Below are 70,606 nucleotides of genomic sequence, written 5' to 3'. Positions count from 1 at the left end.
AATCATCGAGACAGTATGGTACTGGCACAAAAACAGACACTCAGATGAATGGAACAGAATAAAGAACCCAGAAATGGACGCACAAACGTATGGCCAACTAATCTTTGACAAAGCAGGAAAGAATATCCAGTGGAATCGAGACAGTCTCTTCAGCAAGTGGTGCTGGGAAAACTGGACAGCGACATGCAGAAAAAAGTGAACCCGGACCATTTTCTTACACCGTACACAAAAATAAACTCAAAATAGATGAAAGACCTCAATGTAAGACAGGAAGCCATCAAAATCCTCGAGGAGAAAGCAGGCAAAAACCTCTTTGATCTTGTCCGCAGCAACTTCTTACTCAACACGTCTCCGGAGGCAAGGGAAACAAAAGCAAAAATGAACTCTTGGGACCTCATCAAAATAAAAAGCTTCTGCACAGCCAAGGAAACAATCAGCAAAACTAAAAGGCAACCGATGGAATGGGAGAAGATATTTGCAAACGACATACCAGATAAAGGGTCAGTATCCAAAATCTATAAAAAACTTATCAAACTCAACACCCAAAAAACAAATAATCCAGTGAAGAAATGGGCAGAAGACATGAATAGACACTTCTCCAAAGAAGACATCCACATGGCCAACCACACGTGAAAAAAATGCTCCACATCACTCATCATCAGGGAAATACAAATCAAAACCACAATGAGATACCACCTCACGCCTGTCAGAATGGCTAACATTAACAACTCGGGCAACAACAGATGTTGGCAAGGATGCGGAGAAAGAGGATCTCTTTTGCATTGTTGGTGGGAATGCAAACTGGTGCAGCCACTCTGGAAAACAGTATGGAGGTTCCTCAAAAAATTAAAACAAGAACTACCCTACGACCCAGCAATTGCACTACTAGGTATTTATCCAAGGGATACAGGTGTGCTGTTTCGAAGGGACACATGCACCCCCGTGTTTATAGCAGGACTATTGACAATAGCCAAGGTATGGAAAGAGCCCAAATGTCCATCGATGGATGAATGGATAAAGAAGACGTGGTATATATATACACAATGGAGTATCACTCGGCAATCAAAAAGAATGAAATCTTGCCATTTGCAACTACATGGATGGAACTAGAGGGTATTATGCTAAGCAAAATTAATCAGAGAAAGACAAATATCATGTGACTTCACTCATATGAGGACTTTAAGATACAAAACAGGTGAACATAAGGGAAGGGAAGCAAAAATAATGTAAAAACAGGGAGGGGGACAAAAACATAAGAGACTCTTAAATATGGAGAACAAACTGCAGGTTACTGGAGGGGTTGTGGAGGGGGAGGGGCTAAACGGGTAAGGGGCATTAAGGAATCTACTGAAATCATTGTTGCGCTATATGCTAACTTGGATGTAAAATTTAAAAATTAAATTAAAAAATAAAAAATTGAAAAAAAACTAAATGGAGAAACTTCTACTTATGGCCATTATGGTGTAACAGGTACTAGGACTCCCTCCCTCCTTGAGCAATGAGAAAAACTGGACAAAATATATAAAACAACAACTTTTAGACATTAGACAATGTCTAAAAGAAGGTGAAACTTACAGCTTCCTCAGTTTATTGCTGAAAGCAACTAACAGGCTCCCACCCAGGGAGAGGGAATCCAAGTAATGCCCAACTCTCTTGCTGAGTTGAGATGGGAGACTAGAGGTTAGGAAGGTCAACAAATATAGAATTTGTGAGGCAGAATACCAGAGAGAACAGTGCTTCAGAAAGATAGCATGAGTGAGTATATTCTGGAAAAATACAAAGATTCTTGAAGTATTTGGCTCAGTACTGACATATACACATGTGAGAGGAAACAAGTGTAAGATTAAAAAACTAGAAAGCAGAAGCCCAAGCAATTCCCAGAGCTTACAAGAGACTAGAAATAATTCCTATTTTCACTAACCAGAATAGAAACACCTCCTAATACACAGGACACTGAACAGAAGTTTTATCTTAACAGGAATGCTTGGAGGATAAAGGAGAACTTTAATTAACTTTAGTTTACAGGAGGATAAAGGCTGCTCTGAAACTGTCCTAACAAAGCTTGAAAGTAAGCTTTGAATAGACCTAATGTTAAGTAACTTCAATGATGTGGGAACAAAGTCCAAAACTATTTAAAAGAAAATTACTGAATTCGGCATCCACAACATCAAAATCACATCTATCATCTAGTCAAAAATTACCAGGAATGCAAAGAAGGAATACAATACGACCTACAGCCAGGAGAAAAATCTGTCCATGGAAATAGGCCCTGAAATGTTTGAGATGTAATTAACAGGACATTCAAAAATAGTGGTTATATTGGGGCGCGTGGGTGGCTCAGTCGGTTAAGCGTCTGACTTCGGCTCAGGTCATGATCTCAAGGTTGTGAGTTTGAGTCCCGTGTCTGGCTCTGTGCTGACAGCCCAGAGCCTGGAGACTGCTTTGGATTCTGTGTCTCCCTCTCTCTGCCCCTCCCTTACTCGCACTCTGTCTCTTAAAAATAAACATTAAAAAAATTTTAGTAGCGGTTATAAATATATGCCATGTGTTCAAGAAGGTAGAGAAAAACCTACACATGATGAGAAGAGATAAATGGAAGATATTTTAAAAAGGAATTTCTAGGGCTCCTGAGTGGCTCAGTCAGGTGAGCAGACGTCCAACTCTTGATTTCAGCTCAGGTAATGATCCCAGGGGTTGTGAGATCGAGCCCTGCATTAGGCTGTGCACTGAGCATGGAGTCTGCTTGGGATTCTCCTCTCTCTCTTTCTCCCTCCCTCCCTCTGTACCATCTCCCCTGATTGCACTTTCTCTCTCTCTCAAATAAAAATAAAAATACATTTTAAAAAAGGGTTTTCTAGAGACAAAAAAGTCAACAGTGCACAGGATTAAAAAAAATGTTTTAATGTTTATTTATTTTTGAGAGAGAGTGAGAAACAGATTGAAAGTAGGGGAGGGGCAGAGAGAGAGGGAGACACAGAATCGAAAGCAGGGTCCAGGTTCTGAGATGTCAGCATAGAGTGTGACGTGGGGCTCGAACTCACGAACAGCGAGATCATGACCTGAGCCAAAGTTGGACACTTAACCGGCTGAGCCACCCAGGTGCCCCAACAGTACATGGGATTAACGGATTCATACTGCAGAAAAAAAAAAAAAAAAGTCAGTGAAGCTGAAGACAGTGAACTTGAATAGAAGCTTTCCAAAATGGAAGATAGAAGAAAAAAAAAAGACTGAAAATGATGAAGACAACACCAGTGGTTTGTGAGACAATATCAAGTGGACTAACATACATTGAATTGGAATCCAAGAAAGAAAGAGGGAGTGCAGAGAAAAGTATTTAAAGAAATAGCCAAAATTTCCCCAAATTGATGAAAACTGTAATCACACAGATCCAAGATCCTCAATAAACTCCAAGGAGAAGAGAAACATACCAAGGCATATTATGGTAAAATTGCTTAGAAAAAAAGTAATAAATCTCGTTATACAAGGTAGAGAGTAAAGGCCTATAATGCACAGATGAATGAAAATGACATTAAACTTCCCCTCAGAAACTACGTAAGCTAAAAGATAGTTTAATGTTATCTTTAATGTGCTGCAAAAAAAAAAATCTTCTTAGAATTCTATAGTCAGAAAAAAATGTTAAAAATTTTTTTCAGTGTTTGTTTTTTTGTGAGTGAGAGAGAGAGCGAGAGAGATGGAGCACGAGCAGGGGAGGGGCAGAGAGAGAGAGCAAGACACAGAATCTGAAGCAGGCTGCAGGCTCTGAGCTGTCAGCACGGAGCCTGACATGGGGCTTGAACTCACAAACTGAGAGATCGTGACCTGAGCTGAAGTTGGACGCTTAACCAGCTGAGCCACTCAAGCACCTCCAGAAAAAAAAAATGTTTTAAAGATGAAGGCAAGGGGTGCCTGGGTGGCTCAGTTGATTAAGTGTCTGACTCTTGGTTTCAGCTCAGGTTGTGGGATTGAGACCTATGTTGGGCTCTGCGCTGAGTGTGGAGCCTGCTCAACATTCAGAGAGAATGTTCTCTTTCTCTTTTCCCCTCCCTCTGCCTCTCTCCCCCACTAGCACACTCTCTCTTTCTAAAAAAAATTAAAAAACATAAAGATGAAGGCAATGGGCGCCTGGGTGGCTCAGTCGGTTAAGCACCTGACTCTTGATCGGCTCAGGTCATATTGGGCTCTATGCTGAGTGTGCACCTGTTTGGGATTCTCTCTCTCCTTCTCTCTCTACCCCTCCCCCACTCATTCTTTATCTCTTTCTCTCTCTCAAAAAAAATCAATAAATCATCATTAAAAAATAGTTTAAAAATAAATAAAAAATAGTGATGAAAGCAAAACAAAGTTTTTCACACAAAAGCAGAGATAATCACCAGCAGACCTGCATATAAGGAATGTTCTTCAGTCACAAGTAAAATGATACCAGATGGAAATCTACACAAAGGAATGAAGGGCACTGAAATTACAAATACATGGAAGAAAGTAAAAGATAACATTTTCTCATTTTTGATCTCTAAAAAACATTGACAGTTTAAAGCAAAAGTAATAACAATATGCTGTGGGTTTTACATTTACGTAACAAGCGTAGAAGTAAAGCAGTGGCAAGGATAGTATAAAGGACAGGAGCAGGGAAATGGAAGTATGCTGCGTAAAGTAGGGATCACTGCTGAGGGTGGCAGTAATCTCTGCAGTCCCACCTGGAATACCGTCTTGCTCTTGGCAGTGGGGAGGGGACAGTTTCCCAGACTTTAACTTGGCCCATCCTACTATAATGGCTCCCACCCACAGGTCAGAGAATAAAAGGGAGCACTCTTAGTTCTAGGCATACTTATCTCAATTGTTTAGAAAGAAGAGAGGTGACAACAAGGTGGAGCTATGATTCCCTTAGATCCACTATGAGATTGACCTTGCCCAGGGCTTCACTTATTACCAGCCCTCTACAGGTCCGCTCTCAATGGAGGGCCGTGATGGCATTGTGAGTCTCATGGTGCCAGTGCCAACTTCAATCCTGTCATGAATTTGAGCCCTGCATTGGGGGACCATGACTTAAGCTAAAAGTCAAGAGTCAGATGCCCAACCAAGTGAGCCACCCAGGTTCTCCATTTATCTTTTCTTTTGAATGGGTTATGCTTTTCTGTCTCTTTGTATATCTTGTAAATTTTTTTAAAATTTTTATTTAATGTATTTTTTAAAAATTTACATCCAGGTTAGTTAGCATATAGCGCAACAATGATTTCAGTAGATTCCTTAATGCCCCTTACCCGTTTAGCCCCTCCCCCTCCACAACCCCTCCAGTAACCTGCAGTTTGTTCTCCATATTTAAGAGTCTCTTATGTTTTTGTCCCCCTCCCTGTTTTTACATTATTTTTGCTTCCCTTCCCTTATGTTCACCTGTTTTGTATCTTAAAGTCCTCATATGAGTGAAGTCACATGATATTTGTCTTTCTCTGATTAATTTTGCTTAGCATAATACCCTCTAGTTCCATCCATGTAGTTGCAAATGGCAAGATTTCATTCTTTTTGATTGCCGAGTGATACTCCATTGTGTATATATATACCACGTCTTCTTTATCCATTCATCCATCGATGGACATTTGGGCTCTTTCCATACCTTGGCTATTGTCAATAGTGCTGCTATAAACACGGGGGTGCATGTGTCCCTTCGAAACAGCACACCTGTATCCCTTGGATAAATACCTAGTAGTGCAATTGCTGGGTCGTAGGGTAGTTCTTGTTTTAATTTTTTGAGGAACCTCCATACTGTTTTCCAGAGTGGCTGCACCAGTTTGCATTCCCACCAACAATGCAAAAGAGATCCTCTTTCTCCGCATCCTTGCCAACATCTGTTGTTGCCCGAGTTGTTAATGTTAGCCATTCTGACAGGCGTGAGGTGGTATCTCATTGTGGTTTTGATTTGTATTTCCCTGATGATGAGTGATGTGGAGCATTTTTTTCACGTGTGGTTGGCCATGTGGATGTCTTCTTTGGAGAAGTGTCTATTCATGTCTTCTGCCCATTTCTTCACTGGATTATTTGTTTTTTGGGTGTTGAGTTTGATAAGTTTTTTATAGATTTTGGATACTGACCCTTTATCTGGTATGTCGTTTGCAAATATCTTCTCCCATTCCATCGGTTGCCTTTTAGTTTTGCTGATTGTTTCCTTGGCTGTGCAGAAGCTTTTTATTTTGATGAGGTCCCAAGAGTTCATTTTTGCTTTTGTTTCCCTTGCCTCCGGAGACGTGTTGAGTAAGAAGTTGCTGCGGACAAGATCAAAGAGGTTTTTGCCTGCTTTCTCCTCGAGGATTTTGATGGCTTCCTGTCTTACATTGAGGTCTTTCATCTATTTTGAGTTTATTTTTGTGTACGGTGTAAGAAAATGGTCCGGGTTCACTTTTTTCTGCATGTCGCTGTCCAGTTTTCCCAGCACCACTTGCTGAAGAGACTGTCTCGATTCCACTGGATATTCTTTCCTGCTTTGTCAAAGATTAGTTGGCCATACGTTTGTGCGTCCATTTCTGGGATCTCCTTTGATCTGCCTGTTTTTGCGCCACAGAGAGAGAGAATCTTAAGCAGGCTCCATGCTCAGCTCAGAGCTCAAGAGATCAGGGCTTGATCTCATGCCTGTGAGATCATGACCTGAACTGAAATCAAGAGTCGGAAGCTTAACTGACTGAGCCACCCAGGCGTCCCTATCTTCTAGCTGCTTTTGAATGTCTGGTTCTGGAAAGGGAAAAGCCAAAAATGAAAAACAAGCAAACAGCTCCAGCACTCTAAATTTCCTGGAAGTCACTTCAGTCAAAGGGAAGGGGCTTGCTACAGTGGGGAAGGTGCCACAACAAAGGCTGCCCTCCTCTGTCTGCACCTCTGTAGTCAAATGCAGCCATCAGCAATCAAAGCACAGATCCCCAGTATATAGAGGACAGAGCCCTTTTACCTACCCCATCTCCCATTAGGTCCACTATACTATTTTACTTACTTTTTTTAAATGTTTGTTTATTTTTGAGAGACAGAGACAGAGACAGAGCGCTAGCAGGGGAGGGGCAGAGAGAGGGAGACACAGCATCCAAAGCAGGCTCCAGGCTCTGAGCTGTCAGCACAGAGCCCGACATGGGGCTTGAACTCATGAACTGTAAGATCATGACCTGAGCTGAAGTCGAACGCTTAACCGACTGAGCCACCCAGGTGCCCCCAAAATACAGAATCATTATCTTGAAGATATACATACTGAAGAATTTATAGATGATGTTATATGAAGTTTGGGATTTGCTTCAGCTAATCCAGTGTAAGCAGAGTATGGAGAGCATAGAGGAAGCAAGATTATCTGTATTTGATAATTATTGAAAGTGAGTGATGGGATTGTTTTTTTCTTTACCTCCATATAGATAGAAACTTTCCATAAAAAGGAGGTAAAAATACTCATTTAGATGGATGTTCCTGGGTTTATATATGTATACAGCGGTTTTCCACGCCCATCTGTGGTTTCACTTCCTGTGGTTTTAGTTACCCGTCGTCAGTCATAGTCTGGAAGCAGATGATCCTGCCATATGTCAGAAGGTCACAAGCAGCCTAATGCTACATCGCAGTGCCTACGTCAATCACCTCACTTCATGTCATTATGTAGGCATTTTATCATTTCATATCATCACAAGAAGGGTGAGTATAGTACAAAAGGCTATTCTGAGAGACAGGGAGACCGCATTCACAGAAACTTTTTTAAAATTACAGTTGACACACAATGTTACATTAGATTCAGGTGTACAACGTAGTAAATCCACAACTGTATATTATGCTATGCCCCCCGGCAAGTGTAGCTGCCACATGTCACCATACAACACGATCCCAGTGTCATTGACTGTATTCGTTATGCTGTACCTTTCCTCCCCATGACTTTCACATTCCCCAACCAGAAGCTTGTATCTCCCACTCTCCTGTGCCCATTTTGCTCATGCCCCCAACCCATCCCATCTGGCAACTGCCAGCTGTCCTCTGTATTTCTGGGCCTGTTTCTGCTTTCTTTGTTTGGTTTTTCACATTCCACACACAAGTGAAGTCATACAGTTTTGTCTTCCTCTGACTTATTTTGCTTATTATAATGCCTTCTAGGTCCATCCATGTTGTTACAAATGGGATTATCTCATCCTTCTTATGGCTAATATTCCATTGTGTGTATGTATGCATATATATCACATTTATATCACACATATATCATGTATATTTATCCATTCATCTATCAATGTACACTTACGTTGCTTCCATATCTTAGCTATTGTAAGATTGTGTTTTATTTATTATTTTTTTTATTTTTTTAATGTTTATTTATTTTTGAGACAAAGACAGAGCATGAATGGGGGGAGGAGCAGAGAGAGAGGGAGACACAGAATCCGAAGCAGGCTCCAGGCTCTGAGCTGTCAGCACAGAGCCCGATGCAGGGCTCGAACTCACGGACCATGAGATCATGACCTGAGCTGAAGTCAGACACTTAACCGACGGAGCCACCCAGGTGCCCCTTGGCTATTGTAAATAGTGCTGCAATAAACACATGGGTGCATATATCTTTTCAAATTAGTGTTTCCATTTTCTTTGGGTAAATAACCAGTAGTGGAATAAGGGGATCATATGATATCTCTATTTTTAAATCTTTGAGGAACGTCCACTCCACAATGGCTGCACCAATTTACATTCCCAAGAATGGTGGTGCATGAGGGTTCCTTTTTCTCCACATCCTCACCAACCCTTGTTATCTCTTGCTTTTTGATACTAGCCGTTCTGTTGTGAGGCGATATCTCACTGTGGTTTTGATTTACACTTCCCCGATGATTCATGATGTTAAATATCTTTAATTTTTTTTTTATTTTAGAGAAAAGAGTGCACAAGTGGGGGAGAGGGGCAGCAAGAGAGAGAGGGAGAGAGAGAATTGTAAACAGGCTGTACATTCAGCACAGATCCCAACATGGGACTCGATCCCAAGACCCCAGGATCATGACCTGAGCTGAAATCAAGAGTGGGGTGCTCAACTGACTGAGACCTGAATATCTTTTCATGGGTCTGTTGTTATCTGTATGTCTTCTTTGGAAAAATGTTTATTCAGGTCCCCTCCCTGTTTTTTTTTTTTTTAATTTTTTAACGTTTATTTATTACTGAGAGACAGAGAGACACAAAGCATGAGCAGGAGAGGGGTAGAGAGAGGGAGAGACACAGAATCTGAAGCAGGCCCCAGTCTCCGAGCTGTCAGCACAGAGCCGGATGCGGGGCTCGAACTCACAAACTGTGAGATCATGACCTGAGCTGAAGTCGGTGGCCCAACCAACTGAGCCACCCAGGTGCCCCACCTCCCCACCTCCCCACCTCCCCACCTCCCTGTTTTTAAAAATTTAACTGGTTTTGCTTGTTTTTGTTTGTGTTTTTTTTTGTTTTAAGTTGTAGAAGGTTTGTATATATTTTAGACATTAACTCCTTTTTAGACATATCATTGACAAATATCTACTCCCGTTCAGTAACTTGCCTTTTTGTTTTGTTAATGGTTTCCTTCACTGTGCAAGGTTTTCATTTTAGTCCCAATAGTTTATTTGTGCTTTTGTTTCCCTTGCCTGAGGAACCACATCTAGAAAAATGTTGCTAAGACCAATGTTTTGTTGCCTAGACAAACACTCTTCCGAGAGTTTTATGTTTTAGGTCTCACATTTAGGTACTTATTTTATTTTTGTGTATGGTGTGAGAAAGCGGTCCAGTTTTCCCAGCACCTCTTATTAAAGAAACTGTCCTTTCTCTGTTGTATATTCTTACCATCTTTGTAAGAGATTAACTGGCCATAGAATTGTGGGTTTCTTTCTGGGCTCTTTATTCTGTTTCATTGATGTTTGTGTCCATTTTTGTGCCAGCACCATACCTCTTTGATTATTATAGCTTTGTAGTATATCTTACAATCTGGAATTGTGATACCTCTCACTTTGTTCTTTCTCAGGACTGCGTTGGCTATTCAAGCCCTTTTGTGGTTCTATACAAATGTTAGAAGTAGTTGTTCCAGCTCTGTGAAAAGTGCTATTGGTATTTTTCTAGGGATTACACTGAATCTGTAGATTGCTTTGGGTAGTATGGACACTTTAACTGTATTTGACTAATGTCTTTCCAATACATGAGCATGGACTATTTCCTACTTGTGTCATCCTCCATTTCTTTCATCAGTGTTTTATGGTTTTCGGAGTACGGGTCTTTCCTCTCCTGGGTTAAGTTCATTCCCAGGTCTTTTATTCTTTTTGGTGTAATCATAAATTGTTTCCTTAATTTCTCTTTCTGCTACTTCACTATTGGCGTATAGAAATGCAACCGATGTCTGTATATTAATTTTGTATCCTACAACTTTACTGAATGCATTTATTCTAATAGTTTTTTGATGGAGTCTTTAGGGTTTCCTATGTATAGCATCATGCCCTCTGCAGGCAGGTTTGGTGACCTCCTGGGTGACATCCAGGTGGGAAAAGGCCTTGATTCACAAAACTCCAACAGCTCCTGGGCCCACTGGGACACGAGAGAGATTTGGCAGCAGAGGGGGGATGGTCTTGGAACTTGTGACCTGGAAGGAAACAGAGACTCAGGTGTAGTCCTACTTTAGGCTCCCCACCTACAGAAGAGCCAACAGGCCCCATGAGGTGCCCCAGGAGCCCAGGACCTAGACAAAGATGACAGCCAACACCAAGATGCCAGAGAGGGTCAGCAAGAAGGTCACCATATACGGGTTGACTACAGTCGGTGACATGTTCTTCTGTCCTTCATTCATACCCCTGAGGGGCCCCTGCCCCCCCAAGGTTCTACCCCAGCCCCTCAAAGACCAGCCTGATATATGCACATACCCTCAGTCAGTCTCCACTCTCCATGTACCCACAACTTTTGACTAAAAGGGCCGGGGCAGGCCAGGGTATAAGAGGGTACCCTGGGAAATACTCCCCCGACTGTTAGGATACCTAAAACTTCCCCATTAGGGTTTGTCCTAGGGAGGGAGGATTATGCAGCCCTGTTCTCTTGAGTCACCTCCATTACCATAGGAATCCTTGTAGGCGACCTGGGAGCAAAGCAGTGGGATGGACAGGGACAGAGCCTGAGGGTGAGCTGAGCCCCTCCCCTCTTTGGGCTTTGTTTTCTGGCCCTCTACAAAACAGGCTGTGTCAAGCCTCATGTGAGGCCTTGCGTGAAGATATAGTTCAGACAGTACACACCCTCGGTGGGGGCACAAGAGGAGAACCCTCATGCCTGGCATGACCTCTTTGGAGGTGATAGATAAACCTGCAACATGGAAGGAGAAAGGGTCCACCCGGGGAGGTGAGTCAGCCAGATGGCCGTCAGGCTGGACAGTCACCACCAGGGTCAGCAGGATGGTGGAGGGGTCTGGCCTGGGCCGGGAATACCCGCTCCCCCATACAGATGAGTGAGTCTTTCCTAAGCAGGTCTTTCCTGTGGGCAGGATGGGGCTTCAGGATCACTTCCCAGGGCCTGTGACGAGCAGCACACAGACCATTCTCGCAGCAGCCCTAGCGCCACGCATCTTATTCCAGATGAATAAGAGGTTCAGAGAGACGGACATGCAATCTGGCCTCAATCACCCCGCCTGTCACCACCTCTGGACTCCATTCCTGCCAACAACCGGGTGCTCATCAAGTACCTGTGAAACAGGTGCTATTGTCCCCATATAACATCTGAAGAAAGGGAGGCTTACGAGTTAAGTGACTTGTCTAAAGTCACAAAGTGTGGGGCGCCTGGGTGGCTCAGTCGGTTAAGGCGTCCAACTTCAGCTCAGGTCATGATCTCACGGTCCGTGAGTTCGAGCCCCGCGTCAGGCTCTGTGCTGACAGCTCAGAGCCTGGAGCCTGCTTCAGATTCTGTGTCTCCCTCTCTCTCTGTCCCTCCTCCACTCACGCTCTGTCTCTATCAAAAAACGAATAAACGTTAAAAAAAAAAAAATTAAAGTCACAAAGTAACAGGGCTGGGCTCAAACCCCAGCTGTGTGAATGACTCCAGAGCCTGCATTCTTGACCACCACATCCCCATGGCAGGGGCTTTACTAGGACCTGAACGTGGAAGGTAGGAATACTGCTTCTTCCTTCTGCCCACCCAGAGGACAGAGCACGCAGCCCCAGGTATTGGGAGATGGCAGTGGGGAAACCAGCTGACCAAGGCTCTCTTGGGCCAGTGGTTGCCCAGGCCCTGAAGATCAGGGAGGAGTGCTGAGGCTCACCTCCCTCCCACCCCTGACACTCACGGGGAACCTCAAGATGAAACCTGTAACTCAGGGAGCCGGGAGGCAGGCAGGAATGGACACCTCACCTGCAATGAACCTTAAGTGGTGGAGGCAGGGACAGAGCTCTTGCCTGACCTTCCTCCCCTGTCTCCTGCTCCTGCAAGGTGCCCTGCATGGGAGAAGTGGTAGCTGCCCACTAGGCCATTGCTCAGATGGGGAAGGGTCTCTGGGAGCCACTGGAGCCAGGTCCCAGAAGGAGAGCATGACCTCTGGGTACCTCAAGCTGGCCCTAGGCCTACCAGGGTGGCCATGTCTCTTGTAAGGGCCTGGCAGACAACAGATATAATGTCTGAGTAGCTCTATAAGTTTCCTATTGAGGACAGTCAAGGGAATAGGCAAGACTGTTGCATTCAGCTGAGAGCCTGGTAGGCAAAGGAGAGGCCAGAAGCAGACAAAGGCCAGGTGGGCCCACACCTGGCCTTGGAGGAACAGCAGGGTGGGGAAAGAGGGGGTGTCATTCACCAGCCACAGTGAGAGAGCTCAGGCCCGTGGCTGGTTGGTCAGCACTGTCAGCACCTGGGGACCATTCACCAGGCCTGGCTCTGCACTTGGGCTTCTGCCTGGAAGCACAGGGGCCCTGACGCTGGCCTGAGGTAGGGAGGGTGGTAGGGGAGGCTCCTGTGGCCATATGCAGGAACCCACACATGACAAGGCATCATGCCCAACAGAGGCCACAGGGGCCAAGAACTTAAGCAGATGTCCTGGGACATCTTGTCCATTTAAGTCAGACCCTACCCCCACCCTCAGAATACAGCCTGCTTGAACCTCTACAAATAGATGCCACTGCAGTGGGGAAGGGGTCAAGCCCAGCCTAGCACATCTGGCAATGCTGTGTTGAATCTGCCAAGATGAGTCATACAAGACAGAAGTAGCCGCAGGTCTGGTCCAGGGCCCAGGAGCTACAGGCTGAGTGTCCTTCCAGGGGCTGGAAGATGGCAGGGCAATGGCTTGAGGCTCCAGGGGGAAACTTCAGTGGCCAAAGCCTGTCTTGGTGTGGCAGCCATGGGGGTGGCAATGCCCCGGGATCCTCCAGGGCTGGGAGAGGAGAATGCCCAGGGTCTGGGGGACTGAGGACCTTTAGTGAGACAGACTCAAAGTCCTGGGCTTCTGGATCAAGACACAGAAAAAAGCACTCTGCCCAAGGCCAGGTTGTGGACCTGGGGGATGCCTTGTCTGGTCTAAGCCACTCAAGCTACTGCCCAGATGCCATCTGTGCTCAAATGGAAGAAGAGGTGGCAGTGAAGGCAGAGCCCCAGCCCCCTATTCCCTCCTACCCTTTCCAGATATAAATGAAGGTGAAGTCTTCGCTGGACATGCCCACCCATCTTCTCTGTTGGCTGCAGAGGGGTGAGAAAGCTGTATCTGAGTAAAGAAGAGCCAAGGTCCCACTCTGCCCCTCACTGCGGGGTAAACCTTGGACAATTCCTCTTTTTTTTTTTTTTTTTTTTTGGAGCCATGTGATTCACAGGGGAAGGGTCAGGTTCAGAGGTCCCACCCAGGAGCCCAGATGACAGCTTATGGAGATACCCTGTCCTCTCGATCTGTGATCTGCTCCCATCCCCTAAGCCTCTAGGAACAACACCCTCCCAACACCAGGGCTGTGGAAGGTGCAGGGACAGCACCTGCTTTTGGGTTGCTTAGCAGGTTCAGCCTTCATCATGGGCAGAGCGTTGATCTCAGGACCACCAAGGTGATGGGCAGCTTCTTGGGCTCCAGGTGCTCCAGGTACACCCTACAGGGCACAAAACTAGAAGGGTGTTAGGCCACCTTGTGCCAAGACCCAAGGCCTGTTTGGCTGTGGTGCCCCTGACAACCCCTACTAGGCCAGCCTTCCCCTCTGTCTCACAGGGATGTCAGTACCGCCTTGGAAGTCAAATTGAGCAAGGGTAACCATAGCTCCCAGCCAGCCCCAGACCAAAGGAAGCAGGGCATTGAGCTGTCCTGGAAGGAGAGGCCACGGCAGATGAGAGCCTGGCCCTGTGGGAATTACAGCTATCTGGGTCCTACTCTCCACTCTTAAATGTTACCCCCTAATATCCAACCCCTAACATGAACTCCCACCAAAAGCTCTGAAGCGAGGGAGTGTAGGGGTGGGGATGTCCTTTCAGGTAAAAGTTTTTGTGGGCAGGGAAGGTTTCAGCTGGGCCTCAGGGCAGTCAGAGGGGTAGGTAACAGGTCTGCCAAGGAATCCAGGAGGCACAAAGGTGTGGTGGGCATGTTCTAGAAGATAGTGAGCATCCTTCCATTCACCACTGGGGCTGAGTGAGGCCAGGCCCACGAGCTGGCACATGTTGGCTACCACAGGGCACGGATATGAGCTAGTGGGCACAAAGTACCCCTAGGCCTCCACCCGACTCTGCACCCAGACTGACCTCTCGCTGCAGGGAGCGGACATGAACAGGGCACAGCTAGTGGGTATCAGTAGCAATGGAGGGCTCAGGTCTCTCCCTAGCCTGGAAGGGGCTTGAGAGGCAGACAGGGCAGGGCCCTAACCCCAGGCTTAGAGCCTCATCCAGCCTCATGGAGCCAAGAAGACTTACTAGAAACAGACTCTTTTAGGAAGCTGGGTGTGAGGACAGCATGTGCCTGAGCTAAGAGAAGGCTGGTAAGAGGGAGGCCTCTAAGCTTAGCACCCACTAGGCTTGACCACCCAGAGAAGGGCTGGGGCCATGGGGGGTGGGGACTTCCACCTCTCTCTGCCTCAGTTGGCCCTCTTTGTTGAGGAAAGCAGGATAACCACATCTCACAAGGATCCCAGGGCAACACAAAGCTGTCAGTCCCACAGGGAGGTGGAGGAGACATTCTAGGGAAAGAAAGACCAGGGGCAGTGTTGTGTGCTTGGGGCAGGGTAGGAGACAACTGCTTTCTTTGAGGGCCAAGGAAAAAGGAAGCTAAGCAGAGAGGAGCTCGCAGACATTGTGCCACAGCCCCTCTTCCACCCATCTCCAAACCAGGCTTCTCCCTTCTTGGTCAACAACTTGGATGGTACTATTCTCCTTACTGTCAATGCAACTTCCCAGCTGAGCTGGTGAACACAGACAGAGCCTGGATTCATCAGGAGTGGTGCATAGATGATGTGCATGGAAGTGGAGAGGAGCATGGGAGCCTTGGCAGGCAAGCCTGGGGCTTCAGACATGGTACCTGCCCTGGACATGGCAGGCTGTTCCGGAACCTGCCAGATGTGGCCTCCAACCCAAAGGTATCCGATTTCCAGGCCAGGACTGGAGGCAGACTCCTCTCCAGGGGCAAGGGACACAGTGGGATAGGACATAGGCCACCCAGACGTCACTGGGACTTTGGGTCTGCTGGCCAGCTGGAAAAACAAACCTGGACGGGCTCTGCTTGAAGGCAGGGCTGGGACTGGCTGATTCAGATCACCTCTGCGAGGGGGGCAGTCCCATCCTCTGGGGCAGACTTCTGAGCTGGGGTGGAGAAGAGAGGACCTGTAGCCCACGCCCCCCAACAGATCCCAAAGCCCCTCCCACCCAAGGGGGCACCATAAAAAGGGGTGCAGAAACCCTCCCAGCTGGCTGTGGGTTCCTGAGGTGGTCTCTCCATGACCAGTGGCTGAATTGGGATAGCAACCCAGCAGCCAAGGTAGGAGAGCTGACAGGAACACGGCGGGAGTTGTGAGTGCTGGTTGCTTAGGACTGAGCCCCTCTGCCCAGGTGGCCTCAGAGACACTCCCACTACTACCCAGCTCAGCCCAGAGAGCCAAGGCCTGGTGCCAAGTAGCTTCTCTGGTTGCGAAGAATGTGCTGGGGGTCATTAAACCTCTGCCCAGAGGCTTGAATATCCAGGCTGTGGAAGGGCCATCAGTCAGAAAGGGGCCTGTGGTTCTGAGGCCTTTGTGTGGGTCTCGCAGCAGTCAGGAGCCTCGGTGAACACAGAGCCCCTGATGTGTGAGGAGGAAGGGGGCCTGGACTGTGTCAGGTCCATGGCACCAGACCCCCGAGAGGTCCCTGGGATGGAGCCCAGCATGAAAGTGTTACAGAAGCCGTGGGTACCTCCTCTGCAAGGGTGGGCCCAGCTGGAGGTTTAGGGTCTACATGGCAGGGGCCACATGGGAAAAGGTCTACCTGCTGGGACTACGTGGAAAGCAAGTCTGGTGTACAGAGCATGGCATCAGCTGAGCCAGGAGAAGCCTCCTGAGAGCTTTCCTGAGGAAAGCTGGGAGACCAGGCTGCCAGGAGGGGGATCTAAGCTAACTCCAGATGCATCAGCATTCACAGGTCCAGAAGGTGGCTCCAAGCTGACAACTGGAAAGGACCAGGCTACCAGAAGCTGGGGTCCTAGGATGCCCCTGAGTTGCAAGGCAGTGTTGGGGAAGTGCCAGGCAGATCTGGTAAGGACCAGTCCTTCAGTTGGACACCCTTGCCACCTGCTGACCTGGTGATGCCAAGGGTGGTAGGTGGGTAGTGGACAGGGCTGGGAACACCTAGTGTGTCCTCAGGGCCAGCAGGTGGCAAGTGGAGGGGTGGCAGTGAAGGCTGGAGAGGGCGACCCTGGCTCTCTCACACCAGGGACAGAGGAGGCAGGCAGGGCCCAAGTCTGTCAGGGGACCCAGGCCTCTCTGAGTAGAGGCTTTCTTCAGGATCTCTTGCCCACTCAGAGTGGATGCAAGCAAGCCCAAACCCAAGGACACTTCAATGGAAGGGCAGAGGCTGACAGAAGCCTCTAGCTTCTGTGCTGAGCTGAAGCTTCGGCTCTTCTGACAGGATGCTTGGGTCTGGGAGGTTTATAGGGTCTGAGAAGCAGTTGCCAAGCTTGGAGTCCCAGGCTCTAAACTAGAGGCAGGAGTGGAGCGTTCTCTGGCCCCATCACCCCCATCTGAGAAGAGGTCCACAGAGGATTTGATCTGGTGGCTAGTGGAGAAAGAAGCAAGGGACCCCCTGCCAGTCATAGTAATCATAGGAGGGGCCTCTCAAGGTTCTTCCAAGGGAGCCAGCACCCTCTTCCCAGGAGCCCAGGCTTTCACTGCCTCAAGAAGACACAGAGCCTGGGAGTTGGGTCCCTCTGGGACAGAGGCAGGGGGTTTGGGGTGGGAGTGTTAAATGGGATGGATCACTCTACAGATGTAGACACCTCCGAGGGGCAGCAGCTAGAACACCCAGGGCCAGGGTCCCTATGGAGGCAACAATGTCCCTGAAGAGCCCACCTCCCTGCCAGCCTCAGTCCAGGGGCTTGTCTTGCTAGAGATAGGAGGGGGTCTGCAGGACCTTCCCCTGACTTGGGGCCTGGAAGGGCTGCACTAGGCTGGGCTGGGGGCTGAAGGAACTGCCTGGGAAGAGGTCTGGAGTGCAGAGATCAGCCTGCAGCAGGGCTTGGTGCTCACTGGCTGGGATGTCCCTATAGCCTTCCTCAGCTGCGGCTGGGCCTGAAGGGGCAGCGGGCCGGGTTAGGGGGTAGCCCATGGGCTGGAGACACTACTCTAGGAGGGGGACTGTGGGGTCAGAAGAGGCACATTCAGGCAGGAGGGTTGGGCCTTGCTCCATCTCCCCTGTGGGGGTTTAGGGAGACCCAGCCCTTTCACCCCAACCCCTTTAGTGAGAACAAGGCAGAGCAGGAAGCACCTGATTACCAAGGGGGGGGGGGTTCTTCATAATCCCCTTGGCAGGCATAGCTCTGCTCTCTTCCTTCCAAAACACCGGCTCTGAGACAAAGCTGCCCCATCACTTACCTTGAAGGCTTAACTCCTGGTGGCAAAGCTAGTGGGTCGGGCTCCTCAGCCTTTTGTACTGGGTTAGAGCCCCAAGTGGGGCAGCCAGGAGGCAGGGCCTCACTCAAGCTGGAGGCTCACCTGAGTGCCATCTTCCTTTTATTAACTGAGGCCAGAGACGCACCTAGTGTCTTGCCTAGTGAGGCCACCCGAGTCAGAGAGAAGCCTAACCAAACAGGCCTGGGCTCAGCCATTGGCACAAAGCAGAGCCAGGAGGGATCCTGTAGCTGGGCTCAGGAAAGACTCACCAACACTAGGACTGACACTGGCAGGTCTGACCAGCCCTAGTAGACCAGCCTCCGGTCTAGATGGAGTGAGACACCACCACAGCAGCCCCAAGGACGAACCTCTGCAGGAAGAGCCCAGCAGAGGCAGGGTCTCTGGAGGGCGTGCTGGGTCTCCCCACACCAGCTCACGTGTGAAGGATGAAGTACACCTTGGTGGGCATGTCCTTGGTGCTGGGGTGTGTGGTGACTAGCATTTCTCACCGGGTGGTGTGCTATAGACCAAAAGCCACCAGGACCCACAAGGGGACGGGCTTTCCCCAAGCAAGGAAGTGGCTGGCCAGTGGGTGTGACAAGGACCCACATGGCCAGAGCAAGCCAGCACAGTGGTGCCAGAGAGCCTTGGCACCTTCTGGGCTGGGAACAGGGAGAACTGCTAAGGACTAGGCACCTGATGATGGCCTATTAAACCTGTGGACGCCCCGCCAAACACACAGCCAGGCCCCAGGTCCAAAAACAACCCAATTGCTTTTAATGTTTAATGGCCTGCCTCCAGGGCCCACAGCCTTATGACAAACCTTAGCCAGGCCAAGGGCCCAGCCTGCCAGCCTCTGGCTCAGGTTAGCACTCTGCAAGGAGGTAACTCATAGCAGGCATGACGGATGGGGCTCTAGCTTGGGAGTGCCAGGGGCCCCAGTCCATATCTTCAGAGACCTCCCAGGACTGAGCTGTCATTCAGCCTGTCTCTTCTAGTCCCTGAGTCCCTGCAGCTGCATGACTTCTAGCAAACACAACTTCTTGGGAAAACACACAGGATGTCAGCCCCAGGCTGTATCCCTGCACTCCCTGTAGTGCAGGAGGGAAGAAGCAGGCTTCCCCAGAGTGCTCCAGGCTGGGGGGTCAGGGCCCAACACCAAGTGAGGGGGTATAGCCCCAGGCTTTCCTGGGGATGACTCTAGAAAGTGTAAGTCATACACACTGTACAATAACCAAGTCTCATGACACACAAAGACTTTCTAGAAGAAGGTTCTGCTTGCCTTAGCCTCCTACTCCAGGCCCCGGCTGGGATTTAGGCCCCGGTCCCGGGGAGGGAGCAGAGAGCAAACCCTAATGGGTGTGTGTCAGGCATCACCCCACAACAACCCTGTGAGGTAGGCTGCGTTGTCCTATCTTACAAATGGAGAATTGGGAGCTCAAGGAAGGAAGTGACTTGCCTGGTTACACAGCAAGGAACACAGGAGCCAGGATTCAAGCCCAAGTCTGTTGAGCTCCAAAGCCCACACATTTTCTCTAAGGAAAAAAACAGGAAGTAGTTCTTTCTAACGAAGGCCCTCAAGTTAAAAGCGGGGTCTCCAGCCCAGTGGGGGCAGCAAGAGCTGGAGAAGCTCCAAGGGTGTATCCACTGATGGCCCTGGGCCGCTGGCCTACAAGATAAGGGTACAGAGTGACCCCCACACAGCAGCTGTCCAAACAGCAACCAGTGCTACAGGTGATGGCTCTGGCCACCCAACACCTGTGGGTGGGGCACGGGCCGATCCGGCCCTGAGGCCTTGTGGCCCCAAGTGGGCAGTGCTAGGCCATTGAGCCAGGCAGTTTCCAGCAGGTTGCGGAAGCGAGCCCTTAGTGTGGGGCCAGGTGGGCTGGCACTGGTGGCAGGGGTAGGTGAGGCACCGCGGGACCCTTCCCCAGCATTTGCCTCTGCTTCCTCCGGGCCAGGGGTTGGTGGCTTCCTCCCCGGCTTCCTGGCCTTGGGGGCAGGTGACTTCCAGGCCAGGGTTGGGCTTTCTGGCTCATCTCTGGCCACGGTGGGTTCTGAGGAGGGCACAGATCCAGCCTCAGTGTCCAAGTCACCTGGAAAATGAACACACAGTCAGGCTGCAGACCCCAACACCCTTAGGTCCCATCTCCTGGCCTCCCAGCCACCTAAACCAGTGGTTCCGCTCTGCTCGGGCCTGCGTGGCCCCAGCAGGGTCACAGACATCATGACCCTTCCCCACACGTGCTGGAGGCCAGACCATCAAACCAAAGGGTGTGATTCTCCCCTGGTGATACCAGAGCTCTGTCTGATGAGGGTACTGCTCAGGAGAAGTGTCTGGTGCAAGAACAAAAAGAAAGGGGCCAACAGGCCAGGAACCACTGGCCTGTACAGGCAGGGAAACTGAGGTATGAGAGAGGGCCCTGCTATACATCAGCACCATCATCTTTCCATCATACCACCCCAGAGCTTGGAGTGGAGGAAGCAGCAGAGGGGACAGAAGGGGGGGGGGCTTCTGACCAAGAACACACCTACTAGTAAGGGAGGCTGTCAGGGTAACACTAAGGACACCCACAGAAGGGTGGACCCCCCCAAGGATCGGGGGAGGACCCACAGCCCAGGGAGGGAGTGGGGACTGGGATGCCAAATCCAGCCAGCGGCAGGAAGCTGGGTCCCAGTCAACTCTGCGCTATGCCCCAGATTCCAGCAGGCTCAGTCAGAGCAGGAGGGGACTATGAAGTGCCTGGGCCCCATTGCCCAGCAAGCTGTCCAGGAAATACGGCCCTGTCCTCTCTAGGCCTAACAGCCCAATTGTACAGAAACAAGATGGTCTTTGCACCCATTAGGGCAAATGTCCCAACTGTTTAAGTGCTCAGGGGACAGCAATGCTTGTCACCCAGACCCCAAGCTCCACATTTGTGCCTCATTGCCTCAGGGTCTTCTCCACCCTGACCTGAAACTTGGACAAGGTAAGGGCCCAGGCCAAGGTTGCCATCATGGCAAGGGGACAAGAAACAGTTCCTGTGGAGACACAGCCCAGACACACGCTTGGTGGCAGGGATGGCAGAGCAGCAAGGGAAGAAAGACTACCGAGAGGGTCACAGGCCTCAGGCCTCAGGCCTCAGTATGCCACATGCAGGAGAGGCCACGATGGACACCGCCTGGTACCATCACCAAAGTCCTGGCCGAAGAAGTGAGTGTACACACCATGAAACACCACAGCAGCTCCTGAGAGCGGGGCCAAGCTACCCACACCAATGCACATGATGCTCCAGGACACAAAAAGAGTGAGCTGAAGAACAATATGCACAAGGCATCATTTAGTAGGGGAAAAGCAAACCACAAAACACTGCTCCGACTTATGGGTGCACTACCCATAAATACGTGGGAGGACTGAAACACTACACATTCAAAAGGCAACAGTGTTTGGGAGGGGATGGGGGATTCCTGTCCACTTTCGGGGATGAGGTGCCATTCACTGAGATGGAGAAGGCGGGGACAGAGGACTTAGGGGGAAGCTCAGGAGCGTGGGTCTGGGAGGAGTTAAGGGTCAGACAGACATCAGGTGCAACAGGCCAACATGCATTCAGTTCTTTGCGGCCCAAGCCCAGAAGGGAAGCCGGGCGGGACACAGACACAGTGGGGAAAGACGTCAGATAGAGAACACAGCCTGGTCAGAGCCCTAGAACCCAAAGGAGAACCCAAAGGAGAAGCCTGCGCCAAAGCCAGAGAAGGCACAGCAGAGGAGGAGGAGGGAATCTGGGAAGGTGCTGCACCGGGGAAGGCCGAGAAAGTTTCCATAGGGACAGAGCGGTTGGCATGCTCAGAGGCTTACAGAGGAGGCTGTGAAGGCTCTCGGTGCTGGGGCGAGGGGGGGGTGGGGATGGGGGGTCCACAGAGCCTACCCTGGATGGCCAGCCCCCTCCCCAGCATGAGTTCTTGGGCCTCCCTGCCCTTTCCAAGGTCCAGGCATCCCTCAGCCCCTAGCCGTGACCATTCACACAGCCCACACACCTGTCACTCGCTCACACAGCTCCGGTGGCTACTGGGGCTGCCCCATGCTCACCCAGCTGGCGGCGCACACAGTCACGCCACTGCAGGCCCAGCAGGTCAGGGTAGATGTCGGGCAGCTGGCGCAGCGCCAGCAGCTTGAGCATGCGCGAGGTACAGCCATGCAGGGCCCGCTCGCGCAGCGCCCGCTCCTCTGACAGCGTGGTGGGCCGCAGCTCCACACGGTGCTCCTGCAACACATGGTCCACGGAAGCGGGGGGCAACCGTGGGAAGAGCCGCTCCTTCACCAGGTGGATGGGCACGAAGATGGCACCGGCACGCACCACGTGGGGGAAGGGGCACTGCTGGGTGCACACGAAGCTCTGCAGCTGTGATAGCAGCTTGCCCAGCAGCCCCTGCACGCCCTGGCAGTCCTGCCATGCTGCCCGGCCCCACGGCCCGGCCATCTCGAGCCACTCGCGCAGCTTCTCGGGTGGGGAATGGGCCACCGAGCCCGAGATGGCATCGCACAGGGACGCATGCAGTCCTGTAAAGTGTTGCTCTGGGGAGTCCGCCGTGGCGGGGGTAGAAGCCGGAGTCGGGGCCTGGGCCTGGGCCGGCGATGGAGCCGGAGCAGGGGCTGGGGTCGGGGACGTCATGGCTACAGCTGGAGGACTGGGCAGCGCCAGGTTGAAGCAGGCCACGGGCAAGGGCTGGCTGAGAATCTGTAGACCAAGGGGCACAGATGTGGGTGTGGGTACAGGCTGGGCAGACGCAGGGGCCGGGGTAGGCGCAGATGGGACCACGGCTGCAGGCAAGGGTGCCGGCCGGAGGATCTTGAATTTTCGGAACATGAAGGCCACGGAGCTATGGAAGTTGGTCCTAGGGGTGGCCTCTGTAGTCGCTGGCGCCCCGGGTGCCTCTGGGACTACCTTTTCCAGGTCAGGCAGATCCGAGACCGTGTTTCCCACACCGGGGGCATCCAGGGCCGGGGGCTTGGCATGCGCTGCAGGACTAGGAACCCTGACTGGAGCCTCTGCCATGGGCTTCTTCACACTTAAGTCCAGTGCCACCTCCTCTCGAAGCGAGCATCGTGCCTTCGAAGGGGTCTCCCGGACTGGCAGGGGCTCCCCACAGCCTTTGGCAGGGCTCTCCCTGGGGGCAGGGGCTGCGTCAGGCTGGGCCGCGTCCTCAGGTGCCTGCACATCCAGATAGTCACGGTAGGGGGCCAGGCTGAAGACATTGTCAATAACAGGCATGGGTGGAGAGCTGGGTGGCAGCGTACCCTGATTCTGTGGAAGAGACTGGCGCTCCTGGGCACAGGCTGGGAGTGCCGGCGGGGTGCGAGGGCCCGGACTATCTTCGATGACAATAGGCGCTCCAGGGTGTTCATCAAGCTGGGGCTGGAGCTGCTCTTTCCTGCAGCTGGGCAGCCACATCTTCTCCTCTGCTTCCCGCACCGGCTTCTCTGCAGGCCTTCCGGGCTCTGGGCATGGCTGGCTGGCAGGGAGAGGCTGGCATCCTCGCTGGAAGGCACCGGGCTGTGGCACAGCCTGCACACTGTTTTGGGAAGGTGGCGTCCCTCCGAGCCCTGGGGATGCCCCATAGAGAGAGAGGTCATCCCGGGCATAAGGAAAGCCCAGTGTCTGGGGAGCAAAGTCCAGCGGGCACCGGGGAGCAAGAGGCGGCTCCAGCTTGAGGCCTGGTGAGGGTGCTGGGAGCGGGGCAGAGGGGTAGGAAAAAGTGTCCAGGCCCACTGGGGGCATATAGGGTGTCTGGGCTGCCTGCTGCCTCAGGTAGGGGCTGCTCAGCCCACCAGCTGGGTACCCAGTCCCTTTGTGGGCTCCCAGAGGCTGCAGTGGGAGCACTGAGCTGTAGCTGCCCTGCTTGTCTGGGTGGCGACAGGCTGGTGGGCAAGGCAGGGCCTGTGGAGGGTGAGGGTGAGGGAGTGGGTAGTGGGTGGGCACTGTATCCTGGCAGGCTGGCCCCAAGGGTTGGGCCAGCTGGGTCCAAGGACTTGGGGGTCCCTCAGACAATGCCTGCTTGGGGTCCCCAGAGTAAGGACCCGCATACTTGGAGGCTAGGAAGCCTGTGCCGTGGATGGTCCGATACTTCTCCAGGAATGCCTGACATGGGGAGAAGCCCACGGAGTTTTTGCCGGATCCCCCAGCCGGCACCCCACGCAAGAAGGTGCCATCCAGAGACTGGCTCTTGCCAGGAGTTGGGGTCAGTGAACAAGGCGGGTCAGCCGGGGGTAACAGGGGTCCAGTCACCATTGTCCAATCAACATCCAGTGGCCTCTTCACCGCCCCTTCGCCCAGGCAAGTCGAGAGCCCATAACACAGAGGGCTGCGGTAAACAGGTTTGGGGACCGCCAACGGTGGGCCTGGGTAGGAATGAGACTGGGGACCGAAGGGCAGGAGCTCAACAGGGCCAGAGTCCTGCACCTTCTCAGAGCTTTCTGCTGGCGGGCGGTAGAGCAGGCAGCTGGTCAACAGGTTGTCTGTCCGAAGAGGGGGTCCTGTCACGCTGGTAGGGTACAAGGGTGGGTATGGGGTCCAGGATGCCAACCGCTCAGACCCTGCCTTGGGAGCACCCCCCATAGGGCAGGAAAAGTAGGCACCCTTGTAGCTGCAGGGGTCCTGGTTACCAGCAGAGGGGGGCAGGCTGTGCCCGGGTCCGGAGTCTGCCTCTAGGCGGGGGAGCTTGCCATATACCACAGGCCCCAGGGTCCCCAGTGGCCGCTTCTCCGCCATCACTGTGAAGGCTTCAAGCCCTCAGGGGCCCCAGCTACTCAACTGCTGACCTGGGGGAGAGAGAGAGAAAGACAGAAAGGGAGGGGCTGTCAGAAAGGGTTCCAGACAAGCAACTGAGGACTGCTGCTCTCACTGGCTTGTTGCCACACCTAAGAACTTGGCACTTAGTAGATGCTCGATAAAGACTATGAATGAATGAACGCATGAGTCATACAACACAGAGATTTCCAATGTATACTCCCCACCCCCATCCCAGGAGCCTCCTTCTGTTCAGCTTCTCTCCACATGACTCCCAAGACCCCTTTCTTGGGGTTTCAGACTTTACAGAGCACAGTCTGAGGATCAGCTCACTTGGCTACCCCCGTTCCCCATATTGGGATGAAACGCATTCATCCCAACGTCACTGATAAAGGAGATGGGACAAGAGGTAGGCTTCCTACCTCCCACTATAGCTCTCACTGCAGATGCTATAGGGTTCTCAAGGTGCCCACTGCAGCCAAGATGCGGAATTGGACATTGTCTGTGAATTCAGACTTCCTGAGACACTCTTCAGCTCTCACTCTCTGACCTGCCAGTCTTATCAAAAATGTCAGAGCTAAGCCTGGAACCCAGGTCCCTCAGCCCAGAGTGACACAGACACTGGGCCTGGTTTCACAGGGTAGGGCTATTCCCCCAGGAGAGGCAGTGGGGTGCACAGCTTTGTACAGGCCCTGCCCCCAGCTGGAGAGCCAAGGCTGTCCAGTAGATGGTGCTGTGACACCAGCAGGAAGGTCCCAAAAGTGTCCAGAAGGACAGCCTTGTGTGCATCCCAGCCCCTAAGCTGCAGTTGGGTATTCCAAGGCACATGAGGGCAGCACAGCACCAGGGACAAGCAGGTAGGGAGGTGGGAGGGTGGGACTGTCCAGGGAAGGAGTCCCCAGGGGCCACAGAGTGCTAGCTGGCAACTACCCCCACTGTACCGATGGAAAAACTGAATGCCAGAACAAGACTAAAGTCCTGAAGCAAGGCCAAGCAAGGATTGGGAGCCGGGCCCAGAGAGGTCAGGCATCAAGGCAGCAGGTACGCAGTGATCCGTGAAGGGTCATCTAAGGTCAGTCTTCTAAGGCCACATTGCCCTGCCTCTACCTCTCCTAGTACCCTGGTCTCCGAAACACTCAGGTGGCTTAGAAAGGATGAATCAGCTCACTCTTGTTATGATTAGGCCATGGTTCAGGTGCCACAGGTTTCTATCACTAACAAGCCAAGCCAGCCCTCTCTCCCAGCCCTCTCCTCCCTTCTGGCTAGTGGCCAATGACAGCCACAGGCCCAGAGTGAGACCAGCACATTTTGGGGGCAAGAAAAGCCAAGGGTAGTGGGAGGGCCAATGCTCACTCCTATCCTAGCTTAATTGCACCAAGGAAGCCAGGCAGGACTCTCACAAAGTTGGCTCATCTCCTGGCCAGAATCCCAACACCTCAGGCCAGCCTAGGAGACAGGAAGGGGCGTCAGGGCAACGGTACTGAGAGCAATGCCCTATGACAGAGATCTACATCCCAGAGAGAAAACCCCAACCAGCTGCACGGCAACCTTACAAGGAGTTGTACCGTGTTGGGGGTGTTAAGGCTCCGTTCCCCGCCCAAGGATAGCTCTGGATTAATTAAGTGCTGGCTCTGGTCTCACCACCCCCACATGCCCCTTGGGGCCTGCTGCACACCCACCCCAATCCCAGGAGTCCTTCTCTCCTGGGCTCTGCCCATTGCGTGCCCTTTGCCCTGGAGATTTCCTGAGACAGCCTCCCCTCTACCCTGGGACTCAGCCAATAGAGGCAAAGCCCCCCGGGGACCCTCGGGAGTCTTTAGGGGAGAGATGAGGGAGTTCTGGGGAGTCAGTGGAGGACTATGAAGGGTATGGGGCTGACCTGACCTCCTGCCAGTAGAAGGCCCCTCCCCACTCAAGACAGTAGCCAAAATGTAGGTGCCTTCTTCCCTGACACACACACACACACACACACACACACACACACTGAGGAGGCAAGCGATTGTTTGGAGAAGGGCAGGACCACAAGGAGCAGGGTCACATCATCTTTTGGGCCACCAAGCTGTCTGCTGACTGAGGTTAGAGTTGGGCTGGGAGGATCACCCTCAGCCAGGGCCTAGGGCAGGGACAAGGAAAAGGACTCCCCCCCCCCCACCCCCCCCGACCAAGCATCAGGGGAAGCAAACAGAATCTGGAGCGCAATTCCCTCTTCCATCTCCTAGCTGCTCTCCGGAAGGCCCGTGGACGGTGGGAAAGACCAGGAATAAGACAGCGATCCTGCCTGGCTATGACCAGCGTCTGGCCTCCCCTAGAGGGCTGAACCAGGCCCTTCCCGGGGTTCTCACACCTCCCCCAGCTGAGACTCTGGGCCCTGCTGACGTGAACAAATGAACCTGGGGCGGCCCAGGCTCCAGGGGAGGGGGAAGGGTCGCAGGATCAGCCTCCACCACCTTTCTTCTACCTGCCCCGCCCATAACCGTGGTGCCAGGGGCCCTCGGCCAACCTGGCTTTGGGGCTGCCGCCGCGCCTGACCCCGCGGCTTCCGCGTGTCCCCATGCTCTGCCCGTTGGCGCTGGGGCGCACGTGCACCCCAGCAGGCTGTTACACAGGCCGCAGCCACGCATGCAAACCCGTGCTTGCAAGTACGTGCACGGCCCACATCTGCACACACGCCCCTTCAGAACTGCGTTCTCCCCTCGCTGGGGCCCGGCACACGTGTGCACCCCAAGAAAGCCCGTGCACCCATGCCCACGGACCTACACCCAAAGACTGGCGGGAGGTCAGGCGCAGGGGGCGGCCTGGCCGCAGAGTTCGGGCAGCCACCGCCTCGGGGCGATCCCGCCAGCCTGGGCTGCGGCCAGAGGGTGAGTCAAGCCGTAGCGAGGAAACCGCAGGGCCGTCCCGTCCCAGCAGGGCGCGTCCAGGGCCCTGCGGCGCCTCCGCGCCCGCAGCCCCCCAGGCCCAGCCCCCCGCCGCCCCCTCATCTCCGCCCCGGCAGTCCACGTGAGCGGGGCCCCGAGGGAGGCCCGAGGGCTCCTGCCGGAGCTGCTCCTCACCGGCCCCTCGCCGGATCTGGCGCCAGAGCCCTGCCAGAGCTGCGGGGCGCTCCCGGGCCCCGGGAGCCTCGAAGTTCGGGGAAAGTCGGAGCAGCCGCCCGCCCCCTGCCCCTCAGCCCGCCAGCCCCGGGCCCGCCGCAGCCCGGAGCCGCCGCACCTCTGCCCAGGCCTGGGGCGCTCCATGCGCCGGCCGGCCGGTAGGGGCGCCCTAGGGCAGCGCCACCCGCCCCTTCCCCACGCGCCGCCCGCAAACTCGGCCCAACTTTCCGCGCCGGAGCGGGCGAGCTCGTACCTGCAGGGCGCCAGGCTTCCCGCCGCTGCTGCCCGGGGCCGCGACCGCATCGTCCAGCGCCGCGGAGGCCGCGGGTCCTTGTCGCGCCAGACCCTGAGCGGGAAGTCGCGGTGAGCACCGAGCTCGGAGCCACCCTCCTCGCGGCCGTTCGCGCCGCCGCTGGGCGCCGTCTGCGGTCCCGGGCGGGGCGGGCTGGGGGCGGAGCGGGGGCGGGGCGGCCCGCGTGGTGGAGGCTGAGCCCGGCAGCGCCTCTGGGAGCCCACGTTCCCCTGGGCCCGGGGTGCGGAGGGCCTCCGGCGGCCAGCCCTACCCGGCCCCGGCCTCGCGTGCCGTGCACCGTCTGTACCCACCGCACTCCGCGAACCGCTGCCCAGCGCGCCCAGCACACACCTTCATCAGTCACTCCGTGAGATCATTCATTCATTGCCACTTTCTAGCTACGTGGCCTCGTGCATGCCACTTGACCTCTTTGGGCGTCAGTTTCCTTATTTTAGTAAAACGAATTATATCATAGTGGTGGTGCTGTAAAGGCTTAGAAGAGGTTGTATTAAGATATCTGGCACACAGTAGGCGCTCCGGTTCCCTTGGCCAGTACTAACTAGTTGCGTTAGAGAGCTGGAGAAGGGTTCCTTAGTCTGTCCCTCAATCTCAGTGCAGCCAGTGAGAGCAAATTCCAGACCAACATATGTCAATCCCTATTAGGGCACCACATGTATCTGAGGAAGAGGTGATTTCTCCATCACTGTAATGAGCCAGGAGTGAGGGTGCTGGGGGTTACAAAGTGGCCTCAGTGGGCACCTCTGAACCTTTTTGGCAAATCTCCCTCAGTAAGACAGGTCTGAGCATGTGAAGCCTACGAGGTGGGATGGGGTGGAGCATTCCCAGACAGGAATGATATGTTGCTGAGAGAGGGGCTGGAGAGGCCCACGGGCTGTCTCCATTTGCCCTGACTCTCTGAACCATCTGATTTTGGATGTGAAGCCTCTCAGTGCTGCTACCTTTTCGAAAGAAACCTGGTCCCTCACAGTTCCTGGGCTGTCCAAGGACTGGGGACAGGTGTGTGCAGTGGAGGAGTGGGGAGGCAGGTGGACATGCCAAAGGTCAGAGCAAGTTCATGGGGCAAAACCACCCAGGCCACCTGCTTGGATCCCAAAGGTCAGGGCTGCCTGAGTCAGAGGGCAAAGCAGGCCTGAGGCCATAGGTTCCAAGAGTCAGGAAGCAGCTGGAGCTGAGGAGGAGGGGCTGGACACTAGAGGTAGAAAGGGAAGAGGAAGTGGAGGTCACCTGGGTGGCAGGGAGGGGGAGAGAGTATCACTTCGTTGAGAGCTGGAGGGTCCTTAGAAATAGTTTGGAGAGAACTGGGGAGCAGACAATCAGAGAGGTTTGGGGCTCTCCCGAGGGTCCACAGCAGGTTGGGATAAAAACTCAGATCTCCTGGCTCCTGCACCTTGGCATCAGGAAGGTGCACCTGTGTGTGACAACTGGGGGTATTGGCCAGGCCCCCGTTAACAGGCTGTTCGTCCCCACTCTTGCTCCTCACCACCTCTGCACTCCCCTCCCCGTTCTTTAGCCCAACACCCGGTTCTCTCACCTCTGCCCTGCGGCTAAGGGGTGGGAGGAGGTTCAGTTCTTAGGAGCTAGGACTCTCAGGTTGTGTGCTCAGTTCACCCGATGTTCTCTCCAATCTCTCTGAGCCCGAGTGGGACCCACCCAGGCTGGGATGAGCCTGGTGAGACCCTAGGGGCCAGTTAAGATTCTGCAGCCCCACTGAGTCTTGCCTTAATCCACAAAGACAGCAGCCCCCTTAATCAGTATCTCGCCCCTTCCTTTTCAGCATCAGTTAAATACCTTGCACTACAAAAGCAAGGACACGGTAGGGAACTTGGGAGCCACTTTGTTGTTACTTTCTGAGCCTCAATTTCCTCATCAGCAAAATGGGAACCTTGAGATCTGCCTCACAGACTGAGGTGAGTGTTGGACAAAATCAGTGGGGAAATTACCTATAAATGGTAAAAAGCTCTATAGGGTATCAGCTGTGAACTCCTGAAGGCCCCAACCTTGTCCTTTTCTTCTCTACCCCAGGGGTCATGTATGTGCAGACTGTGAAGAAAAGCCGCTATCAGGTGTCTCATGGATGAAGGAAGGTAATCAACACAAGGTGACTGCCTTGGGAGCCTCTACGTGTTTATTAGGCTGTGGTCGTGGAGAGGAGAAATGGTGTTGTGGCTGGAAGGGACAGTGTTAACAAAAGCAGAGAAGGGAGCAGGCTGTCTTTCTGTGGGCTTCTCGGGTGGGGTAAACAAAGAAAAGTAGCATAGAAAAGTCTGGAAGGGAGGTTTCACACTCCCCCAGCTTCCCCCCCTCCCCCCACCAGGTCTGCACAGGCTCTACAGGCACACACTCCTCCTGTACCCCACCCCTGATTACTCCCCCTTGGCTCTCTGGGAAGGTGAGGTAAAAGGTCACCTCCCCGAACCGCAGCTGTACCTACAGTTATTAATAATGTTGTTCCCTCTAATGAGGCCACATTTGCTATTTACAAATCTCTTTCCTTCCTCCGAGGAGCTTCTTCTCACCCCAGAGGAGGGAGATGTGGCGCCTGCAGCCACTCTACAGGCAGAGAAACAGAGAAGTATGGCATCTTTCCCTGAGACACACAGCAGTGCTCTCTCCAATCCTTTCAGACCCAACTATACACATTGCCTCCTCCAGGAAGGCCCTTGGACTGCTGCTGCAGCACTGTCTGCCCTTTCTGCTTCCTCATCCCTTTCCTACTCCCACTTAGCAGAGGAATATTTCAGTGTTGGTGGGTGGGCTGGACAAGGCGCTCCTACTTGACACATGCCCTGTGCTGGTCACTTAATACGCATCTCATTTAATTCTTACAACAACCATATGAAGCCGGGGTCTGAAAAACAGGCAAACAGGTTTGACTTACCGAGCTGTGTGACCTTAAGGCAGCCCCTTAACCTCTCAGTTTGCTCATCAAATGGGTATAATGAGAACATGTCACAGGGCTCATGCAAATCCAATGAGTTCACAGCTTGCTTTATGGTAAGACCTTAACCAGTGGTAGCACTAGAGGAGGAGGGGGAAGTGGCTTGCCCACAGAGCCAAGAAATGGAGGAGCTGGGACTCCCCACGCAGAACTGTGACCCCAAACCATTCTGAGCAAAGGCTCAGGTACAGTCGGTGGTCAGGAACTCTCTGCCACCCACCCACACAAAGCCTGAGGGCTGCGCTGACCCAGCAGCCATCAGTGTGGACTCACACCATCTTAGGGAGTCTGGGTTGGATAGGACCTGGGGTGAGGGGCAGGGTCAAGGCATCTCATCAGAGTGAGCTCAGCCCCTCCCATGGGTATGCTGGCAAGCCAGAGCTTCCTTCCGCTGGGGAGGCGGTCACCTGCTGTCCTACCAGGTGAGCAGGGAGTGGGAAGCCCCCAAATTCCAGAGGAGCCCCACTCCACCTCCCGAGCAAATCAGAGTCTCTCAGAGGGGAATCCCAAAGACCAGGAAAGGGAGATGGGCTTTCACTGGGCCCCTCTGGAGGACTGTGCCTGCCAGCCTACTGGCTACACAGAAAAAGCCCACACACAGTAATTTTGGGACCTTACTGCAGGGGAGGGGGGAGCACTTTGATTAATTAACAGCCAGGGTGGATTAACCATCCTTCCCATCCTTCCTTCCAGTGCTGTTTCCCAGTGCACTGAGAGAGACAGATGTGAAACAGACTGTGGCATTTCAGTGTGACGTGTGTTTGTGTAGGGATGGGCTGCCCAAGAGAGGCCTGAAGAATAGGGTACTGTGTAGGGTCCCCCATTCTGGTTGTGCCAGAGCCCAGCCACGGGGGCGGGGCGGGGGGGGGGCGGGGGGACAAGGGAGTCTGGCTTGGTTTTGTAAGCAGTGGGAAACATTACCTTCCTACCTCTAGAGAGGTCTTTCTAATGCCCACATCTGACCCCGTCACCCCCCAGCTTGGAGCTTCCCATGGCTCCCCAGTACCCTCAGGATCCAGTTTCTCACTCTGGCTTCTGCCTGCCTCCTAACTGGCCCCCTTCAACCAGCCTACCACTAGAGCCCCCAGAGCCAGCCTCAGGGCCTCGCTGGGGTATACCTCTATGCTTTAGAATACGCTCTCCTGGGCTGAGAGCACTGGCCTCTGCTGCTTGTCCAGCTCTTTCTTTGCTAATTCCCGCTGGTCTTCAGGACAGCTCAGGCCCTCTCCTATGGGAAGCCTTCCAGAACTCTAGGCTGGGCTTCTTCTGAAGCCTCACAGCATTGCAAACTCCACTCCGCCCTAGCCTAGCCTCAGTTCCCTATGCTACCACGGCCTGGTTATAAGCCTGGCTTCCCTGCTAGACTGGGCAGGGATCTCTTCCAGGGCAGGGCCTGGGTCTGCCTGAATGCTGATACTCTAGTGCCCAGCAGCGGGTGGAGTCTGGCCATGGTTAGGGAGTGGAGGTCTAATGGTAAAGCAGGGCTCTGCTCATCTGAAAGGGAAGAAAAGCAGAAAAACTTCCTTGGGCCCAGAGATGAGGGCCTGAAGGGAGCCCCTACAGCCGAAAGCTCCCCTAAAACCCCTGTACTTCCCCTCTCAGCCTCCCGGGACCCATGACACCAAACCTCAGACCAGCAACAGCCTGCTGCCAAGCCCACTTCAACAAGGAAACACTGAGGCCCAGAGAGGGGCAGCCACATGCCCAGGGTCTGGGGTGGGCGGGCCTTGAACCTAGGTCTCCTGAAAGCCTGTCCAGTCTGCACACCAGCTTCCTTCTTGTTTTGACGCGGCCTCCCCCCCCCCCACCCCCCGCCTCCCTCTCCATCCCCAGACCCAGGATGGAAAAACACCTGGCTGAGCTCCACCTGAGCTTTGGGCTGCCTGCAGCCCCCTCCTTGGAGGCCCCTAGCCTGGAGCTGGGGGTGTGAGAAGAGGAGGGGGAGGACCAGTGAAAAGGAGAGAGGCTGATGCATTTCCCCCTCAGTGTTGCAGGAGGCTGCAACCTACCCGGAGCCTGGACTTCTGCCAGCCTCCCTAATCACCTCCTTTCCTTTCCCATCCAGGGCCTCTCTCTGGGGATCCCCTCCCCCACCTCTGTGCCCTGGGCAGAGCAGCACAGCTGTTTCCAGGATGGTGGTTTGGGCCTGGGCGGGCTGTACCCACAGCCCTGACTCCTGCCCAGTGTCTGTCTCGCTTCGGCCTCTGTAGGGAATTACCTTCCCGCAGCTCCCCAGTTCAAAGGTCTTGGGGGGCTGCCAACACAGCTCCTCCTGGCCCTGCCCAGGCCCCCTCCCCCAGTGCTAGAGCACATCCCCTCCTACCGTGGGCAGGCCGGGCCGGGGGACTGTCCATCGAAACCTTCCCTTAGCTTTAGCCACTGGGGCAGTGGGGTCTGGGCCAGGTGGTTGGTGCTGCCCCCTCGTTAGTGGCCTGCTGGGGTTTCCGTCACTTAGGGCTGGTTACCAGGCAACCGCGTCGGGAGGGCTGGCTCCGGCTGAGGCTGGCACAGCCGCTGCTGCTGAGGGGGAGGCGTGCAGCCAGGCCAGGGTCACGGTCAGGAGGCCTCTTGCTCCTGGGAGGGGTGGGGGTGGGGCCTCAGCTCTGCAACCTCAGAACGCCTGTCATTGTCTCAGCCTAGACTCACAGCCCAGCCCCAGGAAAGGGGTCTCCGAGGCCCTCCATGGTCCTCCACACAAACACTCATACTCAGAGTTTCTGGGAGCTTGAGGGGAGGCTGAGTGGGAGCAGAGAGGCACTGGCTGTATAGCCGTGTTGGGCTTATTGACCACCACCCTGTGGCCTGAAGTGGGGGACAAGAGGAGTCAGATTTTCCAGTGTACAGGGCTTAGACCTGAGTTTAAATCCTGCCCTGCCTTTTTTTTTATTAAAAATTTTTTTAAATGTTCATTTATATTTGAGAGCCCGACATGGGGCTCAACCCCACCAACCGCGAGATCATGACCCGAGCCGAAGTTGGATGCTTAATCGACAGAGCCACCCAGGTTCCTCATAAATCCTGCCCTGCCTCTTAATGGTTGTGTGGCCCTGGGCATGTTAATTCCTTGTCTGAGCCTAGGTTGCCTCGTCTGTAGAATGGGATGCTAACCCCTGTCTTATAAGGCAGCGTGCAGTATGTAAAATGCTCAAAGCAGCGCCTGTCACGTAGCCTCCTCTCCATACCTGTTCATTCCCTTCCTCTGAACCCCAAGCCTCCCATGTTACGGGGGGACAAGCATTACAGATGCTGACAGCCCACACACCGGCCACCCAGCATTGCCAGGTGACCCAGGGACATGCCATCCTCAAGTCCAAGAATAGCCTTGTGCCCTCACCCTGCCCCTTGCTCCCCCTGTCCCTCCTGCCTTGTTTTTTCAATGTAATACTCATATAGCCCTTTACTATGTAGCAGGGCACTGGTTTAAGAGCTTTACAAATATTAATGCATTTAATTTATTTAATCCATTTAATGGATTAAGTCACTTAATCCGTTTATTTTATTAATCCATTTAATGGATTAAATGAGGTAATGCTGAGGTAGACCTGGAGAGCTGTGTGGGACAGGGGCCCAGGCACACCTCCTTGCCATGCTGGCGTGGCTTCACCCGGCCGCTGGGTTAGATGCCAGTCCCGCCTCTTTCCACAACGCCAGGCTGGGCTGGTGTAGCCGTGGGCAGGTCAGAGTTTCAGGAAGAGCAGTGAAGGCTAATTAAAACTTTGGCTCAGGGAGGCCCCCTCGGGGCAGGGATTGCCTCAGTCAGCTCCCTTGGGGAGGTCCCCTAATTGGACCCACAGGCTCTAGTAATGATGCAAACTCACCAGATAGAGGATAACAGACAGGGAGGGAGGGGAAAGAGGGAAGGAAACAGGTTGGCAATAATAATAATAATAATAATAATAACAACAACAACAAGCCCCCTCTCGTTGTGAGGGGAATGACGGGAGTTGCCAGACTATCACTAAGTTGCTGTATGACTTTGGGTAAGTTGCATGGCCTCTCTGAGCCTCCATTGCCTCACTGGAAAGTGGAGATAATAAGAGAGCTCCTGGGGGTTGCTGTGGGAAAGTATGTACAGAAAGTTCCAAGCACAATGCCTGGCCCAGAAGTAGGGACTCATAAAATCAGAGCAATTATTATCATGTTATTAAACCAATATTATACCAAAGGCCTTTCGTAGCCATCTTCTTGTTTAGTTCTGGGGCATTGGCCTCCTAGCTGTCTCTCCTGATTACCTGCGTGTGGGTCCTGGGCCTGGGGAGGGATGTGGAGGAGCAGGGGCTGTGGGTGCGGGTCAAGCAGGAGGTCACACAGCAGTTGGGATGCAGAGGGAGCCAGAGCCTGCGGAGTGGGGAGGACCTCACTAGGCAGCGAGGAGAAAAGAGGGGGTGCTTGGTGGGGTGAACAGCCCAAATAAAGGCCTGGAGACCAGAGAGAATGCAGAATGTGTACAGGAGCCATGGGGAGCCAGGGCCAGAGCTGTGGTCTGCTGAGATACCTAGGCCAACGTGAGTGACAGCCACACACTGCCCTGCTGAGGCCAGAGTGCCCCCTAGCTCCAGGGTGCTGAGAACACCTGCACTCTGCAGGTGGGCTGTGAAGCAGGGAATTTGAGATCTGGGCGAGGGAGGCGGGTGCTACTTGTTGCCTTTCTGGTTGCAGCCAAGTGGTCTTACTGACTCCCCTGCCCTCTGTCTGGGGCCAGTCTCATCCCCAATCTGGGAGGTCTCTGTGGTCACGGGGCATGAGTTCATCTCCTCCGGCTCTCCAGCCCCCTCAGGAAGCCACACAGGCCTGTTCTCGGGACAGGGCCCAGGCCAAGTTCCAGAAAGAGTCAGGGCCTGCCATGGGTGAGACCAGACCCCTCAAAGATGACCCAGCTCAATGATGTCACTTCTATTTTCACAGGCAGCCTCCAACAGCACCCAGCCCGGTGTCTGCCTGGGCTGCAGCAAGCCTGGAGGCCCCAGGATGGGGGGGGGGGCTCCCTTCTCCTTGAGGGGTCCCCAGAGCAGAGCAGTCTGCCCCTGCAAAATGCTCAGTGGACCCTTCCAACAAATAGGGCCTCAGAAGACAAGTCCTTTGGTGGAGGGAAAGCCAGGGCCAAGGTATAGAGGCGACCGGGCTGCATTTCAAAGCAGCTGGTCAGCGCTAGTGAGTCAACAATTCCTGAACAAACACGGCCCTCTGGACCTGGGCCTCTCTCCTCACCCTCTGCTGGCAGCCCCTTCCCCTCCTGCAGGCCTCAAGTCCTGTCAACTAGGCCATCTGTAGCTCACACAGGCTCCAATTAGCTCAGTAATTAGCACCTCATCAGGCCTGTCTACCTTTGAATAGCTCTCCTGGGAAGGGGTTTCAGGAGGTCTCCATGACCTCAGGGGCCCAGGGCTATGGCAAGTCCTAGCAGGCCTCCCTGCATTCACACATGCCCCCTAGCACTTGCTAGTATGGGTTTCCCAGCATAGGGCAGTGGACCCAACTGAAGAATCCCTCTGAGATTGGAGTAGGGCAGCTGAGAAGTAATGGAGCCTCAGGCAGGACACAGCTTCTCGCAGCAATCCCCAGGGCCATGCGCTGCACCCACACAAACCTCCTCACCAGCTCTGCTTACTCAGGAACCCTTGGCTGGTTAGGATATTGGGATATGGGCAGGGCAGTGGGGAAGGGTAGGAGGATAGCCAAGTCCCCAAGGTCCCCTAGGGAAGAAGGCAAAACCAGTTGGGGTAATATCAGGGGGCTGAGGGTAGGATGGCCTGTGGCTGGTGGGGTCAGAGAAGGCCTCCTGCAAGAGACAAAAGTAGGTGGTAAGTCGTGAGGTGCTGTCAGCGTGTGTGGGGTCACAGCACAATGGAGTGGCTCCGGGGGCAGAGGCAGGCAGAGATGTCCCCTGACTAAGCTCAGTTCCTCCATCTCTAACATAGGGACAATGAGAGTAACAACCCCCAGGGTCTAGAGAGGATTCGAGAGGCAGGGTGTGGGATGGGCAATAGTGCTATGGGGGTAGGATGCAGGTGGCATTGGCACCCAGGCCACGGTGTAGGAGTGAGCGGCCAGGGAAACCACATCTCATCTCCCTCTCCCAGACTCAGAACAGCAGTGGCCCTAGGAGCGGGCGTCCCATCGCTCAGCCTTGGGGGAAGGAGTGCACACTGGGCCTGAGTAACGAGTGTGAAAGGCACAGGGGACCGAGACAGACAGGAAGTCAGCCCCACCACAAGAGGAGGCCTGCAGATCGAGGCAACCTGGGGCTGATGGCCCGCTGTGGTCAGTCATGAAACTCGCCTCCAGCAGCAGGAGAGGCACACACCCTGCAGAGGCTCATTGCCAGTAAAATCTCCTGCTTTTAAGATTCTGGCTCTCAGCCTAAGATTCTGCCCCCATCCCAGCCCATCTTCACCCCCATCTGGCTCCCAGTCCCAGCTCTGGCCTCATTCCTATCCCAATTCTGAGGCAACAGCCAGTAAACACACCAGGAAAATCCTAATAGGGACAAAGGCCTGCAGTGGCCCTGTTCAGTTAAGGGGAAGCCTCCATGTTTCCTTGTGTCTGGTGGGCAGCTGGCCTGTTTGTACCCAGAAGTGGAAGCATGAAACCCTTGAGGGCAAAGAGTTCCAGAAGGCATTTGGGGGAACTGGGGAGACTTTGTCCACTGCTCAGCCAGGCTGCGAGGGCTGTGGGAGATGAACCCAAGACATGGGGCTGGGCTTGGACACGAAAGGCCCACACGGCCCCCAGGGCCCATCCAACCACAGCTTTCTCCATGAACTGCTCTCAGCAGAGCCTGCCCAGAACCAAGCCACCTCCTTCAGCCCCTCAGGTGGCCAGCATCCCTTTGAACTTTGAGGGGCTCCCTGATTGGCTGACCCCATGCTCAGGTTCAGTGGGTTCAGTGGGTACAGCACTACCCCCCCCCCGCCCCCAGGAGCCAATCCCTGGGGGCCGGGACTGTCACTGTGACCTGATATGCTTCCACCAGGATGCCAGGCTCCCCACCCCGTGACAAGTCAAGACAGGCCTCACAGAGCAGAATGATCTCAGGAATGTGCTCCTGGGGCCAGGGGACTGGAGGGAAGGGGGCCCGCACTCTGTGCTCGTGCTGTGCTCGAGTGGCCAGGGAAGATTGGTGCCCGTCCTTAGCTCACATTCCGCCTCTGCTGCTCCTTAGCCGTGTTGCCTTAGGCAAGTCACTTCACCTTCCTGAAGCACAGTTTACACAGGCGGAAAATTGGGATAACTGTCACCTACCGACATGGGACAGCCAGGCAGACTAAGTGAGGCTGTGAACATGCTGCAGCCTGAGCTGGCACAGGGCAATACTCCTGGAGGAAGTCAACCTGAGGGGTCGGGGGGACCCAAGCCGGGCTGTGCAGCCAGCGGCGCACATGCACATGGGGGGACTGTCTGGCCAGGGACAGGCAAGAGCACCCCTTCTTCTAGCACAGGCTTGCCCGGGGTGTGCACTGCTCCCCAGCCCTACTCAGCCTTCCCTCCTCTATCTTCCTCCTTTCCCCATTTCCTGTCCTCTCTCCTCCCCACCCCTCCACCCGTGGACTCTGTCCAGGGCTGTTGACTCCTCTTGTAATGAAAATAATACCAGTGCAGAGACTTACAGCTCATGAAGCTTAGTGGGCTGGCATGCACAACCATCTCCCGAGCTACGGGTTCATAGGCCTGTTGTGCAAAGGAGGAAGCCGAGGTGAAGTGACTTACTCAAAGTCTCACCACCAGGAAGCAGCAGATCCAGGAGTCAAGCAAGCCTAGGGTTCCTCACTCCCAACACTGTGCTCTGTCACCCGGAATGGAGGCCTTCTGGCAAGGCGGGACTCACAGGAGCTGCGACAGATGAGAAGGATGTCACGTCCACCCATGAGCACCCCTGTGCACAGACAGACCTCCAGACGTGGCTTTTCATGCATTCTTTCCCGCATTCATTCATTCATTCATCTGCTTTCTTTCTCAGTGTGCTGCACCCTGCCAGGCCTGTTAGGTCAGGGTGTGTATGACCTCTGTGTGTGGTCACAGGCGCCACTAGTCACAGCCCTAAAGGGCCACTAACCTCTCCTTCCTGGCTCCGAATAAGGAGGGGCTGGGAAGGTGGGTTTTGGGGTGGGGGTATTCAATCACCCACTCCCCCCTCTCCAGCTTTGCTCCCAGCACCCCATTCCTGGCACGCACTGCTCTGGGGTTTGCATCAGGTTCCTCCACCAGAACGGCAAAGGCAAGTTTGCATCCTGGCTGCACCCCAGCCTAACTCTGTGACCTCAGGCACATCACTGGACATGGTTGGCCTGCTTTCTCATCTCTAAAATGAGGCTTATGCCTTTCTTATGTTTTTTTTTTTTTAAGATTTTTCTTTAAGTTTATTTATTTATTTTGAGATACAGGGAGAGAGAGCAGGGGAGGAGCAGAGAGAGAGGGAGAGAGAATCTCTCGCAGGCTCTGAGCTGTCAAGCGCAGAGCCCGACGTGGAGCTTGAACTCACCAATGTGAGATCATGACCGGAGACGAAACCAAGAGTTGGATGCTTCACTGACTGCACCACCCAGGCACCCCAACCTTTCTTATGTTCTTATTGTGGAGGGGAGGGAGGTAGGAAGTCTTGAATGAAAAGCACCATGCGCTGTGATCGGTAGCTCATCCTCTCCCACCTGCCAGGGATGGAGCTGGTTCCCCTCCAGACAGCTGCCCTAGACAGCACCTGGGGGTGGGTGAAGGCCCAGCTCACCCAGCTGGAATCCTCCCTCCTGCTCACCTCAGAGGAGCAGGCATGGGCAACCCACCCCACCCTCAAGGTAGTCCCCATCACTTTATGCCAGGAGACCTCTGCAGGCAGGTCTGCAGGAGTTCCACTGGGCACCCACCAGCTTCCCATCCCTCTAGCCTCCACCTGCTTCCACAAGGCCCTGGGAGCACCCTGTCCCCTCCCTCCCTATTTTCTATCTTTGTGCGGGGTCCACCTGCATTCCTTTCACAAGCCCCTCTTTGCTCAGTGTGGCTCTTATGTGGGTCTGTGGCCCGCAGGCACACCCAGCTCCCCTCATCCCCTTCTTCAGTTCAAGGTCCAAAGCCCAGGCTGCCCCAGGCCCACCCCTACTGAGCCGGAAGACTGGTACAATCCAGACAGGCATTGACTACCAGCTCGGTTTCCTCATTGGTAATCTGGAAATAAAAATACCTAAAGATATGTTGTGACACTAAATTAGAAAAGCAATGTATATAGGTTAATATAAATGATAGGAATAAATGGATAGATAAAGGAACATAATCGTGAGTCTGCTCTAACTTAAAAAAAAAAATTTTAAATGCTTATTTATTTTGAGAGAGAGCGCGCGCACGTGCTCGAGCAGGGGAGGGGCAGAGAGAGGGAGAGAGAGCATCCCAAGCAGACTCCTTCATGCTGTCAGCACAGAGCCCAACGCAGGGCACGAACCCATGAAACTGTGAGATCGTGACCTGAGCTGAGATCATGAATCAGATGCTTAACCAACCGAGCCACCCAGACGCCCCTAACTTCTTAAAACAATGCCAAAACTCTAGTTAGCAAATTCTGATACTAGTATATTGCTAGGGATTCCCATCGTGGGCCCCATCTCTGTGTCTTTGAGGTGCCGCTGACAGGATACCCTTGTAGAGACAGACTGCCCAGGGGAGGCTGGCCTAGGGAGGCCTCAGAAAAAAGTGGGAGGCTGAGTCAGGAGTCAGGATAAGGAAGGCCTGGGAGGCCCAATGAGGCTTTCTCTTAGTTTGGAGGGTCTAGAACAGCAGCCCAGGACCCACACTATGTGTGGGACCCAAGAGGCTGCTACCTGAGGGGCCTCCTCCATTCCTCGGCTGTCCGCAGAGGCTCCCCACAGGGCAGCTGCCAAGCCCACATGGACCCGGAAAAGGAACCCCTCTGGGCAGACGGAGCCCTGTGCCAGGATGCCTGACTGGGGGCAAGAGCATGGATTTCAGGGGCTAGACACCATTTTGGCTGGACACCCTTGTGTACTGCCCAACCTGCAACTAGCAGGAACCCTGTGACCCCCCAGTAACTCTGAGGATGGCAGCAACTTAGATTTCTCCAGGCAGACTTCCCACCCAGCAGCTCCCCGTGTGCCCGTGGCCTCTAGGCCCACTGCTCCCCAAGCTGGACCCTCTCCCTCCAGCCCCTCAGCACCCACTGGCACAAAGCAGCGTTGGTATTAGACTTTGACCAAAGGTCAGGAGGATGAGGAAGATGAACATCCCAACTCAGAACAAGCAAGGCAGACAAGCAGTGGCCATCTTGTTTTCAAACCCATCAGCTATTTCCTGTTCTGCCACACCCCACTCAGGTCACAGCTGGCATCTTCTTTTCAGGTCCCCCTTCCCCCTTTCCCCCCTTGTTCTCCTGTCCTCATTCAAAGCGATTTAGCCCTCCAACCCCCCCCCCCCCATATGTGCAGACCAGCTATGGCTCCACGTTTCTAAGCCCGCCCAGGCCGTTTGCTAAGTTGGGGGTACCTTTCAACCCTGGGCCACAACAACCTTTGGCTGCGGGTCTGTCTTCTCACAAGCTGCACTCATTCTCAGTCGGGGTGCCCTTGCCCCTCATGTAGAGAAACAGACAAAGAAGGATAGAACGATCTTTTTCTTTCAGGAATTTCTTCTTCCCCACAAGTTTGGTCCCAGTCACATCTCATCATTTTTAATCTGTTAAAGCCGATCGCAGACAGTTTTTAGATTGTGAGCACATGCCACAGGTTTATCATAAACTGCTTAGCAAAGGAACCAGTCAAGGAAAACAAAACACACTAGATTCCTCCAGCATCCTGGGAGAAGCTGTGTAATGCAGTGGTTTGGAGTACAAACACTAAAGCCAGACTGCCGGGTTTCAGTACCACTTTTGCACCTTTCTAGCTGTGTGACCTTGAGCAAGTTTATTTAACTTCTCTGTGCCTCAGGGTGCCTGGGGAGTTCAATCAGGTAAGCGTCCGACTCTTGGTTTTAGCTCAGGTTATGACCTCACGGTTTCGTGGGTTCAAGCCCCACATCGGGCTCTGAACTGGCAGCGTGGAGCCTGCTTGGGATTCTGTCTCCCTCTCTCCCTGCCCCTCTCCCACTCACACTGTCATTGTCCCTCTCAAACAAACAAACAAACAAACAAACAAAAAATCTTCTCTGTGCCTCAGTTTCTTCACCCATGGACAATGGATAATAATAGTACTTATCTCTGGGAATGCAGGCTGGTGCAGCCACTCTGGAAAACAGTATGGAGGTTCCTCAAAAAAGTAAAAATAGGACTATCCTACGACCCAGCAATTGCACTACTAGGTATTTATCCAAGGGACACAGGTGTGCTCTTTCGAAGGGACACATGCACCCCCATGTTTATAGCAGCACTATTGACAATAGCCAATGTATGGAAAGAGCCCAAATGTCCCTCGATGGATGAATGGATAAAGAAGATGTGGTATGTATATATATATACAATGGAGTATTACTCAGCAGTCAAAAAGAATGAAATCTTGCCATTTGCAACTACATGGATGGAACTGGAGGGTGTTTTGCTCAGTGAAATTAGTCAGAGAAAGACAAATATCATATGACTTCACTCATATGAGGACTTTAAGAGACAAAACAGATGAACATAAGGGAAGGGGAACAAAAAGAATCTAAAAACAAGGAGGGGGACAAAGCACAAGAGACTCGTAAATATGGAGAACAAACAGAGGGTTGCTGGGGGGGGTTGTGGGAGGGGGGATGGGCTAAATGGGTAGGGGGCACTAAGGAATCTACTCCTGAAATCGTTGTACTATACGCTAACTAATTTGGATGTAAATCAAAAAAATAAAATAAAATAAAAATAAGTAAAAAATAAAAATAAATAATAGTGCTTATCTCATAGGGTTGTTGTTTGTGCCTAAAATCTAGTTGGATTCAAATTAAATGAATTCATCAATGTAAGCTACTAGCACAGTGCCTGACACACAATAAGCACGATAAGAGCGTCGGCTATTATTATTATGAGCACATTTACAGAGGAGAAGAAACAGGAATGTTAGATAAGGTTGTTTAACTATGTACAGGTCTGGTTAGCTTTACATGGCTGTAAAGCTGTCACATTTCTATCAGCTGCATGGGTTAAACCTGGGTCATACCAAGCAGGACCATCCCTCCAAATTGCTAGGTGTGGGCTGTTAATCAGAAACACCAGCTGTAGTTGTCTTTTTTGAGCCTGGGATATTTTTTCCCCCAAACTGCCACCTGTACCCCTGAATGACTATCAGAAATATCTTTTAATCAAGCAGAGCCTGGGGGCCGGGAGGTGGCAAAGAGAATGAGAGAGCAGAGAAGCCTGTTCCATCACAGCCAGGTGGTGCTGGCAAGGCTGGTGGAAGCCTCTGTTGCCACTAAGAGACGGCCAGGAGGTGCTGGGCAGTGAGGCCTGGGACTGGGGCAGCTGAAAGGCCTGTCTGTGGTCCTGGCCATGGGAACAGCTCTCAAGGGCCAACCATGGTTCCTGGCCATGGGCTACACTGTCTTCTGAACCCTTGCCCTGCATGAAGCTCCTTCCCTAAGTTCCCAGAGCCTTGGCAGTCCTCAGAGCCCTCTGCCCAGCCTTCTGCTGGCCTGAGTGTCCTGTGGAGGCAGGACTGCAGGAGGACTCAGCCAGGCTGAGCTGAGAGCCAAGAGGGGCTTGGCAGCTTCCCTGAAGGCTGGCGCAGTATCTCCCCCGTCTCCACCCGCCCCCCCCCCCCCCCCCCCCCCCACCAAAGCTGTTCAGGACCTGATGCAGAGCATTCAGTTAATAAAGCCCGGTGATGTTGTCTGGTAAAAGCAAACCCAAAGATACAAGGTTACCTGACATTTAGTAGTTCTTTCCAATAGGGACATAATGCCAACCGCATATGTTTTTTTTAAAGTTTCTCTAGTAGACATGAAAAGAGTAAAAAAAACCAGGTGAAATTAATTTTAATAATATATTTTATTTAACCCAACTTATCCAAAGTATGATTTCACATGTAATCAATACTTGGAGTTATTAATGATACATTTTACATTCTTTTTTTTAATGTTTATTTATTTTTGAGACAGAGACAGCACGTGAGTGGGGGAAGGGCAGAGAGAGAGGGAGACACAGAATCTAAAGCAGGCTCCAGGCTCTGAGCTGTCAGTCAGCACAGAATCCAATGTGGGGCTCGTACCCACAAACCGCGAGATCATGACCTGAGCTGAAGTCGGAAGCTCCAACGACTGAGCCAACCCGGCGCCCCTATTTTGCATTCTTTTATCTCATGCTATCTTTGAAATCCTGTGTGTATTTTACACTTCTTGCACTTATCAATGTGGACTAGTGACTGTAGGGGAGGGAAACAAAGTTTCCCCTACCCTCCTAGGTGCAGTTGCTGGGACTCCTTTGACAAAAGGCAAATTAACAGGAGAAAAGGGGTATTGGTATGCATACAGGAGCCAACAAAGGAACAAAGGAAGTAGGAGTCTCCTTAAACTATTACAGGTAAAGGTTTACAGACCTTAGTAGGGAAAAGTGAGTGGAGGGAAGTGGCTCAATGGGAAAAACAAATAGATTTCTTTAGCAAAGACAAATGGACTTTTAGGAGAACATAAGATAAGAGAGTTTGTGATAATATTTATCTATACGGGTATGGATGGTCTCTCATCTTCTTCTGGGCCATAAAGCTCTTTTGAAGACAGGATTTATGGTAGCCTCACTTCCCAGAAGTTGATGCTCTTAGTCAGATAAGGGAAGCTCTGAGGAAGCCTTTTTCCTGCATTGGTTGAATCTCAAATGTCTTAAGATAATCTTCATGCCAGCTCTGGGGTTCTGAGTGGGTCCCCACACCATATTTCAAGTGCTCAACAGCTACATGTGGCTAATGCTTTTCTTTTTGGACAACGTAGGTGCAGAATCACCAAATAGTCAAGTCCCAGGACTGGGCAGCCCCCGGAGATCTCAGCAAGCATCCTTTCTACTGCCTCCCTCACCAGCTCTGGCCCACATTTGCTTGGGTGTCTCCCAAGCGCAAGGTGCCCCCTGCCTCCTCAGGCAGCCTGTTTCTCTCAGGCCCCAAGGGGGAAGCTGTTGTTGCGCAGAAATCTCCCTCCAGGTTGTGCAACCGAGTATCTTTTCCAAAGCTCTGGGAGAGTGGTAGCCTGAGACCAAGTTTTTCATTTTACCCAGAGGGTCTGTGTCCGCAACAAGTGGGGAGAGGGGTAGGCTAGGATACTACAAAGTCATCCTTCTTCTGCGAGGTTGAGTGGTCCCTAAGGCCCTCGGGGGCCGCGACTGCCTTCTGAGTCAGGTGGCTTTGTGAGCAGCCACCACTTGGCTAAAGTCGAAAGCCAAGTCAGAGTCACTGCCCCTCCTAGGGCCGCCCTTCGCCCGAGGCTCAAGGAGCATCTCCTCGTCCCCCAACTGGGAGACACCCACTCCTAACGCAGCCCCTGGTTTCAGAGATGGGGAAACTGAGACGCAGATTCTGCGCGGCTGAGGCAGAGGCCCCACCCTCCAGCCGAGCCAGATCGCCACGAAGCCCCACCGGCCTGCGGGGAGAGCGCAGGCCAGCAGGCCAGGGCAGGCGGGCGCCTCGCCACCCTCTGCTCCTCGGACACCGGCGTCAGGCGGGCAGGCGAGGGCCACGGGGACCTGGCCGTCGGGGCAGGAAGCTCCCGGGAACCGTGATGTAACTCGGCGCCCGGCTTGCAGCAGAAGCCCCCAGGCGCCGCGGCCGCCTGTTTACGGAGTGGGTTCAGGCCGGGGGGCGGGGTCACAGTCACTGGCCCCGCCCCCGGAGCCCCGCCCCCAGAGTCCGCCCCGCTCCCTCAGGGAGCCCAGCTGAGTCCTGGGACATCCGAAAGTCCAGGACCTCGGAACCCGCTCCAGGAGGTCGCTCGGCGCCCGTGGGAATTGGTGTCGTTTCCAAAAACCTCAGACGTCCAAGACCCGGAGCAGTGGCGGCGCCAATGGGTGACTCCGAAAGGGCCTAATCCCCCAAAGCAACTCAAAATAACATTACAACTAAATAAAAAGCTGGCGCTTGGAAGGCCCACGAAGCCTCAAGACAAGGGCCCTCCCTCTGAACACACTAGCGTCTCCACGCGGTGGTGGCGAGTCCCCGTCTCTCTTTAGGTCTTAGTTTTCTCATCTGTACAATTACGGTGCATTGCTGTGACAGTCTCTGATTCTATGCATTGTGGCCCTTCAAGAGTCTGTGAGGGTTGGTGGTGGGGTGGGGGGAGGGAAGACTCCAGCACTTCCCAGGGGCCCTTTCTAATTTTGTTGGCATGGAGAGGGAATTTGCTCTTAACTGGGAAAAGTTGTTAACACCCTGGGGGTTTGAAGGACCCAGCTGCCTAGGGGCTGGGACTCAGGGTGGCCTCCAAACCCTCTTGCTGCAGGCCCCCCAAACCCCACACCCAGGTCTGGCTTACTGGAGCCAGTGGAGAGGAGCAGGGGCTGCTGGGCCCACAGCACCCAGCCCAGCTGAGCTCTCAGGCCACACACTGGCCTCCCCTAGCCCCTCGCCCTCCCCAGAGGCAGAAGACAATACAAGGTGTGGCTGGATGACAATGGATCTGAATGGAGCCTAAAGTTTGGACAATGCTGATGCCAACAAGAACCCGAGCAGCTGTGGCCTGTGTCCACTGCCAGGATTTTCCCACCCAGACTCTCAGTTCCCTGGTGAGGCAGGAGAGCTGAGTCCAGATGAGCAATCTGAGACTCGCAAGGTAGCCCCAGGTCACCCCGCAAGTTGGTGACAGAGCTGCACCTAGGATCCAGACCCTTGCTTCCAGTCCTTCATGCTACCACTCCTGTGAGGGCAAGAGCCCTGTGGGCAGGAACAGTCCCGGACAGCTTCCCGGACTGGAGGTCTGAGCTAGGCAAGGCAGGAAGGGCAAGACTGGGGGAGAGTGTGGGGCTGCAAGGGCTCCCGGAGCTGGGAGGTAAGAAGAGAGGAGAAGAAACAAGGGTACGGGAGGTCTGACCAGAGAAGATGGTCTGGCAGTCGGTCAGGGACTACCAACTAGTCCAAGCTTAAGGATCCAACTAGTCCAAGGCTTAAGGGAAGTTCTTGAGGAAGGGGGCAGCAGACCCAGTGCAGGATGGGAGACTGTTGGTGCTGGGTGTTAGCTTTCTGGTCCTGTCTCCACTTCAGGCTCTCCCATTTCCCAGCCCTTTCACACAGTCTGTTCCCTGTGTGGGCCTGGCTTTCCTCATCTGTAAAAGGGGGTCAGCTCTCTGTTCTGCTCACGGCTGAGAAGGTGCTTTGTGATAGGACTTTACATACTTACGGGTGTGAGAGCCTAGTATACAAATGTGACAAAGAGAATGGGGTCAGGGGACACCTCTTCAAGGGGCTCTTACCTTCTCTGGATTTCCTGGCCCCACAGGGAGAGGCTCCATACACTTGCTTTCCCCAATCCTGCCAGAATGTCTGGGAGGCCCCTGGGCTTAGCAAATATTTGTGCCTCTGATGTAGTCACTGGCTGCTGGAACGTTCTGTCCTGCTGCTCATTTGTACAGGCCTCTGCCTCAGGCTGTGAAGGTCCTGGAAGAGGACAAAACTGCAGGGTTGGGACTTCTGGGTCCTTCCCCCAGCTCCCCTCCTGCCTGCTCCTCCCGAGCACTTTGGTCCTAGTTATTCCTGAAGTTCAGACCCTGCACTAGGTGCTGTGCAGGGACAGGAGACATGCAGCTCTAAAGAGCCTCTCCGAAGAGCCAGGACTTTGGATCCAAATGTAAGCTCAGCAGTTGTCCTGCTGTGTGGTCGTGGGTGAGTCCCATTACCTCTCTGAGCTTGTTTCCTCATCCTGATAACAGTGGTGAAGTGGTTTGGGTCAGTCCCTGGCTTTCTTCCCTGGCCTTCCTTCCAGGGCTCCACACTGTCTCCATAGAAGTTTGGGCCTTTGGGTTTAGTCAGTACAAGAGTAGGAAGTTTCCAGTGTTATTTAATGCTCTGTAATGGTGTGCTGGTAAATGTTTAACAATCAGCTCTTAAAAAAAAAAAAAAAAAAGTCCTATTTTGCAGCATTTGCCTGATTTCTGTACTATTACCACCATGGCCCTTTTAAGCTTCTAACATGATGTCACTGAACATGGAGTTGGGAGCCAGTGAGAGCTGGCTCCAGCACAACCTGCATCCACGATTGGTTACATAATTTGCCAGGCCAAGTGCAAAGGGAAATTATAGCGTTCCTGTTCAAAAAGCAGAAAGGAAGGCTTTTTCCTTTTCTCCGCGATTTCTCTCTCAACCATTATAATGTTCTTTTTATTTATTTAATAAATAAATCCCCTCCTTCCAGTATGGGGATACTCACAGGGCAAGTGCAGAACTGCCAATGGGGAGGTGGAGGTGGATGAGCCCCAAGACTTGGCACGTATTTATGGGACCCACCAACTACCAGGTTGCTCCTCCGGCCAGATGGATCCTCTTCCGATCCAGAGAGATGACGCACAAAGTCAAGTCAAGCATCTTCCCTTCCCAGAGGCCTTCAGTCTAGACCCGGGTCCCAACCTTCAAGCCAGGATACGCTAGGCACCCAAATGGGGTTGGGAGAGGGGTGACTGGGTGGCTCAGGCGGTTAAGCATCCGACTTCAGCTCAGGTCATGATCTTGCAGTCCTTGGGTTCGAGGCCCGCATCGGGCTCTGTACTGACAGCTCAGAGCCTGGGGCCTGCTTCGAATTCTATGTCTCCCTCTCTCCCTGCCCCTCCCCCACTTGCACTCTGTCTCTGTCTCTCTCTCTCTCTCAAAAATAAATAAACATTGAAAAGCTTAAAAAACCAAAAAGAAATGGAAGTGGGAGAGAGGCTCGCCCTGGGCAAGTCACTGTGCTGAATGCATCATATCACTGCCTGTCCCGGGAAGGATGGCCAGTGGGGTGGGTGGGGAGGACCAGGAGGCCAGGTGGGCCAGTGCACCAGACCTCACATTGGTGGGGGATCCTGAGGGGGAAGGAGAGGAGAGACCAAAGAGATTCCCAAACCCTCCCTCCCTCCTCAGTGAGAACCCCCACTTGGGGAAAGCACTCACAGAGCATTGCAAGTGGGCAAAAACTTGTTCAACAAACAAGACGCGGTTTTGTTATGGAACGTTGATCGCCAACTATCAGGCTCATCTCTTCCATTTTATTTTTATAGTGTGCCACTTTTCTCTTTTTGAAAATACTTTCTAAAAATGTGTCTTTTGCTTCTACACAAATGAAAGGTAACATTTTCAAACACCCAGTTCACTGCCCATCTGTACAACGTGTAATTGGCCACATTCATTGGTCTGTAGAACACTGACAACTATAAAACTTTTCTCCATACTGATATTTGTCCTCGGGATTGAAGCCAAATATTGACCCAGTTTTAGCAAATTTAGAGCAGCAGGCTTCCTGGCTTAAAAAATATTTCCACTTATTAAGCATGGCGGTTTGTTCCCTTGAGGGGAATGATCGTGGTGCCCCAGGTGTCTACTTCCTGATAGAGTTTGGAAGAGGCACTCTTCATACAACACCAGTCCCAGACCAGGGTGATTTGGGTTCTGTTTCTCAGGTGTGGCCAGATGCTCCAGACCAGTTGCTGGAGGGAGCGTCTCACCAGGGAGGAGGGCTGCAAAGTGTGGGCAAAGGACAAGAGGACCCCAAAGCCTGATGACACAAGTTCAGCCTAAGAGTTGGGTGCTCCTGAGCTCTGCTTGGATGATGACCCATAATGGGGGCCGAAGCTCAGCCCTCTAGCTATCAGGCTGTGCTGCACTGAGGAGAGGAAGAGGGTAAGCACTCACGCACTCATACCCAGACAGGAGGCCACCCAGGACCCTTAGCCTGAAGTGTGTGCAGGGGCATTGGCCACAAAGAACTTTATAGTATATTGAGAAAAGCTGCCTGATTAAGGAAAAATGGGCATCCATCTAGTATGTTCTTCAGTTGACTTCCCCATAATATTCAAACTATAGTATGTGTTAAGTCTACATCGGGCTCCTCCGACTCCTTCACGGTCTTGGGCAAATCCCAGAGCATTATCCAAGCCTTAGTTTTTCCATCGCTTCTCGGCCTTTTGGCTAAGATCAAGTGCAAGCCTTAGTTTTTCCATCTGTAACATGGGGAAATGATGCATAACTTCAAGGTTGTGGGCAGGACTAAACAAGATGCATGTGTGTATGTTCATGCTTATACGCCAGACACAAAGATGTTGCTACAATAAAAGATGATATTAGGGGCGGCTATTATTAGCAATCAAACCGTAGAGACGGGGTCTGATTCACTTACGGGTCCCTGGCGTACAGTAAGTGGTTACTGGGGAATGTGAGTTCTGTTATTGGGCTGTGCTGGGAGATGGCTTGTGGGGGTGTGGTCACAGGCAGCCGAAGGCGGAGGTGTGAGTGAGCTGTGCTGGGCCCCTGGTGGCCTTCCTACCACCCCGCCCCAGAATTGGAGTAGGGAGACATGAAGGTCATCCTCAGCTCCCTCATTTTACAGAGGGAGAAAGTGTGTCAATGCAGTGAACACATTGTACTGATTCTCCAGGCTTCAAAGCAACTTTGGATCCCAAACAGAAGAGCATCTGCAGGTGCAGACCTTGAGTATTTGCTCAGATTCACTCAGCAATCGGCTTTAGTCCTCTTGTCCGGCACACCACCAGCACTGGGCGACGCTCCGCTTTTAGAATAGGAGAAAATGCCACATCACAAGGCACGGATCGCACCACCGAGGAACTTGGTGACGAACCCCTAAGAATGGGTGATTTCACTCCAACTGAGGTGAAACTTGGCCAACAAGAAATAGGAGATGGGGAGCAGCTGGGCAGGTAAATTCTGCCTCATTTGTCTCCCCTGGGACTGCTCCAAGGTGCCATTCCTCCTTGTAACGCTCTGGCCACATCCCCATGCAGAGGGACATGCTTGCTTGCTGTGAGGATACCGTCAGCTCGGTCACACATCACACAGTGCATTCCACCTCCCCTGGCCTCCCTCCCTTTCCTTCTTCTCCCAAATAAAGTGTTAGCACCTTAGTCCTTAGTCCTTGCATCCAACTCGGTTTTTCAGAGGACCCAGGATAAGATGGGTAGCATTTCCAAATTATTCACACTTATTATATGATTATTCAACATAAAAAATCCTAAAACAGGGACACCTGGGTGACCGGCTCTTGATTTCAGCTCAGGTCACAATCCCAGTTTCAGTTTGTGAGTTCCAGCCCCGCATGGGGCTCCGAGCTGACAAGGGGAGCCTGGTTGGGATTCTCTCTCTCTCTCTGCTTCTCCCCTGCTTGCTCATGTGCACGAGCACTCTCTCTCTCTCAAAATAAACTAAAAAAAAGAAAAGAAAGATATTACAAAAGATCCTAATATAGAATCATATGCATTGCTTTGGGGCAGAAGTAAACGGGCACGGCTCTAGGCGATGCCCGTCATGGTCTGCTTTACTGGTATAGACGCGCTCTCTCGCCAACAGTGCTGGCTCCCCGAATGTTATTCTGCAGCAGCTCTGGTTTGAAGCTCTTCATGGCAGCACGCAGAGCCTCCTGATGGACACTTGCCCTTTATTTCAAACTTTTCTGTGCATGTTGCTGAGAGACAGCATGCACCCTGCGTGGCTCTTACACTCTGTAGCGGAGAACTCCGTTTTTGTAAGTGTTTCCCGTGTGTAGTTTTTTCCACGCCAACAGCCAATTCTCTAACTGGGTGTCCAGCAAGTCAACTTAATTCTGACACTGTCTACCTGGAGTTAGCCTCAGATCTTACAACTTAAAGGGCTCAGTCCCACAAGACTAGCCCCACTTCAGACGCCAGTTGCAAATGGGGTGCCTGGGCTACGCACACTTCTGCTGGGCTGACTATAAACTCAGGGGTTCCCACAATCGCCCCACCCCCCGGTTTCAGTCATTTGCTAGAATGAACTCAGGAAAACACTTTACTTGCACTTACCAGCTTATTATAAAAGATACAAACAGTCAAATGGAAGACACGCATGGGGCAAGGCATGGGGATAAGGCACGGAGCTTCCATGCCCTCTGAAGCTACAGTACCTGCCCACCCTGTTCCTTCATGTATTTACCAACTCGGAGGCTCTCTGAATCTCGTTGTAAAAGAGTTTTTATAATCCAATAGTCAGCCCTCTCTCCCTCCTCCCAAGTCAGGGTGGGTGTAGAGCTGAAATCACATATTTGGCGTTTCTGGTGATCAGCCCCCATCCTGAAACTATCTTGGGGGCCACCCACCCTAAGTCACCTCATTAGCATAAATTCTAAAGTTTACTTATTTATTTATTTATTTATTTATTTATTTAGAGAGAGAGAGAGCAAGAGTGGGGCAGGGGCAGAGAGAGAGAGAGAGAGAGAGAGAGAATTCCAAGCAGGCTCCGCACTCTCAGTGCAGAGCCTGATGCGGGGCTTGAACTTACCAACCGAGAGATCATGACCAGAGCTGAATCAAGAGTCAGACACGTAACCAAAGGGGCCACTCAGGAGCCCCAATTACATATATAATATTTTTTTTATCATACTACATTTCCTCTAAGGGAGTTGCCATTCATGTCTTCGCTATGATTGGCTACGTGCAAATTAGTTAAATGAGGTGTTGCTCTTGATTGGACTGGCACATATGCAGGCTCCACCACCCCCTCAAACCTGGCTGCAGGTCTGATAAATATGCAAATTAGGCAACCCTCATATGTTGATGCTGAGGTGCGGTCACCATATCACTGGGACTCACAATTCATGCACTGATACTCTACATTTTGAGTATATTCTATATAGTTTACACTCTGTCTTCAGATCTTCAAGACTAAAGACCAAGTAGATGAGATATGAAGGCACTGAGACTCAGAAGGACAAGCAATTGGTCTAAAGGTCCACGGTAAGGCAGTGGCAGAAGTGGGTAGAACACCCAAGTCTTAGGGCTTCAGCCCAGCCCCTCCCTCTGCAGCCAATGGCTTCTTCCTGTAGTACGACATTATCTCTGCTGGCCATGTAGATGGGTCACACTCCAGCTGGCATCCTTGCCGGCCCCACTGTCTTGGGACTGAGAACTATCAGAGCTAGGAGGGACATTACTACCCCACTGTGAAGACAGGGGAACTGAGGTCCCAAGTTACAGAGCCAGTGGTGGCAGAGCCAGAAGCAGGACCCACAGCACCTGTGGCCTGGCCCCAGCTCCTTAGGCTTGAGCTCTGGGCATGACTGGTTCAAATCCCAGCTCCACTGCTTATTCTCTGTGCCTTGGGCAAGTTAACCTCTTTATGCCTTAAGTTTTGTTTTTATTTTTATATTTCTTTCTCCCTCCTTCCTTCCCCCTCTCCTTCCTTCCTTGCTTCTTTCCTTCCTTCCTCTTTCTTTCCTTAGTGAGCTCTACACCCAGTGTGGGTCCTGAACTCATGACCCCAAGATCAAGAGTCACATGCTCCACCGACTGAGTCAGCTAGGTGCCCAATTTTTGTTTTTATTAAATGGGGCTAACAACAGCATCCACCTCAAAGGGATATTAGGTGGATTAAATTAGATAACACATATAAAGGTTTAGGACAGGGCCTGGCATATAGTACATGATCAATGAATGTTACCTAGTACTATTTTGATTTTAATCATGTTGGGGAGGACAAACTTTTCCTCTACCTACTTAGATCCAGTGATTGAGGACCTGTGAATTAAACTGACAGATTAAAAAATTAATAGGAGAAAAGATAAAGTTTATTCATGCACTAATGCAGGAGCTCATGGAAAATGTGCTCAAAGAAGCAGTTAGAATTTGGGGCTCCTACACCCAATTTTGTCTTCCAGTTTTCTTGAGATTTAATTGACATACAACATTGTGTAAGTTTAAGTAGTACGTGTTGATTTAATACAGTTATGTATTGCAAAATGATTACCATCATAGGTTAGCTAACACCTCCATCATGTCATAGAATGAGTATTTATTTTTCATGGTGATAACAGTCAAGATGTACTCTCTTGGCAACTTTCAACTATATAATGCGGTATTATTGACTATAATTACCATGCTACACATTAGATCCCCAGAACTTATTTATCTTATAACTCAAAGTTTGTACTGTTGGACTGACAACTCTCCCTTGCCCCCATCCTCCTAGCCCCTGGCAACCAACACCGTATTCTCTGTTTCTATGAGTTCTGCACATATCACATACCAGTGATACATTACAGTATTTGTCTTTCTCTGCCTGACACTCAGCATAATGCCGTCAAGGTCCATCCATGTTGCAAATGGCAGATTTTCTTCTTCCTCGTGGCTGAATAATATTCCACTGCATATATGTACCATTTATCCCTCGATGGACACTTAACGCTGTTTCCATGTCTTGGCTGTGCTGAATTATGTTGCAATGAACACGGGAGTACAGTCATGTCCTTGAGATCCTGTTTTCCTTTCCTTTACATATATGCCTAGAAGTGGGGTTGTTGAATCATAGGGCAGCTCTTTTTAATTTCTTGAGGAACCTCCATACTGTTTTCCACGGTGGCTACACTAGTTTGCATTTCTACCAATGGTGCACCAGGGTTCCCTTTCCTCCACATCCTTGCCGACACTCATTATTTCTTGTCTTTTTTGATGACAGTCATGCTAACAGGTGTGAGGTGATATCTCATTGTGGTTTTGATTTGTATTTCCCTGATGATGAGTGAGGTTGAGCATCTTTTGATGTATCCGTTGGCCATCTGGATGTTTTCTTTGGAGAAATTTCTATTCGGTTCTTTTGCCCATTTTTAGTTGGATTGTTTGTTTTTTGTTTTGCTCTTTAGTTGCATGAGTTCTCTATATATTTTCCCCTTGTCAGATGTTAGATCCCGTCTCAATAAGGGAAGGGGGAGGGGAGAAATGACACTTTATGGGAAAACAAATGACTTTTAGGAAAGATACATGGGCCTCTACAATAGATGGGAGATAAGATCGTTTTGTGATATGTCTGTTTAGGTGATTTCTTATCCTGGTCACAGGTGACAGGAGTCAATCTTCTCTGGTTGCAAAACTCCTGGGGAGGGGGTTTATGACGCTGGAATTCTTAACCTACTGAGCCACCCAGGCGCCCCCTATGACGCTAGAATTCTTTTGGGAGGCTCTGATTTTAGGCAGATAAGGGGAAGTTAAGAAAAAAGCACCTCTTCCTGCATGTGCTGATTCTCAAATATCTTCAGCTCAAAATAATGCTTAAGACACACTGGCATATTTTATGCACCTCCAATCATGCAGGGGAGACAGTGGGGTAGGATGAGAGATGCAGGCTGAAGCTGGAGAGCACCTGTCAGTTTCCTAAACGTCTTCCAGGCTGTCCTCCCTGGCTGAGGTTGGAACACTTGGGGCCTCTGCTTCTTATCAGAGCTCCCTCATGGCTAAGCTGGGGTCATTCCATTCCCTGCCCCTCTGACCTGGTGCAACGAGGTGGCTTCAGGCTACACTGAGGATTCTCACCCACAGGTGAAGCTGGAATGGGGGATGGTGCCCACTGCTGGGCTGGGAATGTCAGCGAGGGCAGTTTCTCTGTCTGGGGAGGCCGAACACCTTCCCTGCCCTCCCATGGGGTCAAGGTCCCCCAGGGTGGAGAAGTGGCTGGGTTCCCTTCTGCAGAGCTGCTCAAGAAATTTGACTCTATCAAGCATATCTGACTCTCATAGTGAACCATTCTTTAATACTTCCCTCTACATGATAAGGAAATGAAATGAATATATTTCATAGTGAACTAGAGTTTGCATTTATCAGACAAAAATTATTACCTCTCTTACTTTGCACCATTTAACTAGTTTAAATTTTATTTTTTAATTATTTTTTTAAACGTTTATTTATTTTTGAGACAGAGAGAGACAGAACATGAGCAAGGGAGTAGGCAGAGAGAGAAGGAGACACAGATTCTGAAGCAGGCTGCAGGCTCAGCTGTCAGCACAGAGCCTGATGTGGGGCTCGAACTCCCAGAACTTGAGGTCATGACCTGAGCTGAAGTTGGACGCTCAATGGACTAAGCCACTCAGGCACCCCTAACTAGCTTAAATTTAAACAGAAATAAAACCTCCAAGCTGTCACAGAGTGGCAGAATTGAAGGCACTCAAGTTCTGTTTCTTCGTCTTTACAATCATTGGACTATCCTGGTGTATTTGGAATCCACTGTTTACACATAGGACCATGTCCTGTCCAAGACTGTCCTGGAGACAGAATGGCCCGGAATGGGCAGTGGGGACCCTACAGCTTGTCCGTGCGTGTGTAACAGGGAATTCTCTGAGTGAACGTTTATGTAGAACACAATATTCCTCAATAAGCAGTAAAGGTGCTAATCTGAAGCTTATTTTGTTTATTATAAAAATTCAATAGTAATTGTAGCAATTGTTTAGAACTTTGATCAGTAAGACTTTCAGAGAGGAGTCTTTTATCACTGACCTGGTTTAAAAGTGCCGGCACAGGGTGAAAATAAAAGGCAGACAGACTTTATTATTGTTTTTAAATTCTCTGCGTATGATGCCCCTCTTACTGCTTGCACTTGGGGTGCACAGCCCCCACCATCCTGATCTTTGAATACCTAGAGCACAAGCTGTCCCCACCTCTTGCCCACCCCTACCCCCAGGCCCATCACCTTTCACCTTGGACCCAGAGGCTGGCTGGCCACATTGTTGGGATGTCAGGCCCTAGGAATGAGACTGCCTCCTGCTTTCTCTGGCCTCCAAGGTCCCCCCACCCCCTAGGCCACCTCACCCTAAGGCCTGGCCAGACAACCTCAGTTCACTTGAGACAAGCTCTTGGAGATAGCTCGTGTGGGGAAACTGAGGCTGTCAGAGGAAAGAGAACTCTCTTAAGGGTAAAGGGGCTGAGGGGAAGAGGCTGACCCAGCTCTGAGCCTCCTTGGTGGCTGCTCAGACCCAGCGTGGTCTCCCTGGGGCAGGAGGAAGAGGAAGGGATGGCTGTGGGACAGGCTGGGGCACTGTAGGTAATTTACATCTCATTTGAATGGGTTCCCCCTGCCTCACACCCAGAGCAGGCCCACCTGCAAGACCCTCAGCTGAAGGAGGGTCCCTCTGGCCCCCACTACCTCCCCTGTGCAGTGTCCCAGAACCCCCTTCCCTATCAGTGCCTGTCCCTGAAGCAGGCTTGCCCTTCCAGAATCTGGCTGTGAAGGAGTTCTCCCAGAGAGAGGCGAGGTTCACAGCACAGGAGAGGCAAGGTGTATTGGTCAGACCCCAGAGGCTTCACTGGAGCAGCAGGTCTGGGCCTTGAGAGGGGAGGCCCCTCACTCACCTGGGTCCAGGAGGCACTAGAGGGAGGTGAGGCCCAGCCCTGAGGAGTCTGAGGGCACTTCGGTGCTCTGGTCTATGCTGGGCAGTGGGGTTTTCCTTAGCAGTCCTGCCTTCACCTGGCTGTGAGAATGTGTGGAGTCGTGACAGGAGCTGGGATAGAAACCGGACTGGGGAGGAAGCCAAAGTCCAACTGCTGATGCCCAGAGGAGAGGCATGTCCTGAGAGCAGGATATTTGGGCAATGCCCAGGCTCCACCGCCTCAGCCCTCCAGCCTGCCAGCCCTCTCTCAGATGGGCCAGCGGAGATTTGGGGAGGAGATACCCTTCCTGGCCATCTTCCCAAAGGAGTGAGATAGAGAAAGTGAAGGGACTCCATTTTAGAAAGGCTCCATTTCGGTTGTTTCTCTCCTAAGTTTGCTCATGCTCTATATTTTGCATCTGAGTAAACCAAAGAAGCTATGTTCCCACTCCACGGGGAGACAAGAAACTTAATCATTCTCTAAGTTTCTTCCCAGGCCCCCAAACACCTGATACTATGTAAGAAGAATTGGATCCCAAACATGTTCCAGGATGGTAGCTTTGAACAAACCTTGGTCGACACTGGCATCAATCCCCCCTACCTTTGGTGATTTATGGAAAAACACCTACTGTTCACCTGACACTCGCCTTTGATCAGACCCTACCCTGGATTCCTGAAGGAATGTGTATCCTGAACCCCCTTCCAGTAGAAACCCCTAACCCCAAGTGGCGGAGAGACTCCCTCCTTTTCTGAGTCCCCCAGATACTCCCTCAGCTGTGTGCCATCACTTACGCTATTCAATTAAACTCTGCTCTCACTTCCGCCTGGTTCGCGTTTGATTTCTATCCTGTGTGAAACCAACTTTCTTGGCTCGTCCTGCAGGGCCCCCTCTGGGTCCTTGGACCTAGCCTGCCTTGGTAGGGTCGGTAGGGTCCTGTCCCATCAGGAGGGACCCCTCTGGGGGCCCTTCTGGAAGCTCTCGCAGTCCCACCTACGGGCTACTCTCTATGTACTCCTCAGTGACAGAAAACTCATTAGTTCCCCCAAAACCAAATCACTGGCCTCCAGTTCTGCTGAAAGTCTTTCTTCTTTTTGAGCTGGAATCCCTCTCCCTGGGACTTACCTCATTGGCCAGTGGACCCCAGACACTGTTGTAGGGGCCGAAAACTGTCCTTCTTTCCTTCTAGGTTCTTTGGCTGGTCTAATAATTAACTGGACATAAAACAGATTAACAAGAGGGGTGCCTGGGTGGCTCAGTTGGTTCAGTAGCCAACTCTTGATTTCAGCTCAGGTCATGATCTTGCGGTTCGTGGGTTCAAGCCCTAATTCGGGCTCTGCACTGATGGCACAGAGCCTGCTTGGAATTCTTTCTGCCCCCCCCCCTTTGCTTCTCCCCTGCTCTCTCTCTCTCTCTCAAAAATAAATCAATAAACATGAAAAAAAAAAGATTGACATGAGAAAAACACATTTCATGTGTACGGGAAACCCATAAAAATAGAAGACCCCCAATGATAGTCAGGTAATTGAGGCTTATCTGCTATCCTGAGCTAAGAAGAAGGGGGTAGGGGGTCTGGGACTTCAAAGTGGAGGAAGAGAATTCACAGGAAGATGGGAAGAGCAAATGTTTGGTAAACAAATGTTTTCCATGCCATGCAGATCATTCTTTTTGTTGTAAAAAGTCATCTCTGGTAATAGCTCTCTTCTTGGTACAGGCCCCCTATCTAATTCTTTTAGGCAGTTAAGGAGGAGGTAAAAAGCCCTTCCTGAGTCTGCTGGGCCCAAAATGTCTTCAGCTTCAAATAATCCACACACCAAAGTGGCACATTCTACGGTGGCGTATTCTGTTTCCCTTTACTGCCAAAGCTGCGGGGCCAGTGCTGTGGGGTCTACCCCACCAGTTCTGGTTTATGAGCACGTCCCTCCAGCCCCTCCAGGCCACCACCTCTCAGCCTCTTTCCGAAGTCTGTTGTGTTTTTAGCAGCTCATACTCTCTGGGGCACAATGAACTCCGCATCACTGGAGGGACACAAGCCAACACTAGGCACAAGCCTGCCAACCAGAGGTCTCGTAAGTGTCAGGTGGAAGCTTGGGTCCAGATCCTCCTGGGAGTTTCCCAGCCCTAAGGGAGCATGGAGGAGAAATATGGGAGGCAGGGAGCTTGAGATCACTTCACACCCTGGTTGGCGAGGCTCAGAATCATCAGCCATTTTTTCTTTGTTTTTACCTTTCCCAAACAAAGTGAGGAAACACCTCCTGAAAACAATACCCTGCAGGCCAGCTGCCAGGGTGGTGTTTGTCTAGTGAGCTCAGGCCTCCCAGACACGCAGAGAATGCAGAAGGCCCACCCTGGAATAATCCAGGAGCACCTCAATACGCGCGCGCACTGGCTCAGCACCTCCCCAGATAGGGAAGGAGCCCACCCTTCTCTTGGTTCGCCCGCCCACTCCGTTTCAATCACACAGACATACAGACCACTGGCCACCCAATCACTAGAAGAAGCCAGTGAACAAGGGCACACGCTCCTTCAACTAGACTCAAGAGAACACTTCCTGTGGAGCACCTGGGTGGCTCAGTCGGTTGAACATCCGACTCCTGATTTCGGCTCAGGTCATGATCCCAGGGTGCTGGGACCAAGCCCTGTGTCGGGGTCCACACTGAGAGTGGAGCCTATTTAATCTCTCTCTCCCTCCCTCTGCCCCTCTCTCTCACTCGCCCGCTCTCTCTCTCTAAAAGAAAACAAACACAAAAAAAGAGAAATAAAGAAAGAAAACATTCCCTGAGACCATAAATAGCAACTCTGGCACAGAATGGGTTTCAGGCTCTAGATGCACTTTGTTTTTGTTTTTAGTTTTTAGATTTTATTTTATTCCATTTAATTTTAATTTAATTTTTTATTTATTTCGAGACAGAGAGAGAGAACACAAATGGGGAAGGGAAGAGACAGGGGAGAACAGAGGATCCAAAGTGGGCCCTGCACTGACAGCAGAGAGCCCGATGTGAAGCTCAAACTCATGAACCATGACATCATAACCTGAGCTGAAGTCTGACACTCAACTGACTGAACCGCCCAGGCACCCCTAGCTTTTACTTGAGAGACAGAGAGAGAAGGGAGAGGGGCAGAGAGAATCTTAAGCAGCCTCTATGCTCAGCGTGGAGCCCAACACAGGGCTCAATCCTGTGACCCTGGGATCATGACCTCAGCCGAAATCAAGAGTTGGACACTCAACCGAATGAGCCACCCAGGAAAGTAGGAGGGACACCCAAGGGATCAGGCGCGATAAAGCTACCTGCAGAGTGAAGAACGGGCAGGACCAAGAGGGGGGAAGGTTGCCCCAGTGCAGGTACTGAGGCCTAGGCATGCAAATGGGGGACACCCCCCAACCTCCATGCCCACAGGCACATAGGCAGGGTCCTTTACTGCCTTGTTTCTCCTGGTCCACAGTAGCCCCTTTCACAGCTAATTCTTATCAGAGATCTGGGATCTAAATCATCCCTGCATCAGCCTGGCCTTTCCTGGAGTCCTTCAGATCCCTCTGGGGTCAAATTCAACTCAGACGTCTGGGTTTCACATCAGCACTTGGTCCCAATCACAGTCTGGCCAGCCTGGTTCCTTCTGTGGGCAGGTCACTCTGACATTCCTTCCACATGGTTTTCAGTTCCTGGGGTGTGGGGGCTCCCCTCCCATCCTTGTTTCTCCTTCTTTTTTTTTTTAAATGTTCATTTATTTTCGAGACAGAGAGAGACAGAGCATGAACGGGGGAGGAGCAGAGAGAGAGAAGGAGACACAGAATCCGAAGCAGGCTCCAGGCTCTGAGCTGTCAGCACAGAGCCCGATGCGGGGCTCGAACTCATGGACCATGAGATCGTGACCTGAGCCGAAGTCAGACGCTTAACCGACTGAGCCACCCAGGGGCCCCTCATCCTTGTTTCTCATATAGAGTCCTACACACTTCAAACCTTCTTCCTACATCTTTTAGCTGCCCCTCTAAGAGGATTCAGGGGCCAGGGAAGGGGGTGCCTCGGCCAGCTCAAGGACAGACTCTGGACCTAACAGCTTTTAGGGCATATTTGATGAAATTTGATTTCAGACTCCAGAGGCCAGAACACCTCCAACAGCGGCTGGGGTAAGGCAAGCGAGGAAGCTAGGGTGCAAAATTTGAGGAAGCACTCACCCTCAGGGTCTTGCAAGTGCAGACTGGCACCTAAGGAGTGAGTGCCCCCTTACTTTTTTTTTTTTTTTTCACTGTAGGCACCTTGCTGGCTTTACTCTGGTCCCAGCCTGGACTCCAGGGAGGATTGAGGAACCTTGTCCTCCTGAGGCAGACAGGCACAGAGGAGAGTTCCTTGAGGCCAGAACTCAGAGTTCCTGGCTGGCTTTAAACAGAGAGAGAAGTGGAGTGCCTGGGTGGCTCAGTTGGTTAAGTGTCTGACTTCGGCTCAGGTCATGATCTCATGGATCATGGGCTCAAAGCCCACGTCAGGCTCTGGGCTGACAGCTCAGAGCCTGGAGCCTGCTTTGGATTCTGTGTCTCCCTTTTTCACTCTGCCCCTCCCCTGCTCGTGCTCTCCCTCTCTCTCAAAAATAAATAAGTAAACATTAACTTTTTTTTTTTTTTAAAGAGAGGGATGCCACAAGGCAAACAGAGGCAAAATGCTATGCAAATCAGTCTCTTGGAGGTTTGCATGGGGTGGGGACTGGGATGCCAAGAGGCAGCGCACCACTAAGCAGACTGCAGGAAGGGGACGTGGGTGGGTGCTACACTCACTGCACGAAGGAAGACTGATGCTCGGATGTGAAGGGGAGCTACGGAGACAGGTGTCTGTGGGGAGGAGGAGAGACGGGCAAGCAGATAAAGGGATACAGAAACTTCACAGCAGGTTCATTCTGCTTATTGCACTGGCCACTCCAAACGCCCCACCCGGCTCTCCTTCTTCCTCTTCCATGAAGCCCACAGAAGTTCTCTTCTGAAAGGACCTCCTGCTCTGGGCTCACACCGCCAGAGACTTAGCCTGCAGGATACTGGGGGGCAGGGTTGGGAGAAGGCAGAAAGGGGTGAGCTACGTCGTCCTCTTCCTTTCCCTGGCCGGAAGTGCCAGCTAGGGTCCGCCCCACTCTCCCCCTCAGCCTCACTTCCCAGAGGAAGCCTTTCTTGACTTAGCCTCCCCTTCCCTCCTCATTGTATGCACAGGGAAGAGGAGCCTAACTGGATGTGGCCTGGGAGCTCTAGAGAGGTTTTGCTGAGCGCTCTTAGGTTTCCTGCTTCCCCTCTCAGACCATGTCACGCCAATCAGATGTGATGTGCGGGACGTCCTCTCATCCCTCGGTATCCCTCTCGGATCATCCCTGGGAGAGCAGGCCTTTCTCTCCTGTCAGTGGATTCCCCCTTAGGCTGAACCCCTCCTTTTGCCTGTCGGAACCCACAGAATGCCTTGTGGATTTACCTCCCTCCTACTTGCATCCTCGTCAACCACAGCCTCCCTCACCCTCCTTCTCAGGACACAGCTGAGGAAAGAAGAGGACAGGAGTTTAGAGAGTGGCCGGGAGGCTCTGAAGCTGCCAGTCACCTATGGCCAGGAGCCCAGGGAGCCTGCCCCAGCCTTGGGGCGTGTGGGGTGGGGCGGAGGGGGCAGTAGCACCTCAGGGGCCGCGGGCACATACATATGTGAAACACTGGCTCTGAGTTCATTACTCGCAGAACAAACAAACAAACAAACATCCTAATTACCAAGAAAGCACAGAATTACCGCCCTCCGAGTTGACTTTATATAGAGTACGGAAAGCATGCTGCTCAGCAATTGGCTGACTTTCAGAAGCTGGTCTGTTTGCAGATTGGTTGACTTTCAGCCTTGGAGTTTAGGGATTGGCTGACTTTCAGAAGGGTTATCGCTGGCTCTTGCTCATTGGCTGACCCTCAGAAACGTGGACACTGGAATGAGCCTGCCACTGATTGGCTGGCTCTCGGGGCACGCAGGTAAGGCAGTCTGTGATTAGTTGGGCTAGATTTACCAGGGATCTGTAGTGACTTGTTCGCAGTTTGGGACTTGGGCCCAGAAATCTTTTCTTTTTTTGAATTTAGAGAATAAAAACCTTTCATTTTCACCTCCCCACCCATGCTCGCTCTGACTTCTCCCCATGGACCAGCCACGCACTGATCATCTGTGCTTAAACTGTCCAGAAGTTAAGTCTGCCCAGCCTGGTCATTCATTCCTCTAATAACTCTTTCTCAGGTGCCCACAATGGAGACCAGAGCTCTAGAAGGCAGGCCAGGGGCCCTTCCCTTCTGTGGCTGCATATACCCGTTTCAGGGTAACTGAGCCCAGCCAGAGCTGGGTACCCAGACGATGTTCGAGTATTTGTTGGTGGCCATGGCCCATTTTACCTCTCAGGCCTCCAGGATGGGCAAAGGAGACCTGGTAGCTGTGGGTCTGTTCACTAGTCTGGGTCAGATGGGACCCAGAGCCTGCTGGCTGAGAACACAGCTGAGGGAGAGAAAAGGACCCTGGGGCCCTCCTGGGGAAGTTCAGAGCACAGCACAGTGTTGCCTGTTGCACACTTAGATAACCACTGGCCCTGACCTAGCTTTTGTACTTGGGCCTGGGTGCCAGAGCAAGGAGAGAGCTGCCATTGAAGATAACAAAAGCCCAGAGGGTGCTTCTGTGGAGCCTCTGTTCAGTTCAGGCAGCCAGATGGGCACCAATGACTTGTTTTCCCCCACCCCCCACCCCGCCTATTGTTTATAGACTCTGGCTTATTCCAAAGAAGATTGGAACCTAAGCATCAAAAAAGTTGGAACCTGTCAGTCTCCCTTACTAGCACATCCACTGCATGAGTGGATGAATGGATGAATGGCTGTAAGGGGATTGTGTGGTGAATTTGGCAGACCTCGTATAAGCCATACTTTCCCTTTCCTTGCTGCTATAAATTCCAGCCTCAACATAGGCCACCCCTCCCGGCCACATTCAAGAGTGCGGACTGCCCAGAGCTCCCCAGTTCCTCATGTCTGGGATCTAGTTTGAATCCCTCATGACCCAGCAGGGGTCCTAGTCCTCCTTGGGTGGGATTTTGGTCCTCACCCCAACTCCACCCCACCCAATCCTGGATAGTTGAGGATATTCTGATGTTCTGGATTAGTTGGACTTAACTGCTTTAGAAAATGGTAGAGTAGCTTTGGGGGGGTGGGGGAGGAAATACATTAATTTGGGTCCTAGGGCAGAAAAACAAATTCATATTTGGCTTTGGTCTGGGTTGGTTTTGGCCTTCGGCCACTGGTCAGGAGAGCAAGAGGACAGGGAGAATTGTCTTGGCCCCAAAGCAAGAGAAATGAGTTGAAACCCAGCTTTGGCCAGAATCATATAGGGAACTGGGCCAGGCCTTCAACCATCTGGATCATTCACTTCAACACACATTTACTGAGCACCTGCTACGCGCTAAATACAGTGTAGGACACATATAAACTCTGCCCCATCCCTCAAGGGGTTCAGAGTCTAGTGGGGAGACAAATAAGTGACTAAGGGCTCTTGGTGGGTTGGTAGGGAGGAAGTGAGCATGGGGGTGGTGTGAGCCCAGGGGAGGCACCAGACTCAAATTAGGGTGGGAGGTGACATCAGAAAGATGTTGTTGGAGGCAGGACCAGCTACATAATTTGGACGGCCCGGTGCAAAATGAAAATGAAGGGTCTCTTGTTCAGATTTCAAGATGGCAATAGCAGAGCACTCGACCCAGCACAGGGCCCTTCGCAGCCCTGGGCCCTGCGTAGACTGCACAGATCTCACACTCCCCAAAGCTGGCCTTGCCTAAAAGAGGACACGCCTGAGCTGAGTCTGAAGGATGAGTGTGAGCGTGTGAGGGGAAGCATCCTGAGCAATAGTGGAGGCCATGAAACAGCGCAATGTGTGCGAGGCGCTGGCAGCTCTGTGAAATTCCCAGAGCCTGTGTCCTCAGATCTGGGCCTTAATACCCGCCCAGGGGCTGATGCAGCTGGACAAAGTTTTCCCAGGCCTCAGGGGTCAAGTGAGGATGCCAGCTGTCCTTTCTCGGCAGGGAGTGGGGCTGGAAGTTGGGGGTGGCGGGGGAGCACAATCATTTTAATCTGACATTATAGCCTTCCCACTCAATGGGAGTTGAAACGTCCCTTTTTTCTTAAGAAATAAAAGAAGTTGCTTTTTGTAATGTATTTGACAAATAAGTAAACATACATACAAAAGTGAAGTGAAAAGCCTGCATCGGTTTCTCTACTTAAAAAAAAAAGTGGGTGCTCTGTGAACTCCCCAAATCTAGTGTCCACCTGGTGTCATATTTCCCTGGAGAAGCCACAAATGACACCCAGCCAGCCTTGGTGAGAGCCCAGGTGGGCAAGGGACAGGCCAGTTCCAGGAGCTGGAATCTCAGGAGGCTCTCTGGCCTCTCTGCAGGGTAAGGCTCCAGCTCAGGCCAAGGGCTGCTGTGAGGGCGGCTTTGAAACCCAGCAGGGAGATAACAGGAGACAGAAACCAAAGCCTCCCCTGATAACCCTCCAGGAAGCCAACACAGAACAAAACAGAGAGATAAGGAGTAGACCGCCTTTCTCAAGGCCAAACAGTTTAAAAAGACACTCTTTGGGGGTGGACGTTAGGTTTAAAGGCTGGGTAGCCGATAAAGAGATCCCTTGGTGGGGAGCTAAAGAGATAAATCAGTCTGTGCCAGCTGCATTGATGACCTCCAACAGGACTGGGCTCCCAGCTGGATGGCAGCTGGACGCCTCCAGCCCTCTGAGTTCTGGCATCATCCTCTAGGGTCAAGGCTGGGTCCTCCTTTTTCAGGTTCCCTGGGCCTCCCCCTTTAGTCTAAAACTTTTACAGCTTTGTTTTGTTTTAAAGCAAAGATAAGTAAAACTATATTTCTAAGAAATGCTCAATCAAATGTCTTTGAGCCAGAGAGGACCTTGGAAGCAGTGTGGTATAATGGAGAGGGCTTGACCTTGGCTGCAGTTGATGTGCCTGTCTTGTGACTTACTCTCTGCAAGCCTCTGTGTTCTCATGTACACAATGAAGACAATCAAGCCAGAAGGGCAAGGCTAGGGGGAGATTAAGAGATGATGTGTACAAAGTACTCGGTCAGAACTGTCCTAACCATGGCAGCAGGCCTCTGCCTGGACCCTGCACTTCGGAGGTCCTTCCCTGCCTGCTCCCCACCCCACTGGGACCAAGGGTAGAACCCAGTTGGAGCCCACACCCCCCTTCTAGACTATACTCTGGGTCTCCTGCCCAAGCCCACTTTCTGGACCTGAGCTGGCCTCTGCCCCATCTTGTCTTCCTGAGGGCAGAAAGACCAGCACATCTAGGCCCAGGAGGCACCCAATCATGGCTGTTTGTACAGAAGGACACAGGGAGAGTGTGGACAGAAGTTCTGGGGGTGCCCGCACACTTGAACCCCTCTTCCATCATCGTGCAGGATGGAGCCTGGAAGGAATATGTTCCAATCACTAGTGTGTAACAAAAACACCCCAAACTTAGTGGCATAGAACAAGAACAATCATTTTACTATCATCTCTCATGGTTTTGGAGTTTGAGCTCTGCTAGACTGTTCTGTTTTGGGGTCTCTCTCTCTTTCCCTCTAAGTTTATTTATTTATTTTTAAGTAATCTCTACACCCAACATGGGGCTCAAACTCACGACCCTGAGGTCAAGAGTCGCATGCTCTTCCAACAGAGCCAGCCTGGCACCCTAGGGCTCTCTCTTTTTTTTAATTGACGTGTAATTGACACACAATATCTTATTAGCTTTGAGTGTACATCACAGTGATTTGATATTTTTATACATTATGAAATGATCCCCACAATAAGTGTAGTTACCATCTGTCATATAAAGTTATTACAATATCATTGATTATATTTCCTATGCTGTACATTACATCCTCATGACTTGTTTATAGTTTTTTTAATGTTTTTATTTATTTTTGAGACAGAGAGAGACAGAGCATGAGCAGGGGAGGGCCAGAGAGAGAGGGAGACACAGAATCCGAAGCAGGCTCCAGGTGCTGAGCTGTCAGCACAGAGCCTGACGCGGGGCTCAAACTCACGGACTGTGAGATCATGACCTGAGCGGAAGTCCGACGCTTAACCAACTGAGCCACCCAGGCACCCCCTCGTGACTTGTTTATTTCATACCTGGAAGTTTGTCCCTCTTGATGTCCTTCACCTATTTTGTCCACCCTCCGCAACCACTCCCCTCTAGCAGCCGCCAGACTGTTTCCTGTATCTGTGAGTCTCTTTCTGTTTTGTTTTTTTTGTTCATTTTTTTTTTTTTTAAGATACCATAGATAGGTGAAATCCTATGGTATTTGTCTTTGTCTGACTTATTTTACTTAGCATAATCCCCTCTAGATCCATCCAGTTTGTCATAAATGGCAAGATCTCATTCTTTTTTTATGGCTGAGTAATATTTATATCTATCACATCTTCTTATCCATTTATCTATCAGTGGACCCTCAGGTTGCTTCCATATCTTTGCTGTTGTAAATAATGATGCAGCGAACATAGAGTGCACTTAGCTCTTCAAATTAGTGTTTTCATGTTCTTCAGATAAATATCCAGGAGTTGAACTGCTGGATCATATGGTAATTCTATTTATAATTTTTTGAAGAACTTCTGTAACTGTTGTTCACAGTGGCTGCACCAATTTACTGCCCCACCAACAGTGCACAAGGGTTCCCTTTTCTCCATATCCTCACCAACACTTGCTATTTTTCGCCTTTTTGATTTTAGCCATCCTGACAGGTACGAGACGATAATCTCATTGTGATTTTGATTTGCATTTTCCTTATGATTAATGATGTTGAGCATCGTTTCATGTGCTTCTTGATTTGCATTTTTCCTTATGATTAATGATGTTGAGCATCATTTCATGTGCTTCTTGGTCATCTGGATGTCTTCTCTGCAAAAGTGTATTCTGAAAATTAGATGACATTGATGAAAGAAATTGATGACAACACAAATAAATGGAAAGACATACCATGCTCACAAATTAGAAGAATCAGTATAGTTGAGATGTCCATGCAAAGCAATCTACAGATTCAGTGCAATTTCCATCAAAATACTAATGGAATTTCACAGAACTAGAACAAAGAATCCTAAAATTTGTATGGAACCATAAAAGACCCCAAATAGCCAAAGCAATATTGAGAAAGGAGAACAAATCTGGATGTATCATGTTCCCTGATTTCAAACTATATTATAAAGCTATATAAATCAAAACAATATGGTATTGACATGAAAACAAACATATAGATCAATGGAATAGAATAGAGAGCCTAGAGATAAACCCATACACGGTCAATTTATCTATGACAAAGGAGGCAAGAATATACTATGGGGAAAAGACAGTCTCTTCAAAAAAATGGTGTTGGGAAAACTGGACAGCTACATGCAAAAAAAAAATGAAACTGGACGACTTTCTTACACCATACATAAAAATAACTCAAAATAGATTAAAGACTAGATTGTAAGACTGGAAACCATAACATTCCTAGAAGAAACCATAGGCAGTGAGCACTCTGACATCAGTTTTGTTTTGTTTTTTTAATGTTCGATTTATTTTTGAGAGAGAGCTTGAGTGGGGAAGGGGCAGAGAGAGGAGGGAACAGAAGATCCAAAGCGGGCTCACTGGGGCTCTGTGCTGACAGCAGCATGCCCGATGTGGGGTTTGAACCCACAAACCATGAGATCATGACCTGAGCCGAGGTCAGACGCTCAGCCAACTGAGCCACCCAGGCGCCCCTCTCTGACATCAATTTTTTTTTTTTAATTTTTTTTTCAACGTTTATTTATTTTTGGGACAGAGAGAGACAGAGCATGAACGGGGGAGGGGCAGAGAGAGAGGGAGACACAGAAATGGAAACAGGCTCCAGGCTCTGAGCCATCAGCCCAGAGCCTGACGCGGGGCTCGAACTCACGGACCGCGAGATCGTGACCTGGCTGAAGTCGGATGCTTAACCGACTGCGCCACCCAGGCGCCCCAACTGACATCAATTTTAACAATATTTTTTGGATCAGTCTCTAGATGGCAAGGGCAACAAAAGCTAAAATAAGCAAATGGAAGTATATCAAACTAAAAAGCTTTTGCACAGTAAAGGAAACCATTGACCAAATGAAAAGGCAATCTACTGAATGGGAGAAGATATTCGCAAATCATATATCTGATAAGGAGTGATGAAAAACATGAAAAACATACACAGTGTAATGGCAAGAAACCAAACAACCTGATTTAAAAATGGGCAGAGGACTTGAATAGACATTTTGGAGGTTCACATGGTGGCATTGAGGTGGTGGCTGGGTGAAAGGCTCATTCACATGCTCGTGATGGATGGTCAGAGAAGTTCGCCTGTGCCTCACAGCTTCCTCACAGCATGGCAGCTGGGGCCCAAAAGCAAGAGTCTCAAAAAGAATCAGGCAGAAGCTGTATTGCCTTTTGTGACCCAGGAGCCAAAGTCATAGCAATGTTTCTGCTGTTGTCATAAGGCTGCCCAAGTGAGAGGGCAGGGCGTATAGGCTCCACCTCTCAATGGGACAAGTGTTGAAGTACATTGTAAGAAGGGTATAAAGGGGCGCCTGGGTCACTCAGTTGAGTGTCTGACTCTTGATTTCGGCTCAGGTCATGATCTCGCAGTTCATGGGATCGAGCCCCGTGTTGGGCTCCTCACTGACAGTGTGGAGCCTATGTGGGATTCTCTCTCTCCCTCTCTTTCTGGCCCTCTCCCACTTGCACGCGCTCTCTTCCTCTCTCAAAATAAATAAACAACAACAACAAAATAAGAGTATAAGGACTGAGGTATATTGTGGGGACCACGTTGGAATTTGCAATGTGCCACAGAAGACCAAGGGAGCCAGCCCCGCGTGGGAGCCTCTGTAGGTACTCCTCCCGCAGGCCTGCAAATTATAAGGCTGGTGGAAGTCTGGTGCCAGCCAGTTCCCTCGGATCTTGGCATCTACACCTGTGCAAAACTGTTCTGCTTAAACCAGAAGGCACCTAGTCAGGCACCAGTCTCCGAGCAATGACCTAGGGAATCCCACAGCATCAGCTAGTTTTTGGGCCTTGGAGGGGAGGGATGTTTGAATTAGTCCCAAGAGTTCTTTCTGACATAAGACTCACCAGGAAGCCCTGTCCTTTCCCCTCCAGGAGCCAAGGGAGAATCTGCCATATGGCCATGCAGCCTCCTATCCTGCAGAGGGCCCGGAGCGCTGGGTTCTAGACCCAATTCAGTCACTGTGCAATCTTGGGCAACTTGCCTCTCTTCTGGGCCTCACTCACTCTTACTCCGTGAA

At 51.7% G+C, this 70,606-nt stretch overlaps 1 protein-coding gene and 1 long non-coding RNA gene across 3 annotated transcripts; one reads left to right on the top strand and one right to left on the bottom strand.

The window, feature by feature from the left end:
- Positions 1–18,738: 18,738 nt before the first annotated feature.
- PRMT2IP (PRMT2 interacting protein) lies at positions 18,739–28,268 on the bottom strand. Of its 2 annotated transcripts, none has more exons than XM_086711240.1 (3): positions 28,094–28,268; positions 22,051–24,780; positions 18,739–20,080 (listed from the first exon to the last, which is right to left on the bottom strand). In XM_086711240.1, the coding sequence occupies exons 2-3, from the start codon at positions 24,728–24,730 to the stop codon at positions 19,713–19,715; spliced, it is 3,048 nt and encodes a 1,015-aa protein (XP_086567366.1). In that variant the 5' UTR covers positions 24,731–24,780; positions 28,094–28,268; the 3' UTR covers positions 18,739–19,712. The 2 variants fall into 2 exon arrangements, with proteins under 2 accessions (XP_086567366.1, XP_086567367.1); XM_086711241.1 differs by having other exon boundaries at positions 19,943–20,080; positions 21,999–24,780.
- Positions 28,269–47,488: 19,220 nt separating this feature from the next.
- LOC147580332 (uncharacterized) lies at positions 47,489–58,129 on the top strand. Its single transcript, XR_015251919.1, has 2 exons — positions 47,489–47,845; positions 57,794–58,129. It is a non-coding gene; the product is annotated as an uncharacterized LOC147580332 (long non-coding RNA).
- The last annotated feature ends 12,477 nt before the right edge of the window (positions 58,130–70,606 follow it).

The sequence above is a fragment of the Puma concolor genome, chromosome B3 (assembly GCF_028749965.1).
Source record: "Puma concolor isolate L17-30 chromosome B3, mPumCon1.1.hap2, whole genome shotgun sequence".
Classification (NCBI taxonomy): domain Eukaryota; kingdom Metazoa; phylum Chordata; class Mammalia; order Carnivora; family Felidae; genus Puma; species Puma concolor.
The sequence above is the reverse complement of the archived record's forward strand: the minus strand, read 5'-3'. Positions and strand labels throughout refer to the sequence as shown.

What these genes read in the sequence shown, in the direction of transcription:
- PRMT2IP (XM_086711240.1), bottom strand. Translation starts at nt 24,730, where the DNA reads ATGGCGGAGAAGCGGCCACTGGGGACCCTGGGGCCTGTGGTATATGGC. An exon ending in CTGTGTGCGCCGCCAGCTGG is followed by an intron (nt 20,081 to 22,050) that starts GTGAGCATGGGG and finishes TTCATTTTCCAG; the next exon opens with GTGACTTGGACACTGAGGCT.